Here is a 70286-nt window from a genome sequence, read left to right as displayed (position 1 = left end):
AGTGGCTCCTTCCCAAGGAGGCCTGTGGAGCCCACTTCCTGGTAGCCTACATCCAGGTCAGCTGTAAAGCCTAGAGAAGTTCCTGAGAGGCTAGGGGACAGTGGGGGTGTAGGCAAAAGAAAAGTGGGCATCGCCACTCTAGAGCCCTAGCTGAGAGGACAATGTATGTTTTACCTGGTGTCCCCACCATGTTCCCGATGGCCATAGTTGGCTGACTGGGCAGTGGCTAAGGGACATTGCACTTTCTCACCACCAGGTAGTGGCAGTATGTGTGGGAGGCACTGGAGAGGCCAGGTTCTGAGTTCGAGTCTCCTTACTCTGTGCTTCCTCCCTGAGCCATCTGTCCACTCCCAGGGTCACCATCCACGCAAGAAGTCCCACCCTTAGCTGCCTGGGAGAATCGAACGCAGAGTTTTAAGAAGGCCCCAATGCCAGTCCTTGTCTCAAATCCCTTCTGTCAAAATCTGCGTGTGCCTGCTTACCAGAATTCTGACATAGTCTTGTGCTTCCAGGGTGGAGAACCCTGACTTTATTTCTAAGCCCAGGCTTGCTCTTCCAACTTCAGCCTCGTTTCTGAGCTTCTCACTTCCTCCTGTGATGTCTCTTCCTGGGCTTCTCTTAGGGTGCCTCAAACCCACATGACCCAAGTCCAGTTCATAATCCATGCGCAGCCCGCTTCCCTCTTCAGGCTCCTGCTCAGTGAACATGTCCACCAGGTAGACAATAGTGCAGCCTGGTGTCAGCCATAGGCTCTGCCAGCGCCAACCTCCCTATACCTCACGGCTAGTCCATCATTCTGAAGCTTTGCTTCATCAGTAGCAACCATGAACAGTGGTGTAAGAATGAAAGAGAAGTGGACGGTTGCCTTGCATACAAAACTGAGTGAATTACAAGGAAGCGAGATCCTTCTCAAGAAGCGGTTTTCTCTTCCTCACGAGGTTACCCTGGTTTGCAGTATCACACTTCCGTCCTGGTCGGTGTGGAGGAGAAAACAAATGGTGTATCCAGGCTTCTCCTTTCAAACGAGTATACTAGATGCTGTTTACATCACCAGTGGCTGAGTTCAGTCACACACTCACCCATCTGGCTGCTGAGTCCTGTTGGCTGCGTTCCTTATAGTCTCCTGTTTCTTCATCTCTCTGTCCTTCTTCCCACAGCCTCTGCCCGATGCAGCTAGCCTTCTAGCTACGCTCTCTGCACCCTCCAGCCTCCTTTCTTCCTGGCATCTTGGGCAATACTTTCAAAATGCAAGTGAGATGTGATACTCTCTTCAACCATTTCCCACTGCTCTGAGGATAAGGATTCTGACCATGGGATCTGGCCCTATGGCTCAAATTCAGTCCAACCCCATTGGCGTCTGGTTGCAGTGGGGCCCGTGCCTGCTTGTCCTTTTCTCTGTGGCCTATAGTTTTTGTTTTCTCTGTGAAGCGCCCCCCCCCCCACTCCAAGCTATTGTTTAACTTCTCCTTTAAATCTAAGAGCAGTCAAATTCTTGATACATCCCTGACATCTGGCTGAGATCAGACTGCCCTGCTTCCCAATGTCAACATTCTAGTTGTGTTCCACTAAGAGGTTAGTCATTGCTTTAATTCTGTGCATCCCATTTGACCACAGGCCCAGGAGGAATGGATCACTGCCATTTCAAGTGTGCCACAGTGACTAGCCCTTGGAAATCTCCACCAACACTGCTCGCTGCATGAATTATGAGTAGCAATGGTAAGGAGTAACACCCAGGCTCCCCACTTCCCAAGAATGTAAAACAGGTACATTTGTAGAGGAGGAGCCCTGAAAAACATGGAGATGGCAGGTTCTTGTGGTCAACATGGAAACGTGGCCGGGAAGTGTCCCAGGAGCTACTGGGCTCAGTCATATGGGGTGCTACACATGCGGGTCTGGATCCCTGGAGGAATATCCTGCCTGGATCAAAGGACACTGGATTCTCTATCTGCACCAGGGAACTGGAAAAAGTAGAAACTGCTGAAGATGGAAAGTGACAGTTTTCATTGTCAACGTGATTAGAGAGATAGACATCTAGGAAATTAGTTGGACACAGCTCCGGGTGTGACAACGAGGGTGTTTCTAGGGGTACTAGACATGTGGGCAACAAAAAGATGTGGGAGAGCAATGCCCTGACTGCGAGTGGCCCCATCTACTAGTGGGGACCTGGAGAGGAGAGGAAGAAGGAGCAAGTCAGCCAACGCACAGAGTGCATAGCATAGCTACTTCCCCCATCCCCTTACCCCATCTTTCCTTCCCTCTCTCCCCTTCCTGGACACCAGGGGAGGTAAATGACTTCACTCCTCCTCACACTGTGGTGTTCAGCCTCATCACAGCCTAGAAAAGCAAAGACAGCAGACATGGCTGGATACCCCGGGAAATATAAACCCAGGATCATTCTTTCTCCCTTGTTACTTTCCCTAGGTTTTTTTTTTTCCAGAACAATGCATATGACTAATACATGCAGTCATTTGAATCTTCCTGTGTTACGTCAGCCTTCGAAGGGGAAAACTCCCACCCCACCACCTCTGGTGACTTCAGTGCTGTTCTGAGGTTCCCACTTTCTGAGTCTTTACCTTTCCTGAGGTGGGTGGTAGGACCACGCTGCCTACACAGGGCTGAGGACTCTCTTTGCACGTCCTATAGAGATGACTTCTGTATAGTTCTCAATGAGCAGAGGGAAGCCATGTTGGAAATGTTGGCGGGTGTTTTAAGTTTCTCAGTGACTTGCCATGATTACTGGGATTTAGAACCAGAGACACATGGAACATTGACTAGGACAGGCTGACAATAGAAGGTCTCACCCACAGACCTTCCTGTTGTCCTTGCTGAGAAATGAATGCAGGTGACATGGCGGAAGCACTGTGGTTGGCAGCACGGACTCGGCTTAGAGAGGAAGTCTCTTTGCCGCCACCCGTGAGGCCACTGTCGCCTGCATTTCACCTGTCACGCAGAGAAAGTGATTCTCGCTAGAGACATGTGAGGCTGGCTGTGATGAAGGTTTTCTTTATGACCACACGCTCTGTGGCCACATGGGCCACGTGAGGCTGGCCATTACACTCCTTTCTTATTCCTCCTGCTGAACAGTTGGAGAGCTGGTGGTCTTTAGGGCTTCTTTTTCCTTTCTAGAAAGGAACCCTTGAGCTTTTGGGAGTGGGCATGTTAGTCAATGGTCCGAGGAGGAGGAGGAGGAGGAGAAGGAGGAGGAGGAGGAGGTCTTGAACCCTCCACTGCAGCCATATTAAAAAGAAGAGGACAGCTTCCCCCTACCTTGATAATGGCGTGAGATCAGAATTCCTCCTAGGCATTCTCTGGGCTCAAGAAGGGCAAGAAAGAGCACTGAGGAGCCTGCGCGAGAAGTGTGAACTGCACGATCCATTCAGGAAGGTCATCCATATCTGCCTCCATTTATCAAGATTACCAGGGTCAGTATCTTGTTCCTGACACCAGCTGGTGCTGAGCTGGGTCACTGTATGGCTTCTAGCAATGGCCTTGACCAGGGCACTGAAGGAATGGAGAAAACACAAACACACAAATACGTAGGGAAAATCGAATTGGGTTGTCTGCACTCCCAAATGGAGAAAGCTCACTGCCCCAGAATCTAGCATGATTATTATACAGAATTGACACAGAGGCGGAGGCATTGCATTCGGCTGAACAGGAGACTAGGTTATTCCATACAAATCAACAAGGAGGAGGGTTTATGGCTAGCAGCTTGTTCAAGGAGGCAGGTGTAGCTAATCTCGGTAGGTCAGTCTCTGTAGGGGAGCAGTGCTCCGGCTGTAAAATCTGTGGGGAGAAATCTACAGTGGATATTTTCTGAGTGCACTGTCTACTCAGGGACCAGAAGGGAAGGATTTACCATTTCTCTCCATGCCCCGAGTCTCGCCCCAGCAGGGGAAAGGGAATTTGCTACCTTCCAAAGGGTCTGAGAGTAGGGTCCTTGTCATGGCTGTGATCATGTCAACAACACATGTTCACTCGGGACTTGGATTCCTATAGAGTGGTTCCCTCCTCCCTCACTCACTGACTCCATCACCACTCTGTGTCTTCACCTCCAACAAGGATGACTCCATCCCCATCGTCTGTGTCTTGACTCTGGGTGGACTAGCATCTACCCACTGACCTCCTTTTAGACTTTGTGGACAGAGTCTGGAAGGGACCTTGGGCACAAAGCCATTTCTGGATTACACACACACACACACACACACACACACACACACACACACACACATACACACATTCCACAATAGGATGAGTCCACTTTGAGGAGCAGGGGGAGGGAGTATGGGCTAGGGCTCTGCAGCTGCGAGTTTCTAGAAGTCAGTAGGGCTCAGGGAACAAGCAGTTCTTTAAGAAGAGTCCTGTCTTCAGAGAGAAAGAGAGAGAGAGAGAGAGAGAGAGAGACAGAGAGAGAGAGAGAGAGAGAGAGGGAGGGAGGGAGGGAGGGAGGGAGGGGAGAGAGAGAGAGAGAGAGAGAGAGAGAGAGAGAGAGAGAGAGAGAGAGAGCGAGCGAGCTCTATGGAGATGGGTGAGATTTAGAGATGCCCACTGAAGCATGCTGAGAGACTCCAAGTAGGGTCAGGGCTCTGTCCTGAGTGAAGACGTTAGGTCATTTTGTGGCCTGATCCAAGGCTTTCTCTGAAGCCCAGATTAGAGGGAGGCCAGTCTAAGAAAGGGTAAGGGAGGCCTGGCTGGGCTGCAGTACTGACTGGCTTGAGCCTAGTGAGGTCTCATCCTCAGTGCTTCTTACACATTCCCAGCCTCTTTCCTGGCTCAGTCTTTCTCCCCTCCAGGCTCCCTGGTGTCACCGACCTTGCCTTTATTTCCCTGGCACGCAAGGCACAGCCATTCTTCTTAGCCCTTGGGATTTCAGAGTGAGACAGAAAACCTTCAGAATCTAAAGTCCTCTGCAGACTGACTTTGCAGCCTGTCCTGATCAGGGAAGGAGAGGACAGCCCTGGGGTCTGGGGTTCTGCCAGCACTGGCAGCTGGATGAGCAGCTGTAATGGGATTAGGACCAGCCATGCCCACATCCCTCCCCCAGTAGCCTGATTAGGATGCAGTGTTGGCACTGCTGACTGGACCAGGCAGCTCTTTGTCCCCACCCCCAGCGCTGCTAGTGCCTAGCAACCCTCACAGGAGAGCCCTTTCCCACCATTCTGTCCACTAGCCCGGCCCTAAGCTCAGAGCACACACAAGCGCCACTTGCCTTTTTTTTTTTTTTTTGACACTGACAGGGAGCCAGCTGGCCTATCCAGATTCTCCCATGTTCCAGTTCCGAATTTCTTCTGAAAGTCTAGGTTTCCTTTCCAAGAGTCCTGCCTCCTATCAGTTTCATTATGGACTCTCTGAGTCACGTGATCTATTCTAGAAAGCCCAAAACTCCAGGATTGTAGGACAGGGGGGTCTCAGATTGGTAGGCTGGACTCTAGTGCTTGGTGAGTGTGTTGGAGAGAAGTGATCTGGAAGTGGGGTCTGCGACTGTGGGTCGGGGGACACAGCTAAGAGATGCTGGAAGCTGAAGCTTCCTTTGATTCTCTTGAAACTGCAATGCTGAGTGTGCAGAGAGAAGACCGGAGTCCGTCTCCAGCTCAGCAGTATCCAGCTGCCCAAACTGGGGCTGGAGCAAAGAGTAAAGAAGGACTTGGTCCTCAGCCAGTCTGTGATGGCCTAGCGGAGACATGTCTTATAGGAAGAGGCAGGTGTCTTGTCGTGTGTGCACAGAGAGGGCTGTGGAAGAAAAGGGTGATTCTGGTGTGTCAGTGCATTAACCCTAGCATTGCTGAGGAGGAGGGGCTCCCAGGTCTATCCTGGGCTAAGTGAGGAGAGTATGTCAAAAGCAAACAGCAGTGACAACAATGGAAACCAAAGCAATCGACGAAAACAATATTAAAAATGAAAATGAGCAAGCGAGGGAAACATGGCTCTTTTGTATTTACCCAATGCAAGCATCACTCCAAGACAGATGTATTATGTGTATATATAAAAGCACACATATTTATATATTTTCACAACAGCTTTAAATACTCAATGCTGTTATTTAGCTTAGCTTTCTGGGTAAGAAAATAGAGGCATAGAAAGTTAAATAACCTTGTGGGACTGACAGACTTATGATGAAGTCTCTGTCTTGTTAGTACTGCTTGCTTCAGTTAAACAGGAGGAGATGACAGGGTTCGCTGTGGTAGGGACCTGTGAACAAAGACCGAGGAAGAGGAAGGGTGATGCATGTGGAGATCTGTGGAAATTTCTGGATAGCTGTGTCCTTTAGAGAGTGTGTTGGTGGCTCCTTCTAACAGTAAGGATGGAGGAGGTAGCCTGGGAGCTGGAGGGAAGCTTCCCGCTGGGGCGCTAGTAGAAGCAGCAGTCTCTAAGAGCTAGCATGACGAGGGTATGTCTCTGTCCATCCCAGCCAACATTATTTCTCTGTGACCTTTCCTTCCAGACCGCTGCAGATGAGGTCCCCTATCCTGTAGAAGTGTCCTCAAAACACAAAGCAGCAGCAAAAGAGACAGCCTGGTGACAGAGATCGCCAGCCAGGCTAAATAGGAATAATTGGGAGTGCCTCTCCCTGTAGCCATCATCCCAGGATGAAATGGATCCAGGACTGATGTCCCCCAGGAACCTGGACAGAGGGGCAGGAGTGAGGGAAGTAGTTAAGCCTCTTGGGCTCTCCTTGCACCCCTGTTCCACAGTAGCAGTGTCGGTGACATTAAAGTTGAACTGAGTGGGCTGGCAGCATCTTTGGACAAGTGACTTGGTCTCTCTGAGACTTGGTTTCTTCCCCTGCATACACATAATCACCATGTCCCTGTTCAATACAGCCTGAAGAACCCCTAAGATGAGAGACAGCACAGAGCCTATCTTATAAGGCTCCTTGTGGACAGTGGGGCAGATATTGCTTCAATCTTACCATCTGTGGCTCTGGACAGGTCGATGCTATTATTTTTCTGTCCTGGTCTTTGGACTCCTCACTGAGGTACAATGGAGACAGGGGTTGGCTACTCACTTGTAATCAGCAGAGAGGGGATGCCAAACACTGGAGGCGCAGCCAGACAGGCCCAGGCACTGACTTCAGGGAGCTGCTGTAGCAGACTGCTGAGCCCCAGCCCCGACCTCACACTCCAGGCTCCATAAGATGGGGACTGCAGTAGGTTGGATTTTTAAGTACCCACAGTTCCTGCCCCTGCTGTGAAATAGCACATAATTTCACCCTCTTGAATGTGGACAGGACTTGTAAGTGCGGTATGATCTTGCTTTCTTGATTGGCGCTCGTCTGAGGCAAAGGGGAAGGATCTTGCTGTTTGTTCCCCCATTGAGTTGCTTTTAAATTTAGGACCAGGGAACTTACTCTGAAAGAGTCTGAGCCAAAGAGATGAGCCTTTGGAAAGAGAGATCAAAGACAGAGAGACTGAACAGCTCTGAGGGTCACAGTGCTAGGATGGGCCTCTCTGCAGCACATGGTGACTGACCTTTCAAAGCTAAGGCCCAAGTATGATATCCCCAAGCAACTGAATTCTGCAAACACCTTGGGATAAGACCCCAGGTCCCCACAAAGCTCCCAGACCTGGTCTCTTTTTGATTGCAGCCTTATAATGTACTGAATAGAACTCCCTGTCCAGTCTCTGAATGCATGGAACTTGTGATATATGCCAGCTAGCCAGGTATATTATCTCAAGCTACTACATTTACAGTAACGCTTTGCACAGCACTAGAAAATCTAAGCCATATAGATGCTGCCTTCAATATTTCCAAGGCCTTAGGTCATCCCTTTGCACAAGCTCAGGTCCAGGGCCCAGGCTCCTTATGAATTTCTTGCAGACAGTTCTTCCATCTGTCACACAGCAAAGAATTATTTTAATATCTGCCAAACTGTTCCCAAAGTTGGTCATCAAATAACCTTCTATTTGCCCTACTTTTAATATAATTATCAGCATCATTTGCATGACACCAACTCAGGTCTAAGGCTGTCATAGGCCTTCCATTATTCTGAACTGCTTTTTCTGGGAACAGCTGTATTCATGCCTCCTGCAGGCTGCCTCCTCCCACATGAATTATCTGCAATTTCCACACCTCTGTGCCTGCCTGCCGAGGTCCTTTATTAGAGCCAGGGCTGGTGTAGGGCTGGGGCATACTGTCATTTTTAGAGCAGTCAAGACAGACTCTAGGAAGCTGCAGGAGCGGCAAGTGGAAACTGGTTTTGACTATGGTATCGGCAAGGAGGGAGCAGACAGAGGCGATGCACAAACACATCATGACAGAACCTATAGCAGGCCGGCGATAGCATACCTGCTCCTAGCTAAGGGTGGGGTATGTGCAAAATGGCCTTTAAATATATATGTGGTCATTTTGTCGTACACACTGGAAGGGTTCTTTCTACAACAAAGAGGCTATGCCCAAACTCCAGGTATGAAGAAAACAGCAGGGGGTGGAAGGATAAGAAAAGAATCCTATGGAGAGAGAGGAGATGGTGTGAGAATAGAAATATTTCATCCTACACCAACTCTGGGCTCTCAGAACACTTGGTTCCCATGAGTAACCAGCGGACTCCCTGGGGAAGGCACTACAGAGGTGAATGGGAAATGTCACTCACTCTCTAACAAGAACTGCCTAAGAGTGATCAGGCTGTGCCTCTGCAGACAGGCCCTGCTGTCTGCCCGAGATCCCTCAGAAGGGAATATCTCTATCCCAGAGGAGAAGCTGTATATTCATAGCAAGAATCTGTGTGTAGGACCACCCACTGGGGATGCATCCTGTACCAGAAGGTGCAATGAGTATGTATATTCGCCTGTGTATATCTGGGCAGGGCAGTGATTTACATATCTATAATCACAGTGCAAAGAGCTGAAGATCTGCATACAGGTCTCTTGTTTCCTTTGGGTTTCAAAGAATTATCTCTCATCTAGTCTACCCCAACACACACACTTTCCAACTTCCTAGACGCATACATTCTTATCTAAGAGCTGGGAAAGCCTGGGGCTGGTAGCTCTGAGACCTGCTCTGCCAGCAACTGTAACGTCCTGGAACTGAAGCATCCTTTCTAATTTTGAGCCTTGGGAGTGAGAGTTCCAGATCTCTTGTCCCTGGATCCCACCTGCCCCTAATTCCAAATAGTCCTTTCCTCACTCATCTGTATCCACTACTGGGCCCTGGAATGGATGGGAGGGGTGCAGAGAGAACTTAAGCCTAGTGAGGGGTGCCAGGTGTCTCTGAAGATGACCCTCTGTCCTCCTTGACTCCAGGTAGCTGCTGAGATATCTCAAGGGATTTCAAGTACCACAGGACCACAGTCTGCATAGCACAGTTCTAGACCCTTGTTTTTCAGGGTATCCAAAGGTCTGGGAACCAGGTCCTCGAGGTCCCTGTTCTGGTGGTACTGAGTAGACCACCTTGAAAGGCTGGCACACAGGCATGGGGAGGGCTTCCATGGTGCTCCAGAGCACTCTGGTTGGATGTTAAAAGACCCTAGGGAGCTTTCAAAAAACACTCCTACCCAAGCCTCTCCACAGACCAATTATCTAATTATCTGCGGTGGGGAGGCCCAGGCAGGGGTGTTTCTTTCAAAGCTTCTGAAGAGATTCCGTGGAGAAGAGTTAAGAAGGGTCATTTCTCCACCAGAAAGTGCCAGGAAGCCAGAGCAACCTAGGGTCTCCAAAGGGAGAGCGGACCAGAAATGCAAGCTCCCCACCATGAGACACCTGTGTTCTGGGAGGTGCAGCTTCTGTCTGAGTGGCGCCAGGGCTGGGCTAGAGTCACGGAAGGAACGGCTGCCCAGGAGAGATGAATGCTGGGTAGGGTGGCCTGGCATTCATCTCCCTCAATCCCTCATCTCAGGAAATTGAATTAAAACCCATATTTTTCAGATGCTGCCTGCCCAGCTGGCTGGCTGGCTTGTGGAGAGGGATGAGGCAGTGAGCTCCTCAGGGTAGGGAACAGTGGGAGTGGAGGCCCCTCATTCTCCTACTCTGGGAGGGAAGGCAGCTCAAGCGGACTCTGGGATACCACTGCCATGGTGCATCTTTAGCATCCCCTAAATACGTTCCAGAGCCTGGCAGCTAGGGTGTGGGTGGTGGGCTGCCAAGCACCAAAAGGCAAGGTTAGAACTTGACCTGAAGTTGGCATTTTGGGTGAATGAGCGTAGATATAATGGCTCTCTTCTTGAGGGTGCTCAGTTTAGGTGACCAGAATTGGTGAAGGGACCGTATTTGTCAAGAGGCCCAGAGACAAATGCCCGTGACAGGCAGCATAGGACACAGAAACTCATCCTGGCCTTATAGGATAGTAGAGGGGGTAGTCACAAGACACTCCTCTGCTGGGGTATGGTGTTTGGTCTGGTGAGAAGGTCATCTTTTTGCCCCTGGGAAGTGAATCACCTAAGAAGAAGCGCCACTTTTGGATGACGTCAGACATACCTAGATGCAGGTGTGTCATGGCTTTCCATCCCTTCTTTGCACTTATCAGCTATTTCTAGGCTGGGTGCAAGTAGGGCCAGAGGCCTGACTGCTCTGCCAGGGACTCACCTTCAGGCCATAGGCTGTGTGTGTGTGTGTGTGTGTGTGTGTGTGTGTGTGTGTGCATGCACCTGTGCATCTCACTTCCCTCTGCACGACTGGCTGCCTAGACAGAGGTAGATGCGCTCTCTCTCTCTCTCTCTCTCTCTCTCTCTCTCTCTCTCTCTCTCTCTCTTTCTCTCTCTCTCTCTGGAGAGAGGAAGATGCATGCCATGGCTACCTTTTCAGACACAATGATGTGTGTGTGTATGTGTGTGTGTGTGTGTGTGTGTGTGTGGTGTGTGCGTGTGCATCTCATTTCCTTCTACATGGCTGGCTGGCTGAACAGAGGACGATTCATGCCATGACCACCTTCGCAGACACCATGTTGTGCACCTGGTAATGAGGAACAGCGAACAGGGTTTTGGTTCCCAGAGACAGATGTGAAGAACCAAGAACCAGGAATAAACCAGGAACTGGATGCACACCTTCAGAGTGGCAGGACTCCCATAGGGGACTCTGACTGTCACCAATTCTGGCGTAACTGCCCTAACGTAGGTGATCCCTCCTCCCCATTCCATACACCGCTACTGCCAGTGTCTTGCATTTCATACTTCATTTCCAACCTAGACGCTCCCAACAGCCATGCCTTCCCTTGTATGTTTCAGTTTACAGAATACTTTCCCAGGTGACATCTCAGTTGATTGGTCCTACACTGGGGCTGGAGGCTGAGTAGAGAAGCTGACCCCCAGCTTGGGAAACAGACTAGAAAGAGATGTAGTGCATTCCAGAGGGTAGTCTGGCTGACACTTGCTTAGCACCTGGCTGTGTTCTTTCCAGAGGGGCCCCGACCACTCTTGATAGAGAAGTATGGTAATCTGCACTTCTCTTCCTCTGGAACATGGCCTGAAAGGAACACAAGCCAGTACCAGTCAACAGTGAGGTGAAGGAGGCAGGCCAGGGCTTTCTGAGTGGGCTACAAGGAGGAATCATGGACATCTCTGTATACAGGGGACTTCATACACACATCTTTCTGGAGCATTAGGTTGCTTCTTATTCTGAGCCTTATTATTTTTATTTGTGAAATGGGGTGTAAAATGGTCAGGTCTCATGTGTTAGGGTTCTGTATGGCTCCCATCTATACAATGATTCTCTTACCTCCCAGACCTTTTATCTTCTGCTTGACAAACCTTGCCAAAGAGAGGCTCAAGTACTTTCTCCTTTCCTCTTCTTCCTTGGGGATTCCTCAGAAGGCACTCTGTACCCCAGTGACTGGACCCATAGGGAGGGTGGCCCAGAACCTACCTGAATGGGCAATGACAGGCCTGTTTGAGAGCTGAGTGATGGAGATGCAGAGAACTCACCGGATGCTCTGACTGGGGACAGTTACAACCAACCGGGCATGACAGGACAGTTGGCTATGAGACCTTAACCTGCTCAGTTCTACTCATTAAGCCTCCACTTATCAAAGTGTACCAGGAGAAGGCTGAGCAGACCATGTCACCAAGAACAATAGTGATTCGTTCAGCATCAGAGATTATAAAAGGCTAGTAGTACCAGTCTACTATGGGCACACAGACTATCTTTACTTAACGCTGTTCTCAAGACTACAGAAACAGGAACTACGATTCTATAGTGCAGGTGTAGTCAGAAATGTCAGGCCACATGTCCAAACTCAAAGAGCTGGCAGGGCAGTCTCATTTATTTTGAGAGACCTCCTATAAGCACCATCATTCCTATACTTCCTATAGAGGTGTTCTCCAGAGTGTCACATTTGAGATCATCCAGATAGGCACTTGCAATCCAACCCTTGCAGATCCGAATTGTGGGCTGAGAAAGGCCCAAAGAGGGCCTGGGACTTGCTCAGGGGGCAAGGTTGCCAGAAGAGGTTTGGAACACAGTGAGGGAAGGGAGAGGGCTTTCTCTCTTAAATGTTTTGCGGTTGGACAGAAAGGTGGAGAGTCCAGAGGAAGGCTCAACTCAGCCCGGAAGCTCTGCGACAGAACTGGGAAAGGGGGGCTGTTACCTCCGCCTCCGCGCCCTGGGTCTCTGCCGCAGCTTCGGCTGTGTCAGTGCGGTGGTCCTCATCCCGCTCCCCATCTCTGCCCGGAGTCTAACCCCGCCCCCAGGCGCTCATTGGCCTGCAACACCCCCCCCCCGCCCCCCAGTCTGCTCTGTCCTCTGGGGAGGCGGTGGTCTGTCGCCTCCCTCAGCCCCGGGCCTGGCTGCGCAGCAGAGGCGGCGCCTCTCCCGCAGGACAGAGCTGGCCGCGCGGAGCGGGGCGGGCGAAAGCAGACGAGGGGCTCCTGGCTCCCATCCCCGGCGCTGACAGGCGGCCGCTCTGGACCAGCGTGGTCCCCGTGTGCACATACGCACACACCGCGGCGCAGGAACACACAGACCCAGCTGCCCGCGGCCACAAGCACTCAGAGACCAGGCTCATCGCGCGCTCCGCGGCTCACTCGCTCTAGCCAGTGAAGCTCCGGGCGGGCACGGATTCGCGGGCTGCACGCCCTCCTGCACCTTCCGTCCCGGCACCCTGCAGCCGGCACGACCCTGGGACCAGCAGGTAAGGGCCACCCCTGGCCTGTCTCTCTGCCCCGTAGCACGCGTCCGGCTCCAGACCCTTTTCTGGAGGGGCCTTAGGACCCCCTCCTCCAGCCCAGAGGTCTCTTGAAGCCGCGTGCTCCGCCGACCCAGAGCCGGCGAGGGCCAGCATCCGGCACAACGCTGGACCCCAATTTCTCTTGCTGCTGTGGGCTGCCTACGCTTCTCTCTGCCCCATCTAAGTGTCTGGGACGGTGGCGTGAGGCCACCATTCCTTTAGATCACTCAGTGGTGATCGGCCTAGTACTTTCAGTCTTTTCTGGTGCCAGAAAAGGACATTCAGGGGCAGGGATGACACTGCGGTCAGAGGGACCCCAAGAGATCTATTTCCCTGTCTCCAGGGCGGACCAAAGCGCCTACGCGGATTTGGATATCCAGTGCAAGGCACTGGATAGTCCTTTGGGGGACTCCGTTCCACAGTCTGCCGGGTGCTTGAGGGGTGGGCAAGCTATGTGCTGGGGATAGAGGTAGGGTAGGAACCAGTTCAGTTTGTTCCCCAAGGGAGATAACCTTTAGAATTGTTTAAAAAAGGATAGTCCTCCAGTTTTTCCCGCGGCACAGAGAGGTCGAATGAGAGATGCTTGGGCTTTGGTGGTCTAACAAGGAAACGCCCTGCAGGGCCTATGGGAGAAAATCACTGCTGGAGTGGGCCCTCCTGAGACCCCTGCTGACTGTTTTAAAGGCCCACAGTAGCTAGTTGCTGGGAGCAGGACCATATCATCAGCAAGAGAGTGGCAGGTTTGGGGGTCAGAGGGACCTGGCACCAGAGCATGGAACTAGATCTTTAGGAGGAAGCATGCAGGAAGGGGACGGTGATGGCATTTCATTTGCTGCTAGGGAGTGGGGCATCAATTCTAGAAGGAACTCAGAGCCTTCTGGAACATCTTGACCTGAGAGTGGATTTTGGTAATTCTTCAACCCATTTCAGGACTGGTGTGTGTGTGTGTGTGTGTGTGTGTGTGTGTGTGTGTGTGTGTGTGTATACTTTTCTTTATTTCAAGCTGTATGTCCCATAATCCCTCACTCCCCAAACAAAAAGAGAAACAGGCCTCTGTTGCGATTTTTCTGTGGTAGCTCAGGTGCATTCCTGTGAGGCTATGTGGGAGTTTAGATCCCCCACATAGCATGAGGAGGGGGGACTGCAGTTGGACTGAAGTAGGCCATTCTGAAGGTCAAGTTGGAGGCTGGAGGGTGGCTATGGGCATGGGAAGAGGATGGGTTACCGTGACTGATCCTTATGGGGTCCAGGGATAGCAGGTAGGTAGGTCTAGGACCTTATGAGGTCCCGGGATGCATTTGGTGTGGTGGGCAGCTGAGGCTGGAGCAGGCCCCATTTCCAAGCAGGGGTACCTAGAACTCCTGCTCCTCACCGGCCTTGGAGAGAACAGGCAAACACCCCAGTCTGGACACCAGCCAAAATCTGAACACACAAATTAAAAACAGGACATGCTGGACCCGGCCGTGAGCCAGGTCTCCTGACCAGTCCCTCAACAAGTGTGTGGTGTGACCAGTTGTCAGAGGTGGTTCCTCCTGCTTTATGCGGTTGGGGGAGACTCACGGGTGGTAGGGTACTGTCCTGAGATCCACGAGGGTCTACCTGACTCTGTGTAGTGAGGGACATGTCTGTGCTGAGACTGTAGGAGGAGGACCTTTTCCTGCACTCGGAGACGGAGCCAGGCTAAAGGCTGTGCTCACATCCTGTTTTGTGAATGCTTCAGGCTGGCAGGGGGATGAATGGTGAAGCACTTTGGAGCCCTTGGTTTTTGTTTTGTTTTGTTTTGTTTTTCATATGGTCACCTCTCTGCCACACGTCTACTTTTGGACACTCTTTCCTCCATTGGTATTGAATGGAGGAATGTACTCAGTGCATGTTTATAGATCAGTATACAGGTGAGATTCTAGAAAGGATAGCAGAGAGGGCCACAAGGTGGCTGTATCACTGAGAAGGGGCCAAGCAGGGATGGATTTTATTGCCTAGGAATGAATGGCATTGAGTAAGTGAGTAAGTGACGGGCCCTGTGCTGCCTGCCAAATGGCAGGGCTCAGGGTGCTCAACGCAGTGTGAGAACTTCGTTTAGGACCAGAACATGCTCGCCTGTGAGCCACTCCTCTTGGAGCCTGAGGGAACTGGAATGAACAGAGGATGTGTGTCGCAGAGCTGTGATGCCCCAGATAGAGAACATCGGGGCTTTTTACCTCAGAAGGCCTGGAGGACTCAGAACTGCCTGCCACTTCTGAATAGAAGGAGCCGGGCCTCTGTGCCTGAACGGATTGGACCTCATGGCCAGCTGCCTGGCAACATGGAGGCAGGAAAACCCTTAGCTGTGATGTGTTTGTACTGAGCTCTGGATGCCGTCAGAAGCACACAATGAACACCACCCCCACACTGACACACAGAGGAGTGACACACAGCTGGGGAGGCATGTAGACTTCCCATGATACCTGCCTGGCATCTGGGATGAAGCAGAGGTAGGCAGCAACAGAAAGACATCCTCACAGAAGATCTGGGAACACTGGGTCACAGAAGTCACCTATAATGAAGGCCCAGGTGTGTGCTTGCGTGCGTGCGTGCGTGCGTGCGTGTGTGTGTGTAATACATGTGTGCGTGTGTGTGTAATACATGTGTGCGTGTGTGTGTGTAATACATGCGTGCGTGCATGTGTGTGTGTGTGTGTGCGTGCATGGTGTTTGTACACTGTATTGCAGGAGCCTAGAACATGGTCTGTAGCTTCCTCCCCCATGTAAATCTAGTAAATATTTTAGACTCTGTGACCATCGTGATTGGTTGCAGTGACTTTATCTTCCTGCGTTAGCTTGGAAGCAACTGCAGGAGACATATGACAGAAAAACAGCCACTAAAGGACAATGTTTTGGTAAACTTTATGGATGCCCAATATTTTAATTTCAGGCAGTTTGTATTTCATGAAATTCAATTCTTTTCATTTCCTGGCCATTTAAAAATGTACCATTTAGAAATCATACTTGACTCTCTGGCTGTTCAATACTGGGGCATGGAGTGACTGTGATGGACTAGAAGGCTCGTAGCTGCTTTGCTGAATGGTTAGAAGCAAGAGAGGGTCCAAGAGATTGAAGAAAGAGGAGGTCTGGCCTGGGAGCTCAAGCTGCCTGAGCACTAGCTGCTCACCCCACCCCCATAGTACAACTGGAGACAGCACACATTAAATAATTCTGATGTTGTCTGAGCATGCCACGTAGTTCCTAAGCCCCTTCTCCTGTTTCTCTTATGAGGGAGAAGCCAACACAAAACCTCACCTTGGCTCTCACAGTAAACTTGGCAAGACCTTAACATCCCAGGCCGGAGGGAGGGGCTCTCTGTTCAGGGCTGGGGTCTGGAGAACAGAATAAGTAAGCGCGCTGGTGGGCTTTCAGGAGGTGGCGCTCCCAAGGTGGAGTGGCCTCTCTCCTCCCAGCTCTCGTCAGACTCTGAGTAGCACCTGGCTCTTTCCGCCTTCTCCCTGGCAGATGGGCATGTGACGCACTGGCTGAGGGCACTGGCAGCCACTGTGCACTTTGGAACCTCTTCGCTGGGAACCTAGGGCTCGGGCAGCGAGCTCACTCTCCCCTCTGCTTCTCTCAAGTCCTGCTGTCCTCCAAGGACCTTTCCTTTCTGCTACATCTTCCAGGGATAATTTGCTGTCATATTGCTCCATACCTCAGCATTCAACCTGCTTTCCGTCAGCCTGGTCCTGATCCTGAAGGGCCCCCTGTTGTTGCCTCTGCTCAATGGCCAGGAAAATCTTTTCCCTTGATAGGGTGCAACCATTTCTCCCCACTCAGGGACACCCAATTTCCCGATACTGTCCTCTAGAGTCCCTAGCTGCTAGACTGGCTTCAGCCTCCCCTACCTCCTCCCCACCCTGGAGGTGACTCTGATGCCAGGTGTATGTGGAACTCAAGCCTGTATGAGGGACTAGGGATGGGACAGTGCCGTCCTCCTGTCCATCCCTGTAGGGGCTTCATGGGGCAGAGGAGTTCAGAGTAAGGAAGAATACAGAGAGACACGAGACTCCAACTGAGAGCCAGGACCAGCTGTGGGAGTTGTAAGTGGCCTACGGCAGAAACCACACCCCTGCTGAGCATGGCAGATGGCCTCTGCTGGGTTTGGTGCAGTGAGCTGAAGGGTCTGCAGATCTCCCCTTCTTCTTCTGACGAGGAAAGTCTCGAGGTCCGTGAGTCACCAATTCTCCAGTGTGCTGACTGGTGATGTGGCTGCTGCTGTCAGTTCCTGCTCAGCTCACTTCAGCCCTGCTGGGGCCTAGGGAGGGTGGCTAGAGGGGTGGGGGATGTTCTGGGGTTTCCTAGACCCCCTCAAGTTCTGTCCACATTCCATTTCTGTCAGTCACATCTCTAGGCTCTATGCCCTGTAACGTTGGGAAACACCTTCCCGCTCTGGCCTCAGCTTCTCCACGATGAGGGGGCTTCTCAAGTTGATCTCAGGCAGGACTGAAACATTTTGTTCACAGTGGCTCTTTCTGAAGAGAGAGACAGGTATAGGTAGGCCTGCATCTGCACAGGCAAATAGCAGCCAGTAGTAAAGGATCTACACAGCTCTGGGCAGGTGAAAGTGACCAGAGGCTGCAGCAGGCTCCTTTACAAGTGATAGACCAGAAGCCAAGGGACATATGTTTTGGAACCACCTTCTACCTCTTTGGGGTACTTCCTGTGTGACCTTGGAAAAGTTGCATAGCCTCTCTGTGCCCCTGTCACCTACCCTATAGAACGAGGATAATGCCAGGAGCCACTTCACGAGTGTCTGTCAGGTTGCAGGAGTTGATGGGTATAACTTGGAAGCGCGCCCAGCACACACGGAGTACTCAGAAAAGGACTGGCCATTAGGAGACAGAGTGCAGCCAGCCTGCTGTTCCCAGTGAATGTGACACAGGGCAGAGGTGACGGCACAATGACACAGGCCACCATGAACACAGAGTGGGAGACACCTCGCAGATGCCAGTCTGTGGCACATCCCTGAAGCTGCTGTTGCGACAGGCATGGCTGTCATTCCCGCTTTGCAGACAACGTGTAGAGGTGTAGAGGCTGAGCAGGAAGCTTAAGTACTTCGCCTGAGGTCAAGACTAAAATCTCCAGGGGGAGCCTCCCACTTCTTTTCCTCTGAGAGCTTGGAGAAGAGCCTCCCTGTTCTCAGAGCCACCTGCCTAGCACTGTTTGGAGCCCAGGGAGCACTGGGGGGGGGATGCAGGGTGGCCGAGTCAAAGGGCCTGATGTCCCTCCTCAAGCTAGGGGTGTCTTTTAGACCTGTAGTGGAATGGCTCATTCCAAAACAGGGACGCTTGCATCTCCAAGGAATTTTGAGGCAGAGGCAGCAGACTGGTGTGGCAGATCCAGGGGACACGTGGGAGGGCGGCCTGTGGAGGACTGTATCTGGTCCCCACAGAACTCTGTGGAAACCGTGAGCTAGGTGCTACTGGGAAAGATTGGGAACCGTAGGGATGCACTGGAAGAGCAGAGAGCCATGTTATGTGAGGTCTCCAGAGTCAGGAGGAGAAGCCAGCGCCTGAGCCCTCTTTGGTGCGGATCAGGTGGAGCAGCAATGGTAACCCAGGACCATAGCTCTAGCTTAGTGGTTGCCCCAAGGGAAGATACTTACCTGTGTGCCCTCTTGTGTCAGCACTATGGATTTCTCCTTGGATTGTGATTTGTCTGGGCGGCTGCACACAGAACCAAGGATCCCCATCCATATCCACAGGAAGGTGATGTGTGGTGATATTTAGTGTGTGCTTTAACAGATTAATCTTGCCTGAAGATCAGAGTGCAGGAGGTAGCCACTAGTTAGCCATATAGTCCAGGCAGTGGTGGTGCACACCGTTATTCCCAGCACTTGGGAGGCAGATGGATCTTTGTGAGTTCAAAGCCATGCTGGGTTAGAGTAGATTGATCCAATCACAAAGAGAAACAGAGCCAGGCAGTGGTGGCTCACACCTTTAATCCCAGTACTTGAAAGTCACAAGCCTTTAATTCCAGCACCTAGGAGGTGGAGACAGGAGGGGATATGGCTGGGTGGAGAGAGGACTATAAGGTGGGAGGAGACAGGAGCTCACAGTATTTAGCCTGAGGATTCATAGAGACAGGATCTTGCCCCCTTGGTTCTGAGGATTTTGTAGAGGTAAGAACTAGTGACCAGCTGCTCTGCTTCTCTGATCTTTCAGTTTTCACCCCCTAATATTTGACTCTGGCTTTTTATTATTAAGACCAATTAGAATTCATGTGACCTCGATATGTCTGTGAGCTAGTAGTTTCTTCACAGTAGCATCTTCTGTACATGGCTCTGGGTCTCCATAAAGGGACTTATGAGGGGAGGGTGTTGTCACAGGTGATCATATTGATGCTTCCACATGGAAGCCCTGTGGGTAAGGGTGGGCTAGTGTCTGTGGACATGGTATGGTTTTATGCTCATTTGCTTCAGAGAGGGGAGTGGAGAGACAAGGAGAGGAAAAGGATAGAATACCAGTGCCCACCCCCGGCTCTCTGCCGTTACGTTCCCTCCACCAGAGAGGACCTTAGAGCTGCAGCTCTCTATGTCCTGATGTGCATCCCAATGTTCTCACAAGGGCTGATGCAGAACCCCTATAACCCCGTTGCCACAACTCAACTGGAGGGCCAGCCTGGCAGCTGGCCCCAGGCTGCACTAGGCTGCAAGGGTCTGGGATGGAGAGGAGGTGGGTATGTCTGGGGACAGTGTGTTCCTAAAGTGTTTCCCTGGGGACCGCAGCTCTGTTTTGGAGTCTTCATCTTGAGATTACTCAAGGTGAAAGAGAGTCAGCTCTGAGCTCAGATGACATTCTGTTCTTAGTGAATTTTCTGTCCTACAGTAGCTGGGAATGATGGCTTCTCACTCCTGCTGAGGTACCCAGAACTAGATATTCCTCTGTCCTAATCAAGCCTGAAGTCATTTCTGCAGGCAGAGTCTGGGATCTCAGACTGGTAGACGTGACCACAGCCTTTAGGGGAGCCATCACCACCACAACCAAGGTTGCCTGTAGCTGCGAGGAGGGTAAAGAGCCTTGTGGGGAGGAATAGGAACTCAAGCCTAGGTGCATGACCTATGTCTGCTTTCTCTCAGCCCACCCAGCCCTACTGGCCCCTTTCCCTCAGTACTTATCAGCTGCCTGAGGCCTCCTCAGAATCTCAGAGAGAGCCGGAGACTGGGGAGGGACATTCTCCTCTCATCTTCGTATCGCCGTTCTTCATTCCTCATTTTGGATATTTGTTTATTACCTCACGGAGCCAAAAGAGTTGAACGGTCATGTTAAGACCACACACCAGAGGCACAGAGGCATCAGTGACAAAAGCTGGGCACACAGGACATGTGGATACAGGGGGCAGGCTTGTTTCAGCTCCTCACAGCCTCCAGAGTGAAGCCCTTCTGTGTTAGCCGTGCTCTGATAGGGCTACTTAATAATCCTTCCCACAGCAATGTAGTCATAACCAGCATCTCTCTGAAGGGATGGCAGCGCTCTGCTTGGCAGGACCAGTGGGATGCTGCTGCAGTGGGTAGCATCACATGTGTTGCTTTCGGCCCAAACCTTCCTAAGTGCAGAACTCCTGAATGGGAAAGCATTTCTATCAGTGGTCAACTGTAGAAGCAGAACAGGTTCCGATGGCCTGTGCGCTCGGTTCCCCTAGTTTCCTCAGTTATCTGTAGCTTTTCTGGGCCCTTCTGGGGTGCTGGTCCTCACACACCCGTCCTTGAGGGCCAGCAGCACTAGGATGTGAGCATACCCCTTAGCAGTCACTAAGGACAAAGTGTGGTGGGACAGGATGAAAGGGGAATGTATTCATCCCAACGATGCAGTGGGAGCAAAGAGGCCCTTTCAGAGTGAGCGGGTGCTCTAGCAGTTTATTGCTCCATACCAGAGCTGTTTGGTGTTGGCTAGGCCACACAACCTGGAATGGTGTCTTGCTGCCACAGACTGCACGGTGATCTTGGCTTTGATTCCAGCATCATTCTCCAACTGCTGGGATATCATTCCACCTCCCCTTGAAGAGGTGGCCCGCACTTAGAAGGGAAAGAGAAGGAGCTGGGAGCATGTGTGCCCTGCACAAGAGGCTCACACTTGTGCCTGAGAACAAGGGAGCCTGTTAAATGTCACAGCTAGGTGGGCATGCATATGCCAGCCAAAATACTGTTCCAAGTGGAAGCAGAGAATGTCGAGACGTGGAGACAGCTGGTCTACTGCAGAGGAATACACTGCCCTAGAGGGTTCCAGTAGCCTGGTGGCTGAGCTGGCATGTACCCGCATGCGGTGCCCTACTGTGGGCTCAGTGCAGATGGTGCTCCTCATGTTGGTAGGATAGAAGGGTGAAAGAGAAGGAGTTCAGGTCCTGAGGATTTACCAGGTCTGGAAGCCTGGACAGGGAACCCACGGCCGTTGACACCTTGTGCTGTCTTTCCTTCCCTTTAGCCTGTGGACAGCCGTGCTGATTCTCCACTGCTGGGAGCAGCAGCCAGAGCCAGAGCCAGAGGCCGGGCTGGAAGCACCATGGCTAGAGCCCTGCGGTGCTCCCTGACTGCTCTCCTCCTGCTGCCCGTGGTAAGGGCCCAGCGTCTCCCTCCACAGGGGTATCGAGTCTCCACCTGGAGAACCAGTTATTTCTGTGTTCTTTCAGCCAAGGCGTCCCCTAGGCTGGCACGTCTGTCAACTTCTGACAACACTCACCCCCCCCCCCCACACACACATACACACATACACTGTACCAGTCATGCTGCTGTGGTGTGAATTAGATAAATGATTTTCCTCAAGACTGGTGTTGATTGGACTGGAAGTTGTCACAGAATGTACAGGTCTATTAAGATGGTGACATGTGCAGTGGCATTTAGAGTTGCATAGTATCTGGATAGCTCAACTGTGTGCGGGGTCCCTGGTTAGAGCCACAGAACTGTCTTCTGGTCCTCATCCCATGAGACCCTCTGACATCTAAACTCAGGGCCCTGTCCTCTGCTCAGATCTCTCTAGAGCAAGGGTGAGGATCAGGACAGGAGGAAAGTTCCATTGGGGCCAGGACAAGGCTGTCCTTAGAGCCCCAGGTCCCTAGCATCCTGTTCTGTATGTCCCTATGTGACGGGATGGACACATTCCTCTCTCTGTGAGCAGCTGGGGTTGGCGCTGTCTTGGGGCATGGCCCTTGGGAGCTCAGATCTTTGCCACGGGAATAATTTCTGATGTGGAGATTGATGGACATGAACTTGGCTATCTATCGTGGTAACAGGATATGGCTGTAAAGTCGCTGGATCCTGCTGTGGGGACTGAGAGGGGTTTTGCATACTCTTCTCTGAGCCTGTCTTTCCTCCTGTGAAAGAGAGTGCTGAGACCCCTGAATCTGTCTGTTGAGGCAGGGCACTTGCTCCTATAGCTCTCAGTTTACTAGCCCTCACGTTCCCCTAAAGTGCAGCAGTAGACAGAGTATCAGATTCAAACCCTGCTACATGACCATGTATCTTGGAACATGTTGAATAACGTCTCTACTTAGTACACATCTGCAACAGAAAAACGATGAAACCCAAACCCTCTGCAGTGTTTTATCTAGCATGCGTCCACACACACTGAGGCTCAGGAACCTATGGGTCCCACACAGTGAGTTGGGGTCTGGGGAGAGCCCTCATGGCATCTGTAACAAAGCAGATGTTGGTGGCCCTGCTGGTCTGAGGTCTGTCACCCTTCTCCTTATTAACACTTTACTTCTAAGTTAAAGCAGAGGGGTGTCAATGGATCTCCTTGCTTCCTTGTTGTCTGTTCCCCTTGTCCTACAGGCTATTGCTATGCACTCGGACTGCATCTTCAAGAAGGAGCAAGCCATGTGCCTGGAGAGGATCCAGAGGGCCAATGACCTGATGGGCCTAAATGAGTCTTCCCCAGGTGAGTGAGGAGGCAGACAATCCTGGTGTCCTTGGCATGTGTAGGCTAGTTTTGTAGAAGGGGTGGGAGGGTGTGGAACTCTGGAGTCTTCACAACACCTTCTGAGGCCATGGTATTCTACATCTGCCCTGCTCAGTGACACTGAGTGGCTCTCCTTGTGCCAGCCCTGGAATGGGCTTTTCTGGGTGGCTTCAAGTGACTACTGTTTTCTCTTGGGCCTGGTCTGGATAGCAGCTGCCAACAAGCTGGTTCAGAAGCCACCTGGGACCAGTGGCAGCAGGAGCACAGCTGTGATGGCTGTGTGGTTGGGCTATAGAGCATCTGGCCAGCTGGAGGTAAGGGCGTGGGGTCACTTCCTATCTGATGGGTCCAGCAGAAGCCAGAGTGGAAAGCAGAAGCCAAACCCAGGGCTTTGGTTATGTGGGGCTCCTATACCGTATACTGGATGCGGCCACATATTACTTTAGCCCGATCCCTCAAATGATCCCAAGGATTAAAAAAACAGTGCCTCCTAGCAGTTCATGTCCTGAGGGAGAGACACAGCTCCTGGTAAGACCCAGGGGTCTTCTTCCAACTCCCCTTACAGGTGTAGGGGAGGTTGGGTGGGCATCTCAGAGATGTCATGCTTTTCTCCTGTTCCTTTCCTGCAGAGCAGGCTGAATCTGCCTGAGGGTGGGGCTCCACAACATCCTGAGAGGTGCGCCTTTCTCTCTGGACTCACCTAACTCTTCTGAGAACAATCTACTTGAAGACTTCATTAAACTGCAGCCCAGTTAACAGAATTTCTGCTGGACCAGATTTATGGCAGAGGCTTTCTTGCTAAGACTGACCGGGGTGGGGGGGGAGGTCCTCCCAGCTGGGCATGGCTGCTTTGATACCAGACCAGAAAGTGGACTCTAGCCCACACCAAGTAGGGAAACTGAGGAAGGGGGACAGATAAATAGGTACACAGTGGTAGGAAACCAAAAGCCCTTGTGAAGAATCTCTGATCTATGTGGCTTCTTTGCGTGGCTGGGAAAGTGGGTTCTGAAGATAATAGTGCCTGTCTACCTTAGCATGGGGTCGACCCCATGCAGCCTGAATCCTGACCTGGAGCCACTGTCCCCAAATGGCTACTTTCAGGACGGGAGGAAAGAGAGGTGAAGGCATACTGCGTGAGGCTGTGCACAGTGTAATTACACTCCTCACTTGTACACCGGGTCAAAGGAGTTGTTAAGACAGGCTTGCCCATAGGGTGTTCTTCTCTGAAGGCACTGATACAAGAAGGGGCGAGTGGTGGTGGTGGGGGCTTCCCTGAAGAAGAGAGGTGAGGGCCACGGGGAGCAGGAAGGGCTTGAGTAGCTTGGAATACCTACCCACCAGGGAATTTTTTAGGAGAGCATCGCCAAGGCACAGTCCAGATTAAACCAGCATCTTGGCTTGACATAATTACATGGCATTCAATAGCTCCCAGGAGGTTCTGGTGTGAAGCTAGCACTATGAAAACCAGTCCAAGGGATGGGTGGGCATCAGACAGTGCGTGAGCCAGGAGCAATGGGAGAACACTATGGGCACAGGCTGTTTGGAATCACTCCTACTTCCTAGATGAAGAAAGAGGCATAAGAAAATCCTGCACCTTGCTAAGGACACGGGTCATTGTGAGGGGGACCTGAACTGGGGCCGTCTACGTCCTCAGTCACTGGAGCACACTGCCTCAGGATGGCACACTCTGAGGCCTGGCAGGCCTTTCATATCACCTCTGAAGACATGTCACACCTCCATGTTCTTGGGTATCATGGAGGGGGGATTAATACCTAGCAGTTGTCATCTGCAGGAAGCAGGAAGGGCTTGAGGACCTCAGCGTCTCCGCGTCTGCGAGTCTCCTTATAGACTTCCCACCTTCTGCTAGGTCAGAGTTCTTCTGGTAAGGTAGACACCATTTGGAACTGTCTGGAAAGGCTTTCTGAAAGAGAGGGGAGTGGAGTCAGACATGCTTTTGGACTTTCTTGGACTGCCAGCCCCCACATAATGACGACACAGAGACTTCTTATTAATTATAAAGCTTGGCCTTTAGTTTAGGCTTGTTCCCAACTAGCTCTTATAATGTAAATTAACCGGTTTCTATTAACCTATGTTCTGCCACGTGATTCTCTCCCTCTCCTCCATGCTGTTTGTCTGACTCCCACAGTGTCTCACTGGCATCTCTCGAGCACCTAGATTCATCTCCAGTTCCTCTCTCCCCCGGAAGTCCTGCCTAGCCTCTCTTCCTTAGCTATAGGCCATTCAGCTCTATGGGCCATTCAGCTCTTTAAACCAATCAGAGGGCGCCTTTCACATAGTGTGATCAAATATCCTGTCACAGGGGAGAGTTGAGAACCAGCCCTGGCTTCAGAGAGCTGAGGAGAGGAGGGAGGGCGGGAGAGCAAATCTAGGTAGCCATGCTTACCTCAGGTGAGAACTGTGGGCTGGCCCTTAGAGAGCAGGTGTTAGCAGACACACTTGGGTCCTCAGCGCTCATGTCTGCTCACAGCTTGTCATCCTAAGTTAGCAGTGTGCTTCTTTCCATCTGAAGATGAGGTTATTCCCTCAGAGAATCCCTTTCTCGCTTCCTTGTCATCTAAAGCTGGGTGGTAAGAGTCGGGTTATCCATTATCTAAAAACCCACGCCTGGGTGGCAGGAGTCAGTGTGTACTTTTAAATAGGTCCAGAGATCCCTGCTCCCTCGATCCACTACAGGGAAGTTGAGGAGTGAAAAGGCTCCCCAGTTCTAGCTCTCCTCTTGGCTGGAAACATGAAGAGATGTGGGACAAAGAAGGCGACCTTGGGTCTGTCTTCAAGAGGGCCTGCTGTGCTCGGAGCAGAACCGCACAAAGGCAAAGGGTGTCTGCGTAAGTGCCTCATTGGTGGACAGTCCACAGAGGAAGGGCAAGGGCAGAGGGAGGAAGGCCCCCTTGGGAAGGCTGTGATGAGTGTGGCATCCATCAAATCTGCGGCCTAAAGGGCCTGTGGTCTGATCTGCTGCAAACAAGCATCTGAAGAGACAGTTTCTGAGCACCACGCCGGGGTTCAGGGTCTGCACAGCTCATCCCTGTTGTCAGCCTCTGAGGAATGGCCTTCATGTCCTCCTGAGCCTCTGATGAGCCTATGCCTGCCTCTAGAGGTGTCTTCACCTGGGCTGTCGGGTTAAACAACCTTGTGACCCTGGAGCAGGAACTGTCTCACTGTACTTTGCAGTGTCATTGAAGTCCCTAGGAACACTCTAAGGCACCAACGGACAGTCCTTTCCCACCACAGCCAAGGTCAGCAACATCAGGGCTCAGGCTCCAAGGAGGTGTGTTCTCAGAGCGAGCCTCCGGTTGGTTGGAAAGTGTGTCCAAGGCTGGTTAACTCCAGAGAACCACCTCCACCACTGTGCCCACATGATGTCAAGGTGTGAGAAAAAGGGCCATGGAGCAGGTAAATCAGGCTAAGATCTCATTATATCTGGGAGTGGCATGGGTTAAGAGCTGTGTTGTGTTGTTAGCCTTGGTTGGGGAGAGCATCTATTGGTCAGCTGCAGTCCCCTCCTGCCTCTCCAGCTGTGTCGTCCCTGAGCACTGATCTGCATAGATACTGCCAGAAAGTACTGGTATCTGTGGGACACGCTTGCAAGTGAAGAAGAAAGCCTGCCAGTTTGTTTCAGTTGAGCACAGGGCAGCTTTTACACACACACACACGCGCGCGCACACACACACACACACACACACACACACACACACACACACTGGTTTCTCAATGTCAGGGTCATCTGAGAATGGTGAGGCTGGACAACCTCTTAAATCACCACCTAGTGCAGGAATACAGGCTTTGGTGGTCTGGTCAGCCTCTGCACATGGCCACATCGTGCAGTTCAGAGACTGTAAACAGGCAATGTGTGAGAATACACAACATGGCAGAACGCTTTACAGTAAAATCGAGAAGTACAGTACACTGTGAAATAACATTAAAAGTACAGTTTAGTAGATTCATGGGCCAATGATCTAGTCAGTTATTCTGCACCACACATGATGGTGTGTGCTGTGCTGTTTCACACGGCTGGCAGTGAGGCGGGTGTTCCCACCAGCATCACCACAACCACACAAGTGACTTTAACATGGTGATGCTGTCATTGGTGGCGGGGATTTCTCAGCTCTAGTATAAGGTTAGGAGACAGCCATGGCATATCTAGTAAACAGGGTCTGTTGGAATGAAAGCCTGGTGTGTTGGAGGCGAGGCCCATGTGTGGCCCTGTGTGGTGGGGATTACTGTCTTGGGGAAGCACGTATATTCCCTTATCTTCCTGATCTTCGGGGTCGGAAATACCACCCCGTCACTCTGAGCAAGTGTTGAAGAGGTTTCTTGGGACGAGGATCAGGGATGGAGGTGTTTCAGTGTTTTGTTTCTCTTTTCAAATCCCCGATCCTGCACGGGACTTAAGCCAGCTCCGAGTCTGGCTCTGCCGTATGACACATGAAGCAGCTAGAGCCAGAGGTGCTGTCACGGGCAAGTCACACAGAGAGTCTCAGCCAGCTCTGGGTGGGTGCCCAGAACTCCTGAATGGGGAGTTCCCTTTCTGCTGCGCTGTAGCTGTGCCCTTGGAGGAGGAGGAGAAGGAGGACAAGGAGAGGGGCCTGCCGTGCAAGGGACCCGGGGCCGTTCTATACACCACAGGCCGTGTAGCGCCATTTGATCCCTCTACCTGGGTCAGGGTTGGTTTGTCTAGGTTGTGGCCAGCAACACCTCCTCTTTCGTAGGGCTTTGGGCCGTGAGCCTGGGAACCTTCCTGTGTCTAAGAAGAGCTGGTGTCTAGCTAGTCTTTAGGGAACGCCAGATGATGGGCACAGCCTGCAGCCCTGGGGCAGGTCAGGAGAGAGGCCTTTGGGTTGCATTTCTGGACTTGTAATAGGTAGAGTTCAGATGCCTAAATTAGCCCCACCCAACCCCCACCCACCCCGACCCTGCTGGCAGTCCAGCTGCTCTAACACTGGCCAGGCCCAAGCATGAGGAAGTGGGTGTCTGTAGAAACCCTTGCTCTGAGGAACTTTCTCAGAGCAATGTTCTCCAGAAGCTGGTCCATTTGGAAATCAAGCATGTATCAGACTCTCCTGGGGGGTTGCTAAGCACAGATTGTTGGTTGGTCCTAGGGTATCTTGTATAGGATGTCTTGGGCTCGCTGGGGCCCAAGCATCTGCATTCTGGGAGGTTGTCAGGTGTGTTGCTGGCTCAGGCTCACGTTTGGAGATATGATGCCTTCAGCTCTGCCCCTTTTCCTTTAGAACGCACATGACAGGAAGGGGGGTGGTGTTTGTTTGATGAGACAAGAAACCTTGGCTGTCAAGTGAATTTTTTTCCTCAGGAAATTAAATTGTTTTTCACGCTCAAATGGAGGACTTTCTTTAAGAATCCCTGCACATGCCTGGGTGGATCTTGAAAAGAAGGGAGGACCGTGGCTTTGTCTGTCACTCTGGTGTCCCTGGGCTCAAGAGTTTTGAACTCTATGTGGAACTGGACAGAATCATCACCATGACAACCTCTGATTAGCTCCTCATTCTGTTCCCTTCAAAGACTAACGGCTCATGCACTCTCTTTCTCCGCTCCTCGCCTAAGTGGATTCTGTCTCCCCTGCTGTCACAGAGTCGCTGCTGCTTGGCATGGAGTGTCATCTCGAAAGGAAGGTGCACACAACCCTAAAAGTGTGTAGCACCTCCTGGCTCACGGAGCCCTCATTCCTCAGTCAGGCTTATGTGGATTGATCTGGGAGGACTGAAGGCTGGCTGGTGCCCTGGGGAGTAGAGAGAGGTCACCAGGAGGGACTGAGTCGGGGATCCCTCAAGTGAAGCAAGCTCTAAGGGGATCAAGGCCTGCTCTAAAGGTGGGAACTTGAGCATCTTCTCTCGGAAACCGCGTTCCCAGCTGCTGTCTCGCTGCCTTGCTATGCTTTTACTCTGCAGCCTTCTTTGCCAACTCTGCTTCTAAACCTCCGCATTCTTGAGTGTTCTTCTGTGAACTCACTTGGCCACCTTATCCATTCTCACCTGGTTTAATTTTGGCTCTTACTACTCTCTCAAGTCCAGCATATGTGAGGTCAAACATATTTTTCGACTTGTCTAATTCTCTCACCATTTGGTGTCTAACTAGTCCTTACATTGTGACAGGTTTGTCTGTCCATCCATCACCCTTCCACCTACTACCTACCCACCAATTGCCCCATCCACCTACCTATCTATACATTCAAACATCTCTCAACCATCTATCCATCCATCCATCCATCCATCCATCCATCCATCCATCCATCTATTATCTATCCATCTTCACACCCATTTATATCATCATCCATCCATAGAGATGCCCAAGTCAGAAACCAGGGTGACATCAGTGATACTTTCTTACCTCTCTTGTAGGTGAATCAGTATCTCAGACTATGCTGCAGTTATGAGCCAGTCTTAACATCCAAAAATTAGAACAATGACTGTTGTTTTTTGTTTTCTTATACAAGTCATCAGTCAGTATAGGTAGCTATAGTGGGAATATAGAATTTAGCTTTGCCTGGTCCTTCTCTGTTGGAACATTGAAACCTGTTGTTTTTGTAACAGGCTTTCTTTCAGACCACCAACCAGCACCCAAATCATGACATGGAGACTTATTATTAGTGATGAATGCTTGCCCTTATCTTACACTTGTCCCACTGGCTCTTAGAACTTAAATTAACCTATTTCTCCTTATCTATATTTTGCCTCAGGGCTTTTTACCTTTCTTTCATTCTGTATGTCCTACTCCGTGTCTGGATGGCTGGTGACTGCTTGGCTGGTTGACCCCTGGTGTCTCCCTCTCTCTCTTGTTCTCTTCTCTCTCTCCCTCAACCTATATTCCTCCTTCTCTTTATTCTCTCTGCCTACCAGCTCCACCTATCCCTCTACTGCCTAACTGTTGGTGATTCAGCTGTTTATTAGACCAATCAATTGCCTTAGGCAGGCAGAGCAATACATCTTTACATCATTTAACACATGCAGCATAAAGAAATGTATCACATCTTTGACTAGTTAAACACTCCACAACTACTTGTGGTCTCAAGGGTGCTGCTGGGAAGGAACAGAGAGAACAGTAGTGGAGGCCCAGGGTAGCTTTGGAGACTATTTTACCTCTTTTACTTCCTTCCTAAGGGCTTAGAGTAGTAGTCACATGACATTGGAGAGTGCTAGCCATCTATGCTACACTCCAGTTCTGTCTTCACCATGCCCTATTGTTCCTGTCTCTAATCTGTCCTACACAGTCCTACCCATCTTTACTGCCATTACTCTGAGTGGCGTAAACTGCTCATTTATCTCCTGGCTGCCCAGACCCAAATAATCACACAGAAACTATATTAATCACAGCACTGATTGGCCAATAGCTTGGGCTTCTTATTAACTAACTTTTACATCTTAAATTAACCCATGATTCTTGTCTGTGTTAGCCACGTGGCTTGGTACCTTTTTATCAGTGAGGCATTCTCATCTTGCTTCCTCTGTTTCTGGGTGACAATTGCAGACTGAGCCTTTCCTCTTCCCAGAATTCTATTCTGGTTGTCCCACTTATACTTCCTACCTGACTACTGGCCAAATCAGCATTTTATTAAACCAATACAATTGTCAAATCTTTACAGGGTACAAGACCATTGTCACACAGTACTGAATCAATCCCTTTGTGATCCCTGGGCTACCACCAGATCCTGGTATGACTCTATGTCCCTTTCTTGCCAATGTGTCATCTCTCTGAGCCGCAAAACTAGATCACCTGGATAGTATCTTAAACATCCTCTATGCCAGGCACAGAAAGATCTCCTGCAACCATATAGAGACACATTCTTCCCTCTCAGTCCCTGACACCTGCAAATGTGAGACCTTATCTGACAAAGGGTATCTGCCCATGATCTGGTGATAGGGAGAGGGCCTTGGGTTGCTTGGATGAATGCAGTGTGATCATGAAAATCTTTAAATATGAGAGGAGATGGGAGAGTTGAGGAGGCTTGGATCCCAAGCTCTTAATTTTGAAGCTGGGAGTAAGAAACAGAAGCCAAAGGACACTGGTGACCTCTTGAATCTGGGGTTGTTGAAAGGTTCATCCCCTCAAGTCCTAGCATTCTTGCTAGGTGAGCTAGGTGAGACTCATTTCAGGCCTTCTTTCTCCAGGATGGTATGACAATAACTTGTGCTGCCTAAAGATGCTTAATTTCCTTATAAATCTCCAGCCCCAATAGGAAACTAGCATCTCACTCACTCAGCACCACATTCCAGACCATTGTGAGCTGTGCAAGGCCCAGACTGGCTGCTTTTGCTTCATCTGCACTGCTGAACTCATTATGTCTTCGCTGAATCTCTTTTGAATTAATGAGCAAATGAGAAGGAAAAGTAGGAAAAGGAGAGAAACAGGGATAAAGGAGAAGAGCGTGCAGGAGCACAGGCATTGTGAAGGCTTCAGTAGCACAAAATTAACTGCGCTGAGCTGTGGAAACATCACAGCTCTGTGTGTGGTGGGGATGTAAGTTTCTGTCCTCAGTCAGAAAACCTAAAGGCCTCTTGTGAGCCCACCTCCTGTCCTGCCTAAAGGTGGTCAGTCTTTATAGGTGGAGGGTCCTTTTAGGTCATGGGGTCCTGGAAGTCTCTTTTCTGGGCTTTTTTTGGTATCCTAGCCTCATGAGAAGACAAAACTGGGTACAAAATGAAGGACTGGGAGAAATTCCAGGTTTGTGACAGGTACATCATTGGAAACCCTAGGCAAGGAACTTGGCAGATACACCACAAAGTAGTCAGTGATTCTTGCTATCCTTGAGGATTAGACAGTCTTGTGAACTCTCTGTTTCAGATTCCAGATCTGACCATTCATAGTTGGGAGGTACCAACAGACACCTGACCCTTGCTCTGATACTAGTCTTTGAATCACAGTGGAGGAGACCATATCATAAATCTGGGCTCTTCTAGGCAGATTCAGGAGGGATGCCCTTCCCTTCCTACAGCTTTGTCTTCTTGTGAGCTTCATGTTCACCTGACACAGTGGAGTCACTGGGAAAGCTTTCATTAAGACCATGCATTATTTATCCTGCCTCCGCCACTGGTCCCCCGCTCGGGATCCTGGCTGCTGCCACTCCTTGCACCTCAGCTCTTACATTTGTGCCCTCTATGTGGCCCCCTTACCTCAGCATTATCAGCTAGAGGAGCAGCTGGTTGTGTCAGGGCCTAATGCTCCAATTATGGGAACATCTGCTGGCCAGGGTTTCTGGGGGTATGGGCCAGACATGGTCATGCTCCACGGGTATTTCATAGTTAGCACGGGCCATGACAGCCAAAGATGTGCTCTTGGGTCTCTTTCAAGGACATGATGTCACAGCCAACTGTGTGCTGGCCAGACATCCTGGGTGGACAAGGAATCCTTGATAATGGGTTGGGACATAGGTGACTTTCCTCATCTGGTCCTCTGAGTCTCTGTACACTTGGACTCAGTAGAGCTTTAGCAATTTCCATAGCTCCTAGAGGGTGTCTAGGCAGGATGTCACAGGCCAGAGAACTAGTGTGGATGCCAAAGCAGCAAGATCTAACTTCTCAGAGACATAGAAGCTGAGAACACCATGGGCTGCCAGGGGTCATGACTGTGACAGAGGAACCATGCTGTCATGAAGCCTGCCCAGGCCACCCCTTTGCCTGCTCAGATTTCCTCTGAGCCTGTCAGCAGCTGGTCATTGGGCTTCTATCTCCTCAGTAGGGCTCCCCCTCGAAGGAGTGATTTGAGGAACATCTACTTGAAATAACAAAACTAAAGCCAATGACAACCAACATGCATGGAGCCAGCATGGTGCTGATCATAGAACTTTCTGCCTAGGAACTTTCTAGTCCCTCTAGCAGTCCTGGGAGGTCGGGCATGGGCAGTCACTCACTTGCCTTATGGAACACTGAAGTTCTCCCATCTGTAGACCCTCTGTAGGTCAGGTTCCTTTCCCGAAGCTCTCTGCTGCTGTCTGACCTGCTTCCGAACCCATCTCCAGATCCCCTCCACCGTTGTTACCCACTCTAAGCTATGTCACTATACGTTCTGCCTTTGTTGACCCGTGTCTCCTCCTCCTTCTCTTCCTCCTCTCCCTCCTCCTCCTCCTCCTCCTCCTCCTCCTCCTCCTCCTCCTCCTTCTCTTCCTCCTCCTCATCCTTTCCTTGGGAGAAATGGCTCCTGGTCTGGAGAGATGGCTCAGTCCTTAAAGACTAGGCTCACAACCAAAAGGACATGTCTCACTACTTATGTGCTTAAGGAGAAGTAAGCCTGGCAGGCTAGGTAGGGACAGGGCTAGGTAGGCAGAGCAGGAACAACAGGCATCATGCTTATGAGTTGGGGTAGGAAGAACATGGATTTTACTTGTTGTCAGGGGTCACCGAGCCGAGCAATTTGAAAAGATTTTGGTCTAGCTAAGGGCGATCTAGGCGGAGCCTGTGAGTCCAGTGGAGGCTGATAGTTTCCAGTGATGTCTGGAGGGAACCAAGGAGTGCTAGATGATGCTCAAGATGGAGAAGGAGTGAGTGACTCCCTCTCCATTCCAGCTGGGCTGAAACACATACGATGTTATCGGAGGGTCTAGGTGGTGACCAGAATTCCTGCGTTTGACTTGCCTTTGGCCCCTCTAAGTGGGAACATGCAGCTGGTAACTAACCTTGGGGGTCAGCCCAGAAGGTGGCTGAAAGCTAACTACTAGAAATGTCTGCATGTCATTCTGTTAAGTCCCTGAGCGGGATGAGCTCATCCAAGGTGAGTGGGCAGGTGGCCCAAGACAGGATGACTTCCAGAATCTGTAGCCGGTCAGGTGGGCAGAGTACAACCCGGCTGGAGTTGAAATTGTTCCTCAGATTTGGCAGCGAAGTGGTTGTTGTTGACCTTGAGTATTGCTGCAGTGTGCAGAGGAGGGCTGGAGAGAGAGAGAGAGAGAGAGAGAGAGAGAGAGAGAGAGAGAGAGAGAGAGAGAGAGAGAGAGAGAGGGGAGATGGTGGCCATGGGGGGGGGGGGGTCCACAGAAGGACAGGGATCCCAGAAGCCACCAAAACCTCCTAAATCAGAGCTAGGCGAGCCTGACTTATCCTCTCTGCTCAGTCCAGGAAGACTTGGGGATTCTGAAGTCTCCCTATGTACTGGTCCCTTCCCCTCTGCCAGCCAATCCCCACAACAAGGTTCTGACCTTGGCCTCCTCAAGGATTCTGCCTCCTCCATCACCTCCTCCTCTTCCAAGTCTTTCTGTGGTCACTTCCGAGCTTCTGTCTGGATACTTTCCATCCTCTCGGCTGGGGGAGCTGTGACCTCACTTCAGAGGTCAGCTTTGTGGGTGGTAGATCATTGCTCTAAGCCTATGCTGTGAAGGAGGTGGGCTGTAGGGTGCAGCCTCAGGCCAGCTGGTCTGGCCTCAACCCTACCCCCACAGAGAAGCTGTGAAACTTGCTGTGGATGTGAATATGAGGCCAGATCCTGCAGTGGTGGGGAGGCTAGGGAATCCAGGAGTCTGGCAGGCTTCAGATGAACCGTGGCATGAAGAGGGCTTTCCACAGAGCCGCCTGCTCTGGAGCTCCCACAGCAGCTTTCTGAACTACTCCTGGAGCACTTTTCCCGGTGCAGGAGCGAGCCTTCCCCACCCAGGAAGACGTCCCTTCTATTCTCATAAACTGTTTGCCTCCTACAAAGGCCAACTTCTGAGCAGTTCATTCAAAGTGTGTGTGTGTGTGTGTGTGTGTGTGTGTGTGTGTTACTTGCGTATGGTTTGTGGCTGTAATTTACCATTATTATCACCCAATTGCAATACCTAATAGAAATAACTTAAGGGAAGATTTATTTTAGCTCATGGTTTCTAGAGTTTTGTTTGTGGTTGGGGAGGCCCAGTAGAGGATCTCAGCTCATGTTATGGTGCCTAAGAAGCAAAGAAATGGGGTATGCTACCACCCCACTAGCTTCCTCCTTCCTTCCCTTTATTTTTCCCAGGGTACCAGCCCACCCACAGGTAATATCATCCACATTCAGGATGGACCATTGCTCTTTAGTATATCCTCTCTGGAGATGTCCTCCCCATCTCCTAGGTGACTCTAAATCAAGTCAAGTTGATATTTTACCATTACAGAGGGGCAGATGTGTGTTCACATCTATAGTATAGTGTTGTATGTTGTGCCTATGTGTACTTGCATGTGTGGGGTGTGTATACTGTGTTTGTGTCTGGTTGTCATATATGTAAGCTTGTGTGCATGTGGTATGTATATGGCTAGGCACACACTCACGGTAGCTCTCTCCTCCAGGTTGTCCTGGCATGTGGGACAATATCACATGCTGGAAGCCTGCTCAAATAGGTGAGATGGTCCTTGTAAGCTGCCCTGACGTCTTCCGGATCTTCAACCCGGACCAGGGTAAGTGGAGCCCAGAATCTCTCCCAGCTGTGTTGGTTTAGTCTGCAACCCATGTAAACCATACCCCTATCTGGAGCTCAGTTTCAAGAACTCAGTAGCCTGACGAATAGATGGCAGACAAGATAGAATGGTGTCCTTCATGCTGGTATAGGGCATGGAAACATTTCTCCAACACAGTACCTAGTGCCAGGTATGCTTTGCCAGGTGAGTGTCTTGGTAGGTGAGATCAGTCTGGGATATGGCAGCTCTAATATTTACCCCATTAGGGGCCCTAGGGGCCTTCAGCAAGGGAGACCATCCCTCAAGTTTTTGGTCTAGTAGACGGTAATGTGACAGACACAGTGGCTGTGTCCCAGGTGGTTTGTAAGGATAAAGCGAGGTTGCTTATGGAGATTCTATGTAGCGCAGCGCCTAGTGCATTTTGCATATCCAGTAGTAAAGTTAGCTGACATCATCACAGTCACCATGACGACGGCATAGTCTCGGAGATGTCTCAGAGGCCTGGAGGAATACATGTGTGGGGCTGTAGGATCCAACATCCACAGGCAGAATGGGAGTATAAAGATGACAAGACACCTGTGCCCACATTCTTTAACCACTCGATGTGGGCAGGTACCCGACCCTCCAGACCGCTAGCCAGTTTGCCAGCTCACCAGTCCACACATGGGCTAAGCAAAGCATGTACCTGGTCCTTGCTGCCCTTGGGTGGCTGTGAGGATTCAGGAAAGAGGAGTTGGAGTCCTGCTCCTCTACCCCAGCTGTCCAGGAAAAGGCCTTGGACACCAAGGAAAGTAGTCTATGATGTGTGGATACTGACTTCAGGGGTAAGTGTGTGATGGATGTGTCTTAGTTAGGGTTTCTATTGCTGCAGGGAAACACCATGATCAGTAAGCAAGCTGGGGAGGAAAGGGCTTACCTGGCTTACACGTCCCCATTGCTCTTTCATCGCCAAAGGAAATCAGGGCAGGGACTCAAGCAGAACAGGGACCTGGAGGCAGGAGCTGATGCAGAGGCCATGAAGGGGTGCTGCTTGCTGGCTTGGTTCCTATGACTCGTTCAGCCTGCTTTCTTGTAGAATCCAGGACCGCCAGCCAAGGGATGGCTCCACCCACAATGGTACCCCCATCAGTGGCTAATTAAGAAATATCATACAGTGGATCATATAGAGGCATTTTTGCTATCGAGGCTCCCTCCTTTCAGATGACTCCAGTTTGCATGTCAAGTTGACATAAGACAAGCCAGCACAACCAAAGCTGGGTGGAGGCTTGTGTGGAGCTCACGTGTCATGTCTGCTCATGGTCTTTGGTGCCACCAAAATGATGTGTAGAGTTTCTGTGGCCAAATTGGGATCCCATGGAACGGGCACTGTGATATTGGATGCAGAAATGTGAATCAAGGAACAAGGGACTACTCTGCCCAAAGACAGAACCCCAGTGAGCTTGACTTCATGGAGCGGATGCCAGGACCTGGCTGGGAAGCCACAGCCAATAACTTACCTCCACCGTGGGTTGCAGGAGGAGGAGGAGAAAGAGTGGTATTCCCTGGGGTCCCCAGCCTCCATTTTTGACTTCGTATCCAGAGCCCAAAGAACGTGGGGTTTATCTAGATAGCCTTCTTTTCCCCACATCTTGTCCACCTCGTGTTGGCCCAGAAGAAGCTGGTTCAGAAACCAGAACATTCAGAAATGTTCCCATCCTGAGGGTTTGGAGACTGGTTGTGCCCCAGAGAAGGCCAGAGGGTGAATTCAGGGACAGGGCCTGACTCCTAAGGTTTATTCCCACGGAAGCCAGCTTCATCACTTTCTCTATGTGCCCATTGCTTTATTTCCATTTGTTATCTGAAGCTTTTGGAACGGGATCCCTAGGTAAATTCCAGTCACAGAAGCCTTTTTGTTTTCTCCCATGGTAGCAGCCACAAGAGGTGGCAGGAATGAGAGTAACATGATTTCCCTCAGCTGCACCCGCCTCAGGGAGCTCGGAATGTTATTTACACCTGGCTCTTAATGGTTCATTAAAGCAGGCCCTTTAGCACCTCTGCTCACAAGCCTGGTAGTGAGACCTGCCCTCCCCACAGAAGGGATAGCACTGCAGTCTCTCTTGGCTTTCTCTTTCCTAGGAAGCTCAGTGACAATGGTGTTGGATAGGCCTTCTCGAGGTGCTGGCTTTGTGGGAGCCTGGCCAATGCCTCCCCTTCCTCCTTCTGTACCGATCTGGAGGTAGAGTTTAGAGGCCTCCCTGAGCTCGCTAGGTCCTAGCATGGGATCCTCAGGCCTTCAGGACCTTAGAACACGCTCAGAGTTGGGGGTGTGGTGGGGAGAGAATGGCCTGTGAGAACAGACCTTCGGCCCTACTCACTTCTGCATTCATATTCACATTCATGTTCTCTCTCTCTCTCTCTCTCTCTCTCTCTCTCTCTCTCTCTCTCTCTCTCTCTCTCTCTCTCTTTCTCTCCATACAGTCTGGATGACAGAAACCATAGGTAAGAGGACCTTTGGGAGGGCGCAGGAGATCCAATGCCCCTGGCTGCCTGCTGGAATGATGGTCAGGAAGGGTAGCATGCATGGCCAGATTCTTCCCTCCTCCCCCACAATTTAGCCATCCTGAGGGCAAGAAGAGATGGGGGACACAGTATTTGGCCTCAAGGTCCTTTCAAGCTGAGTCAGGAGTTTGAGTCACTAGTAGAGGGGTTGGAAATCAAGTCCATCTGTGTGCATAGTGCATGTGTGTTCCTATATGGGGGCTGGCCCTGTTCGTGAGGTCATGCAGAGACTGTCATTCCAGCAGCCAGGAGGGGAAATGTACCTGTGGATCAAGAGAACAGAAGAGAGTTAAAGGCAGATTATGCCGAGGGACAGAGAAGTGGTCAGGGGAGACCTCCTGAAGGAGGTGGCATGTCAGCTTAGAGATCAATTTTGAGAAGTTGAGAGGAAGTGGCGTTAACTTCTAGGCTGTCTTTGGAAAAATATGGGAATCAAGGTTAGGGAGGTGGGAGAAAACTGCAGATGAACTTTCTGGGCTTTGGGGGTCCATTTGGTGAAAAACAGACTTTTAACAATGGTGGAGGTCAAACTTTGAAAAAGAAACCCCAAAGCCCAGCTTATCCTCTAGAGGCTCTCTGGTGTGGACCGAGCCACGGACCACTCAGAGTATCATAGCCACGCAGCTGCCACCCTTGTGAGATTGACGCTGCACGCGGCCGTGTGCCAGAGGGATGTATGTGTAGCTGCTGAGTGGATCCAGCCTCTCGATCTCAACCCCACTCACTGCGGACTGGGCAGCCTTGGCCTTGGATTATGGGGCAGGTTGATACAGTCAGTATTTTAGCAGTATTCTGACCTGTGCTTGTGTTTTGCAGGGGATTCTGGTTTTGCCGATAGTAGTTCCTTGGAAATCACAGGTGAGAGGGGACCTGGAGCCACCATGGGATGGCGGGGTGGAGGGCACTGCGGTGAGAGCTCCGAGACCTGCTCTGTAGCTGGACTTTATTCTGTGTGGTTTTGAGTATGTGGCTTCTCTGAGAAAGCTGTGTGCTGCCTCCTTGGAAGATGGCACTCAGGTCCCCAGAGAGAGGATGGTACATCCATCGTGCATGCAATCACGTGCTATGGGGGAGCTAGGGGTGTCTTGAAACCCCTTCATGTATTATGAGTGCAGAGCTCTGGATTACAGGGTCTTCCTTTGGTGGCTTTGAATCTCCCTCCCGCAGAGGTTCTCAGACTTCAGGTTTGCACTCCAGTTCCCTGGAGGGGGCCATGCGCCACTGTAAGCATCAGAGCCATAAGCCGCGACCCTGGTGAGACTGGAGCTGCAAGAGGCCATGTGCCAGGGGGATGCCCGGTGACTGAGTGAGATGAAGCCTCCCCATTCCATCCCTGCTCTCTGCAGACTGGGGAAAGTGCAGATTCTGGGGTTTCTACTGATGTAGGGGCCAGATGTATGGCCAGCCACTCTCCAAGTGAGAGGGTGGGGCTCTATCAGGGAGGGTGCTGTGCTCCCTGTGACATTGCTGGAGCAAAGCAGCCCAGACAAAGAGAGGCTGTCACTGTGAGGTTGTGACAATCTGGAGAGCGCCCCATCTTCCGGAGATTCCTATCAGAACAATATTCATAGAACCATTTTGGGAAGAAAAATGTTTATGTTTTTCCGAGCCTACACCGTGTTATTAAAATAAAAGAGGAAATAAAAGACAGGAAATGGCTTTTCCCTCTAGGAAGCCTTTTTTTTTTTTAAATTGATTTTCAAATTCCTCTGTACCCTTTGTCCCTTTCTTATTCCTACCTCTGTGAGATGAGCAAGGCACAGTTAACCAAAGCCCACAGAGGGCAGTGGCTTGGCCATCCAGGTCACAGGGAGATGGGGGAGTCATTCAGATTTTCTGAACTGTTCAGGAGACTTTGCAGGGAGGTTGCCAGCAGCAGCCGGAGACACATTTTCTGACTAGGAGACTGTCTGGTGACACTGCTAACACTGAAGTCCTGGGCCTTCTGGACCCCCTTCTTGGCTTGTGTCACAGGTGTCAGAGAAGCTGTGGGGACCCTCCCCTGCTGAGCAGATTGTTCTCCTGGGCAGGTCCCTGTTCTGCCATTCCCACCAGCCCAGTTTCTCCAAGTGCTAGCAAGGGTGTGTCCAATGCTCTTGACTGAAGGAAGTTGGCCCTACACCTTCCAAGTCTACCAGCAAGAATAGGATGTTGGTTAGAAAAGTGAGGGGTCTTCCCCTCTCCCTTCTACCCTGCACTGATCCACCCCCTCCTCATTGAGCTCCCTAGAGGCCACCTTACTCACAGAGGACAGGATATTTTCTAGAAGTATGTGCTCCAAACTCCCTACCCACAGTAGTCTCTTACCATACACAAGTCGATGGTCTTTGAAACCCATAAACTGACTATATCAGAGACTGTAGGATGAGGCCCCAGAATCTGCACTCTACTGAGCCCACAAACTGACCAGGGGTGCACAGCTGAAGTTAAAAAAAAAACTTTTCTGTTCTCTGGAGATTTAAAACTACCCTAAGCCCTGTTCCTTTTGATGTTTCCTAAGAGATGGGTAACTCTTGGGCTGCCAACTAGGGACAAGAATCTGGAGCTAGCTAGAAGAAAAGGCCTCCTTGCCCTGTGCTTCCCTGGACCTTAGTGTTTCTTACCGACTCATAATGACATGATGTCATTCCAGGCTGAAGCAACCCACTCACATAAAAAATAGCCTCCACTCTGCTTTGTAGGTAGCAAATGCCCTTTTCAGTAACTGTGACTGTTCTGTCCCTCCAGTGTCCCACACAATGGCCTTAAAGTCAATCCAAAGGGAATGAATGCACATTGATGACAGGAGACAGATTGCAAAACCCTGAAAGGCAAAAGGAAAGCAAGGAAACACCAATAAAGGCCCGCCAAGATTTGTAAGGTTGAAAGGAAGAGAGAGTAGGCCTGGGCTGCTAAAATGCAATGAAGTCAGGTGCCCCATCCACGTGAGATGTTCCAGGTGCTGGGAGGCTCAGAGCTCTGCACTCAAATGTGCCAAATCCTCACCCCACGGTCACTCAAGGAGGTCTCGGAATGCTGGATGCCATATTAGGGTCCTTGGGGCTGGGACTGGGGTTGGGTTTGGAAATAGCATTTGTGGCGAGTTTCTAGGTCTGCACATTGACCTTCTGAGAAGTGCTGATCCAGGGCCCTAGGGGCAGGCTCTGAATCCTCTTTGGGTGAGTAAGAATATTGCAGGAGAGATACAGGCATGCTGGACCCTTGGCTAAGCGGTCAGGTTGCTCATTCATTCTACCCCATGCCCTGCCGTCGTTAGTGAAGAATGAATGCCAGGTCTTCAGCAGTCACTCCATCTTGTGCCTTCTAGCTCGAGCCTCCAGGTGAACACGCGGATTTTCAGGAATTCCCACTATAAAATCATTCTCAGAGTCCCTTAAAGTCATTCACATACCTCGCTTGGCTTTCTGTTCTCTGCAGACATGGGGGTCGTGGGCCGGAACTGCACAGAGGATGGCTGGTCAGAGCCTTTTCCCCATTACTTCGATGCTTGTGGGTTTGATGACTATGAGCCCGAGTCTGGGGATCAGGTAAGTCAGATGGTGGGTTAGTTCTGAGGAGCTGGGGCTCTGGGCAGCCCTCATGAGCACCTGCTGTATGCTGAGCCCGAAGCATGGAGGTTAGGATGTTCATTCACCCTGCTGGGGCGGGGTTGTCCCCTCAACCCTGGCTACTTTTTCAGGACATTGCCTTGCATATAGCCCAACAATTGAGGGCTTAATGCTGGGGCTAGCAGGGCATTTCTTCCGCTATTCTTCAGGTGACTAAGGCTGCTTTCTGTTCTGATTAATCAGGGCCCTTGCCTTCTATACAGTCTGAACAAGTTTAGAGTACTGACCTTTTGCCGAGAGGAGCAGGCATCCAGCAGGAGTGGAGTGATGGCAGAGAAGGGGGAGATGTTGGGCTTATAGATGGGCAGGCCCTGGTCTGGGATGCTGGGTGTGGGTCCTAGGGAGGCAGTGGCTGGTCCCAAGTGGAGCCCTGTGTGTCCTGTGCCCTGCTCCAGGATTATTACTACCTGTCGGTGAAGGCCCTCTACACAGTCGGCTACAGCACGTCCCTCGTCACCCTCACCACTGCCATGGTCATCTTGTGCCGCTTCCGGTGAGAATGCTCCAAGTGCTTACCTCTCTCCATCCCTGGAATGCCCCTGGAAGACGGGTCCTGTCCTTAGCATAGCAGATGGGTGGCCTGAGAGGGCAGCTCAGGCATCTAGGATCACACAGTCTGGCACAGTCCCTTCCAGAAATCTCCTTTGCTTGCCTTAATCTCCCTGGTAGAGAGGCTGGAGAAAGAAATCTGGCCAGAAGATGACCAGATGACCATGGTGGGGAAGGCAGAAGATTATATTATCAAGGTGGGAGGAAAGGGTGGTCTGGGAGAGAGACCCCATTAAGACAAGCCCAGATGCCCTCCACCCCGAGGGTGTGAAATGCTGTGCAGCTCATGGTCTCCCCTTCCTGGTCCGTATAGGAAACTACACTGCACCCGCAACTTCATCCACATGAACCTGTTCGTGTCCTTCATGTTGAGAGCCATCTCTGTCTTCATCAAAGACTGGATTTTGTATGCCGAGCAGGACAGCAGTCACTGCTTCGTCTCCACTGTAAGTGTGCCAAGCAGCCCAGCCACCCCGGGACTCTGCACTGCTAGCACCCTACAGGGAAGGTGTTCCTGCAAGTAAAAACCTTATCCCAGGTCATTTGAAAGTTCAGGAGCTATGGAGTGGTTACAATACTCAGTATATGAATTCAGTCCCAGCCAAAAACACAGTCAAGCCTGTTGTGGGATGTTTTATACACCGTGTGAAGGTGTATTGCTATGATTGGTGTAATAAAAAGCTGAACAGCCAATAGCTAAGCGGGAGGTATAGTATAGGTGGGATTTCCGGGGAGAGAAAGGAAGAGGACAGGGAATTGAAGCACAAAGGAGAAGCCAAGGAAACATGGAGGAAGTTGGACATACAGAATGAAAGAAAGGTAAAAAGCAACGTGATAAAACATAGGTTATTAAAGGCAGGCTCATTTAAGTTTTAAGAGCTAGTGGGACAAGCCTTAGCTAAAGCAGAGCTTTCATAATTAACAATAAGTCTCTTTGTCATTATTGTGAGCTAGCAGCCCAAAGAAAAATCTAGCCACACAGGCCCTCAGCCTGGACCTTAGGCCAGGAAGGCCATGAGAGGATGAGGCTCAGACAGGGCTTACCCAGTCCTTTGCTCTGTAACCAGCCAAGTGGAATCTTCTGCCAGTGTGCAGGGTCTTTGTAGACACCTTCCCAAGCACAGATGTGTGAAGGAGGTGTATGCAGAGAATCAGCTTATGATAGAGTGGGAGAAGAGCAAGCTACACTCGGGGCCTTCACTGGGAGGGCATCTTTTAAGGATCTGTTTGAGAAGAGATTTCCCATGGCCAAGTTGTGTCTCTACCTGTGAAGTGTCCAGCTCCTCATTTTGTAAGCAGTCTCCTGTGGGGGCTGCTGGTTGCTTCTTTTCCTATTTACCTGGCTTGCAGTGATGGATAAGGGGCGAGATGGTGGGAAAGTAGAGCTTGGAGCTTTAGCCTGTTATCACCGGTTCATAGCGTTTTCTGCACTGGGAAGGTTTTCCCATGTCCTAGGATGCTGTGTATTCTGCCTCTTTCATCCAGGAATGCCTACAACCTTAGGTCCTTGGGATGCCTGAGGCTTAGTATGCCAGTATGGATAGACCTCAGCATTTCCCTGTGTTCTGTGGAGCTGGATTTCAGGATTTACCTGGGGGCGGGGCAGAGAGCTTAACTTTTCCTCCGGCTGTCACTGTAGGTGGAATGCAAAGCTGTCATGGTTTTCTTCCACTACTGCGTGGTGTCCAACTACTTCTGGCTGTTCATTGAAGGCCTGTACCTCTTCACACTGCTGGTAGAGACCTTCTTCCCCGAGAGGAGATACTTCTACTGGTACACCATTATTGGCTGGGGTACGTTCCTGGCTGGGTCAGTCCGGATGGGCTCAGGCCTCCTAGTCAGTTGTACGTTTGGTTCCTGCAGAGCCCTCACGTCACAAGAAGGCTGTGGACTTCTTGTTAATTCTTAGAATCATTTTCTCTTTTACTTCCTTCCCATGGGGACCCCATTTTCTGAGGGAGAGCTATACCCAGGAATCATCTTGGGAGACCAAAGGGCCTGAAGCTGGGGGAGATGGAAGGAAGGCTGGAGATGAGATACAATAGGGTCCCCCCAGGAATCCCCACCCCAGGCTAAAAGTACCCCGGGCAAGCTGGACTTCCTTTTGTCATTCTTCAGGGACCCCTACTGTGTGTGTGACTGTGTGGGCTGTTCTGAGGCTCTACTTCGATGATGCAGGGTGAGTACAGCCCCGAGAATGTCAGGCTATGGTACTGAGGACGTTTCAGGCATGGGCTTCAGTGCTTGCCTGGTTTCACATGACCTCCCCAGCGTTGTTCTGAACAAACCCCAGCTCTGCGCAGCACCTGACTCCTCACCTTGTTGGATCAGACTTGTCTCAGCCCCAGACCAAAGCCTCATCCGAGGTTCCTCTCAGCCTTCACCCCTTGTGGTCAGCCTTGTCTTAAGTGACAACCCAGCAAGAGAAGGGGTACATTTCTGAGCCCATCTGGTTTGGGGTTACTCTGAACATCTGATATCCTTTGGAGAGGAGGAAGAGGGTTGAAGATGAGGTCACTCTCAACCCCAAGGTCATCTTAAGGACCCCGGATCTGAATGGGAGGCATGTCCTTTCCAGGGATCCCACTATAACCCTGATTCTTGAGCTACAGTTTCTGCTATGACAAGGGAGCAGAACAACAAACAAACAAACAAACAAACAAGCAAACGAGCCTTGGGTGAGGGGTTTTCTTCTAGCACCCACCCTACTTGCAGATCTGCCTGTCAGTGGCTACAGGGGTAGAAAAGTGCAGGCCCCTCCTGTCAGGTGATGCTCTGCAGAGTCTGTTATGATTTCCCCTCTTTGCCGTCTTTCAGCTGCTGGGATATGAACGACAGCACAGCCCTGTGGTGGGTCATCAAAGGCCCTGTGGTTGGTTCTATAATGGTGAGTGTCCTGGGGACAAAGGGAAGGGAGAGGTAGACAAAGAGAATACAGGGAACAGAAAGATAAGCTCTGTCACAGCTTTCGTATATGCTATAACACTGATGCACACATTACTAAGTTATTCCTCTAGGGTTGGCCCAGGTGTATTATTCCATTTTTAATTATTATGAAAGTTGTTACTAGGAATAATTTTGTGTGTAATTTTGAGTATTTCTAAGCTTTTCTTTAAAGTGACTCTCTAGAGAATTGCTGGTCAAAGGGTATACGTTTAACATTTCAGATCCTCCGCCATTTTGCAAAAATGCTTCAACAGCTCGCGTCCCCTTTGGTGGCTTTGTTCCCCAGACACTCCGTGTACTTGCAGTGCAAGAAATTTGATGGGGCACAGTCCTGTGGAGGTGGTGCTGGCTTCTTCATGGCGTGTCTGTTTCTCTGTGTTCTTAGTGGGCCCGAGCACTTCTAAACAGCCCTTTGGTGGCTTGTACTTATTTTGGATATCCCTGTGAACTTCTCTGTCCTCCGGCAGATTGTCCTTTGGATCAGCTGAGGAGCACTGACACCTCTTGGCTATTTTGTCATGTTCCCAGGCCAACGTGACTGGTGCACTGGGAGCCTCAGCCTTCATCTCTACAGTCCCCAGACTCCTTTCTTGTTTATGGAGGATTTCTATCAGTTCAAGCTTTGCCACCAATCTCCTCTTAATCCCTTCACAACACGGTTGTGGTTTCAGTTATCAATGTATCTTTAAGAAATGATGTATTTATTTTCTTTCTTAAAACTGCTATCCATTTCTCTACTTTTCTGTTTTTTATGGCTTCACATTTCCAATTCTCAGTCTTCTTACAGAATCTTATATGCTGGAAAGTTATTTATCCCAAACACCTATGCACTATGCTGGAGACCTCTTTGTGCTGCTCAGATGCCTGCACAGGTGGCCGGGACAGCTCCTGAGATCCTGCATGCTTCACCACCTTATATGTAAATGTCTTCTTTGTTCTGTTGAACATTTCCTGCACGTTCACCTAGGTAGATTTTTGAATATCCTAGTTAAGTTGTCAGAAAAAGTCTGGTGGAGCTCTGCCTTGAATTGTGGACCAGTTTGGGGGGAAATTGATATTCTCCAAGAACACCACAAAATTCCCTGGCTGCCAGTCTTTCTTGCTGCCGTTGCTTCCTCTGAGGTGTTCCCCAGCCTGGGCCTTCGTGGAATCCAGAGATCTTTCCTTCACTGTGGTAGCTGATGGGTTATCGGGGCCATGTTGAGAAGTGATCAGTTTTTGTGATTTCTTGGCTGAGTTCCATTTTTGAATTCTCTCATGAGTTTAATCCCTCTTTATTTGGTTCACGTGGGGTTTCTACATGGAAAATTATGTAACCTGTAAATGAAAACAGCTTTTGCCCATCTTTCCCAATATCTGTTACTTTCATTCCTTGTTTTTATGGAGGACAATGTTTGCTCTAGTTTTTGGCCGTTGTCTCGCATGCAATTGGGCAAGGGTTTCTTTCTGGCTGGCTTTCGTGTGTGCTGTTATGAAGCTGAGCACGGGTATTGCACTTATTCACATGTGCTGATGAGAGGCTGCCCTGTGACAGAACAGTATCATCTACCAGTCCGGGTTTCCTCTAGTGCTAGGGATACCTTTGTGTCTGGCTCTGAGCACATGTGCTTAGGTCTTTGGGATAGATCGCTAGGATCAGGGTTCTGGGACAGAGAGTGTTTACTATTCACATGGCCGTGGACAAGGTGCAGGAGTGCTCTCCTGTGCTCCCCGTGTCTATGCTGATGTGTCTATTACTAATTATTTGCCGGTCTCATAGGGATGATGGAATTTTTTCTTTCGTCTGTCATCGTAAGGAGTACTGGTTCATTTCTTTGCATTCCTAGGATGAAATCTCTGTAGTCACGATCTGCTTCCTCTTTTCATGTACCACCAAATTCTCTTTGCAAATGTTTTCCTTAAAATCTCTGCATTGTTCTCCATGTATCTTATATGTCAGTGTGAATTTATTTTCTGTTCCTGCTTGGCTTTGTTTTGTTTTGTTGTTTGAAACAGGGTCTCACTACGTAAGCAAGGCTGGCCTCGGGTTCATGATCTTCCTTCTTCCATCTCTTGAGGTCTGGAACTATAGGTAATTGTCACCATGCTCAGTTTCTGTTGCGGGTGTGTCTGTCCCCTCCCCTCCCCCGTGTGTGTGTGCGCACGCGTGTGCACGTGCACACGAATGTGTGGAATGGGGAGGAGAGAACAGATCAGTCTCTAGTACAATTCTTCAGAATTCTGCCCATTTGGATTTCTTCCGAAGGGTTTCTCACTGGCTTGGAATGCAGCCCAGGATCTGCCTGTGTCTGCCATTCAGCCCTCAGATGACAAGCACGTGCTGTCACACCTATCTTTTCTTTCTTTTTGTTTTCTTCACACGAGTTCTAGGGATCAAACCCAGTCCTCATGCTTGTAAGGTTTTATCGGCTGAGCTACCTCTCCTCCCTCTCTCTGTTTTTGTAGCAAGATCTTTTGAGATTTTGTTTTTATTTGCTATGAAACAATTATATTTCAGGGAATTGCAATTTCTTGACAAGTTTGTAAAATTATCTGGGCCTAATGTTTTCTAACGCGTATACTTTTGATGACGTTTAAGTTTCCTTCTGAACTTACTGCTCTTCTCAGACCTTCCATCTCCTAGTGAGTTGTTCTTGCTCATTTTAGTTTCCTGATTTTGGTCAATGTTCTTACATGATTTGAAATAGTCTGTTTCTTGTGCTTTCCTCTTTCTCTCCCCACGCCTTCCCCCCCAAATATTTAATGGTACTTTCTCCTTAGGAATATTTGCGGAGTTTGTTCAAGTGTTAGACAGCAGCAGCAGCAGCAGCAGCAGAAATAAGCACAGCAGAGCAGGGGTGTCTTTCTTGCTCTCATAGATCTGTGAAACAAAGAACACAGACAGAGTCCTTCTTGATCAAGCCGCCTATCGCTTCCTGTTTCTTTCTCCCGACTCTTTACCTGCACTGTATCCCCTTTGGTGTACAGCAGCCCTAAGACGATCCCTCTCCAGCTTTTGCATCCGTAGTTGTTCTTAGGAGCTGTTATTGTTTTTTAAATAGAATCGTGTTGTTCTTTTCTTAAGGGTGACTTTGGCTGCGGCCCAGAGATGTCGCTGTGCTTGCTGTCTGCTTGTTGTGCCTCCTTTGCATTTATTTGCAGCCCTTCCTCCTCCTTTCTCAGTACACACGCAGCTTCCCACTTTGTTTGGGAAGCATCTGTCCCTGATGGCACATGCTGCTACTGCTGTTCCCAGGCAGTCCTCTAATTAAGACTGCTCTGATGCTTCCCTGGATCCCACAACTCTGAGCCTGAACTTTCTCCCTATCCCTGCCCCACCTCTATCTCTCTATCTCTGAGGCAGGGTCTTGCTAAATATCCCAGGCTACCCTGGAATCCCTGCTCCTGCTGCTTTGGCCTTGCAAGTGCTGGGATGGCAGGCCCACATCCCCACCTTTTGCTGAGTTTGGAGTCACCTGCGCAGTCTCCCCTTTGGTGCTTTCCCATCACCCTAGCCTTCTCTCCTTTCTCTTCCAGACAGGCCTCGCCTCCTGACTCACTCCCTGTGTTCTCTATTTTCAGGGTTTTGCATAGAATTCTTTTTCTTAATTCTTTCTTTTCATTTGAATGACTTGGTGAGAGCCTTAGAAGTCCGCAAGGGAACTTGCCTGGCTGGGAGAGAGGGTCCTGTTGAGGGGGTACCAGGCCGGACAGAAACTCAAGTTTGCCTTTCCTTCCCTGCTCAGGTAAACTTTGTGCTTTTCATTGGCATCATCATCATCCTGGTACAGAAGCTGCAGTCCCCAGACATGGGAGGCAATGAGTCCAGCATCTACTTGTAAGTATGTTATGTGGCTCTGTGGATGCCACAGCCATTTCCGACCACATGGCCTGCACTCGGGGTCACAGGCAGGACAGAGCTTGAACTTTGCTGGCAGGTTGACCTAGCATGGAGATTTGCAACATTTCTTCCTCATTAAAGTGCCTGTGAACTACAACTGCCCTCCCAGGCCTCAGCCAACCCAGAGCTCCTCAGCTCCGTGAGCCCTGCACGGAAAGGGAAAGAGAGAGAAAGACCGACAGAGCCTCTGTGGTGGCAGGAAAGGCAGCGGAGAACTCCGGAGTCCCTGGGGCAACTAGGGTCTTGGTTGTTTAGAAATTGGCTTTCCTTTGGGGATGCTGGTTCTGTGGGAAGATGAGCCCATTGGAAGCATGGCTGTGACAGGCCACGCCCCCCTCATCCACTATGCAGAAGCTGCTAAGTGCCTGGCAGCCAGCAGGGGGACCTTCTCCTTGGCCATGCTCTGCATGGGGATTCTCTTTCCTCCGCCTTACTTCAGAACAGCTCTGTCCACCTCTGTATCTGCCTGACCTTCTGCCTCCGCTCCCTTCGTCCCTAGCAGAGGAGCATTGGTTCTGTGACTGCCACTGAGTGCAAGGCTTTCGCTGTGCTTATAGACATTTGGCTTATAGGCATTTGAGTTCCTAGAAGTCGGGTTGTAGCCACTACCCAAAAAAACACATGACCACCTGAATCCTGCCCCTTCCTATTCTGAAATCAGACAGAGATCCTGTTGACTCACCCTCCTCTGGCCTCAGGAATGGGGTGTGGTGTGTGGAGACATTTCTAATGCCAAAGAGAAAGGTCACAGGCTCTGTCTGCGAGGTTGATTGGAAGGGCATGGTAGCAGCTGAGGGTAGATGAGGGTTGCCATGGGACTCTCACTGCATCACTGGGGTCTTTGTTATAGACCCAGCCTGAAGCTTGCAACCTTGACGGCTTCCCTGGGAAAAGTGAGGGGGACAGCAGAGAGAGTGAGCAGAGGATGCTGCCAGTCATTCTCCTAGGGAGAAAAGGGGTGCTGCCAAGAGATCAAGTCCTAGGTCTTCCTCCTTGAGGCTCCTTCGGGGGAGACAACAACCACTGTTTCCCTGTGCCAGTGGGTAGCATAGGGTCTTTTCATGTATACTATATGTTCTCTGCCTCTGCAATAACTAAACAATTGAAAAAGGACACCTTTGTGATTATTTTTCTGTCCTCCCCCATGCCTGTTTCATGTTTTGCCATGATTTATTTATTTACTTATTTACTTATTTATTTATTTATCTGCCTGTTTATTTATTTATTTAAGCAACCCTTTACTTGTCTGTTTTTTCATGTTTTTCCAGCTATTTCTTTGTTTGCTACTCTTCGACAGCCCTTCCTTATCTATAGGTGACATAATAGGAAGTTATTGATATAAATCATGACCTCTTGTTAGGGCAGTGGTTCTTTTACTTCTAGCTCTGCACTAGAGAGAGAACTTTGTCTCAGGCAGTCACAAAGTAGGCCCCTTCTCCCCTCTGCTACCTTCCTGTTAAAGTCATGCCTCTATGCCCAGCTTCAGTTTCTCTTGCTTGCCTTGTGAGCTGGCTCTCCTGTTGACTGTCACCTCTTGTCATTGGAGCTGGTGAGAAGTTAATCTAGCCTTTCTTTCTCCTGAACACTATCAACCTTCCTCAGTCTCCTCTGCTTCCTGGTAGGATCTGTGTCTTGTTCTGAAGCTCTGAGCCATCTTCTTTATGCTGAATGCGAAGATCCTTCCAGCTTCTCCCTATGCCTATGCAGAGACACACCCAAGGGAGCTCCGGGAACTCTGATCACTCATTTGCCATAAGCCCCGCCCCAGACAATAACAACTGTTACCCCTGGCCTGATGGGAAAGAACAGTGGTCCTTCCTAATGCATAGATAAGAACCACTGTAATTAGCACATGCTTTATATAGTTATATTTATATTCTCATGTCAATCCCGAACTTTGAAGAAACAGCTAGTTGGTTTACTTTCTTAGTGTAAAAATAGCACCTTCTAGGTTTGACCAGTGCTATTTGGTAGGAAAAAACCCAAACCTATGATAGTCTCCAGCTTCAAAGATGAAAAACCGAGGTGAAGGCTGGACAAGGGATTCAGCTATGTGTCTGAGTGTTCCCGGGGTTAAGGGGACCTCACTGATCCTGGTGACAAAACCTCTGAAAGCTGCTGAGCACATAAAAACACTTTCATACAGTTGATGCTTACAAGCACAGCTGGGCAAACCTATCTCTAACTAGAAGGCCCTTTTACAGCAGAGGACACTAGTGTTCCAAGAAGGTTGTCAAATCCAGCAGGAAGAAGCTAAGCTGTGGCCGCAGTGCAGTCAGTTGGCATCAGTGCTGGCTTGTGCCATCCTTTTTGGTCGCAGGGAATCCACAGATTGTGAATGATAGGGTTAAGCCAGTGTGTACAATAAAAGGCTTCCTGAGTAAAGATCCTTGGTAGGCTCCAGACATTCTCCCTATAAAAGTATTCCACTCTCAGCGCTTTAGGGAAGCTGCCTCTAAGAGGAGGTGCCTGCACTGGGTTGGAGGGAGAACTTGGGGTGGGCAGGGCATGGCGGGAGACTCCAAGGCTATGCCTGGGACCCCAGATGTATGTATTTTGCTGTGAAGACCCTTCTGGCCTCCCCACAACAGCTCTCTGGTTTTTTTCCTCTGTTTTCAGAACAAATTTAAGACTGAGAGTCCCCAAGAAAGCCCGAGAGGACCCCCTGCCTGTGCCCTCAGACCAGCATTCACCCCCTTTCCTGTAGGTTGGTTCCAGCTGTGCAGATACTAAGGGTTTGTCCACTGTCAACCAAGCTGCTCATGGCTCAGCCTTGAAGGATCTGCCGGATGTGGGACCCTGCAGAGGGCAGGGGAGCCTCGGTCTGTGTTAGGGTCAGCAGGGGCTCAGGTTAGGGTTGTGCAAGCATTCAACCCTGGCTTGGGCAGGGTTGCATTGTTTTGGCCTGAAGCCTGAGTTTCTGCTAGGCACAGCTCCCCATCTCTGGAGGGTGGAGGAGAAGGAGATTTTCTGGAAGACTCAGACTGAGAAAGGAATGGCTCAGTCCAGCCATGACATGGCCTGGCTTCATTCTTAGTGCCTATGACTGGCTCTAATCTTGGATGTGTGCATTGGAAGCTACCTCTTAGGTCTGAGGTGATGAGGGAAAACCTCTATGCAGTCCCTCCTCCCCCTCCCTCTCCCCACAGGGCTTCTTCCACCTCCTTCCAGGACAGGCTCTGTATGTGCAGAAAGCCCTTCAATCAGGATATTCAGACAAGGATTTGGCCCTACAGGTACAGCCTTCCAGTCCCTGTACCCCATTACCCCTACCCTGTCAATGAGCATCTGCCCCCAGAGTTCTATCAGGGGTGGTTTGGGGAAACTGTTTTCCTGAGAAACCCAGGAAAATAAAACCACCCAGTAAGTCGGTGGCTATAAAACCTTGAGACTGGCATGAAACCCTCTGGGATCCCAGGCTCATTCTGTCTCCATGTTGGAGGAGGAAGTGGTGATGAGCCATGCTATTTCTTTGGAATATTTCTTGGTGCCTGGGCAGTGTTCTGTAGGTGCAGAGGAGCTTAGCATCAGGAGACCACCATAACCTACAGACTGCCAAGGAAGAAGTAGTACATGGATTTCTAGGCTCAGAGGTGAAGACAATGGGAGTGCTGTCTGCACAGAGCATGGATAGTTGGATGTTTCCTGGGGCTTCAATCCAGTCAACCCCTCATGCAGAAGGCACTGTATTAACCTTGCACCAGATCCCCAGGATAGACAAGAACCTGGAATAACCCTGACCTTCCCACAGATGAAGAGAAAGCATGCCAGAGCTGGACCTAGAAGCCAAGGCTGCCCTGACTTGCAGAGGGGGCTCAGCTGCACCAGCCTCTGGCCAAATCCCCGCTGGCCACCAGAGCTCTACATCTTCTGATCCGCCTAGCACATTTCTCTGAGTCTCCTGTGCTTCCTTGGACTCAGGGCGGTCTTCCAGGTTGGCCTGGGTGTATCTCTAGAGGAAACCTTTCTCTACTCTTGCCTGGTTATCCTGAGAGTCCTACACCCTGCCTTTATCACTCTCTGGGTCAGCTCTCCTGCCTCTGCTCATCCTGTTGCTTTTCAGTGAGACCGTTTGCAAGTCACTGCAAGCCAGGGGCAGGGGTTTGGGAGAGGCCCTCTTCCCCTCCTTCTGTGGATAGTCTCCCCTGAGAGTCCCTTGGATGTCATTCTTGTCTTTGCTGTTCCTTGATGTGACCTTCATCTCCCATCAGGGCGACCCATCCCAGTGAACATATCACTAAATTGTTGTTTGGTTATTGTCAGGAATATTTAAAGAAAAACCAGAGGAGCCTGTGTTTACTGTAAAATGTTGAGGAACACCAAGATGGAGGAATATGTGACAGTTTTGAAAAAAAAGGAGAGGTCTTGGGGGAGGAAAACTAAAGCTTGGAATTTAAGGTGGCAGAAATTGGGCAACAGATATGGGGGTGTGTGATGTCTTAGGCTGGCCCTGTCTGCTTCAGCCAGGGTTTAGGGTTGTCAGCCACTTGGTCTGGATGACCGAGAGGACAAGGCAAGAATAGCTGCTGTTCCTGTGGACCCCGAGATCCTTATTTACTTATTTATCTCTCTCTCTCTTTCTGCACACACACACACACAGAGAGAGAGAGAGAGAGAGAGAGAGAGAGAGAGAGAGACAGAGAGAGAGAGAGAGAGAGAGAGAGAGAGACAGAGAGAGAGAGAGAGAGAGAGAGAGACAGAGAGAGAGAGAGAGAGAGAGAGAGAGAGAGAGAGAGAGAGAGAGAGACGCACATACACAATCCAGTCCACTGTCATTTACGGAGAACACAAGAGCCTTCTCATGAATACCTTGCAATAGGGCTTCTCCAGTACACCCCCAGGCTGAGGTTGAAGGGCAGCTCCTGAGCTGGGTGGTCAGCTGACCAGAGTGACACCACAGTCTGTTAGTGATATGCAGTCAGGTACTATTCCTGCTGCTGGTCTGGGGACCCCTTGAGTAGCAAGACATCAAAGAACACTTACAAAATAGGCCTATAGCACCCCCTCCCCCATAGGTGATTTGAGATAAAAGATGCCATTTATTGAATGAGTACCACAGGCCTGGAAAGGAACTGCCGGCTGGGCAGGCTTGCATTTGCCTCATCTGGAAATACGCAATGCAGGTTCTTACCTCAGCCGAGTAGCGTGTCCCCAGACTCTAGTTGCCTTTAGATCCAGCTGGTGTCAGAAGACAGGTCTCTGAATGTGAAGGACCTAATTGCTCCTGCAGACGCATCTCCATTGGCATCTAACCCACACCCGATTAATGCCTTCACTCGCCAGTATGAGGTGCTCCAGAGCCCTCCATAGCTAGGTAACTTGTTATCTAAGGTGACAGGACTCTTCATCTCTGGCAGGGAAACTAGTGTCCCTGGCTTATGGCAGCTCGAGCATGAGCAGGACCAGAGAGAATCAGCAGAGCCAGGAGAATAGTAGCTAGATGCCTCTGTGAAGGAGGACAGCAGGGTACATAGCCAGCCTGGGCCCTGTACTTTTTCCTCAAGGCTCTCGTCTCTTCAGGCTTTTGCTCTTCACCCCCGTCCATATACCTGGATGGAGCAGTATAGCTTCATGTCATCCTGTGGAGTTCCTCAAGTGTTCTGTGGTTTTGCATCCACACGGTCACCACTAGCTGTGTGTGACTATGACTACTGTGACTGGAATTTTGAGATAGCAGAGTCTTCATTCAATTGGATTTTGATTAATTTTAATTTGAGTATCAGCTAGGGCAGTGGCTATATTAGTAGGTAAATACAGGTCAGACTAATGAACAGTTCATTAAGCCAGGCCTGCCTCTGCTGTCCTGTGTGTCCTCACACTGAGAGGAGTTGGGAGTGGGGGAAGAAGAGATGATCAGAACACCCATGGTAATCCTTGCTAACAAGCTTGGAACTCTGTCTCCTCATGCCAACCATGAATGAGGTCCCCAGTCCGAGTTTCCAGCTACTCATTTTACTAGGTGACCTTGGCAAAGCTATGCTTTGAGTCTGGGGCTGACACAGAGATGACCTCTAGGCCCCCTTTCTGATTCCCAACCTTTTAATACTACTTGCCTACTAGTGGCCCCAGTGTGTGTGTGTGTGTGTGTGTGTGTGTGTGTGTGAGAGAGAGAGAGAGAGAGAGAGAGAGAGAGAGAGAGAGAGAGAGAGAGAGAGAGAACCATGCATACACACATATACTTATGGACATAGATTCCTTTGTCCAGAGCTGACTCTGTCAGAGTCCTTAGCTTCCTCGTTCTGTGTGACTTTCTTAGCTTGTCCCCATTCCCTGACTTCTCTGCCCTCCCTGCGCCCCGTGAACTAAGTCTTCCCAAGTCCTACTGCAGTTTCTTCGTTGCCCAATGTCCCCAGCTGACAGAAGTGCTAATCTTGTCACACCCAGCAGCTGCGTGCAGAAATGCTACTGCAAGCCACAGCGGGCTCAGCAGCACTCTTGCAAGATGTCAGAACTATCCACCATTACTCTGTAAGTGTGTGTGGCCGTGGCTGTGGCCGGGTGCCTTGGAGGGGTGGGGGATGCATGCTGCTATTGCTGCCACCGCCTGTGCTTGTCTTCCGTCGGGCTGGAGGAGTGTGGAGGGCCACCCGGCGCCTCCCAGCCTGCCCTGTTCCTGGCTGTTGCATGCTGATATGTGTCTTGTGAGTTCTCTGCAATCTTATGGGTGGCGCTGGAGGGCATGTGGATATTGGAGCTATGGCATTGCAGGGCCATCTTGACTTCGTGGCTATCCTGATGCCTGACTCATTCCATAGTGAACAGTTCATGGCTGCTGATGGAAGTGTGTCCTTCCTCAAACCTCAGCTCCAAAGTCAGCAGTCAGTGACTGCTGACAGAAGCGTGTGCAACCTCAGATCCCTACTTCTCTGTCTGGGCTTTGGTCTTGGCAGTTGCCGAACTGTAAGAGCTCAGAGCTGGGAAGTGTTCACTATGCATTGAGCACATCGTGTGCTTATTGACTGAGTTCAGTCCCCACAAGGACACTGTACGGTGGCTTCTTGCACTGTCTCCATTTTCTAGACAAGGAGACTGGAGTCTGATGAGGTGGAGTAAGTCACTTGACTGGGAAGGCACGGCCTGGAACCTAGAGCATCCTAAGAAGCACACCCCAGGTCGCCTATGATACTCACACAGTGGGAGGTGTGCCCTTCCTGACAGTCCACCGATAGTTCTGGGGGCTCTGGGCACTAGAAGGTCTTTTTGTGGCTGTAGGACTCTTCTTCCTATGGATGGTTCTTTGGGGTGTGAGGTTAGAGGTAGAGGCTGTGTCACTGTCTATCTAGATTAATCACGGTTTCAAGACATAGCTTGTCTTGGAATTCCCATCCCCAGACAGTCAGTTAGGACGTTACAAGTCCCACACACGGGGTTCCTGAAGCCTCTCATTTGTCACCACTTCCCTGTCTACCAAGGGCCCTGGAAGTGTTCTGAGTCCCTGGTTGTCATCCCTGCCTTGGAGCTGTGAAAAGACAGATACTGCTCTTGGGCCACATCCTGTGAAACCCTCCATTCAGACCTGCGTCTGCCCTGTGACTGGGAAGGGTCTGGCACCCTTCCCAAAAGCCAGTTTCTCAGTCTGAACTCAAGACACGGAATGCTGCCGTGAACCCTGGGAGGCTTAACATCTTGGTTCCCAGGTTTTTTTTTTTTTCTCTGCTGAGTCAAGAACCTGGAATTGGTTCACTGCAGAGGGGAAGTTGAAGGAGGAAAGCAGGGCCCTTGCCTGCTCAGGACCCAACAGGATTCCCAGACAGGCCATGCATATGCTTTTGTAGGCACATCTTCCAGGCCTTCCCACTTCCATTCTGTCTCCAGACACACTCTGCTGCTTTCTGGTGTCAGATCCTGGGCACCGAGAGACAAGTGGGTCCTGGTGCCCGGGAGATACTGGCTTTTAAGGACTCCAGCTGGTGTTCCATAGAACAGGCATTTCCAATGTTGACTGTGTGCCTGAAGGTACTTGCTGTGAAACCTAACAGATAAAAGAGGGTCCCTCTTCAGGGCCACCGGGTATAGACAATGATGAGGACAGGCTGCTAGGAGCCCATGTGGGCTCATGCAGAGACTCACTCAGATCGCATTGGCCCTGTCCTAGTCTAGGGACTATAGGATATGCTGCCTTCGAGCAAGGGAGGCACTGTGAGCCCCACAACTGTGGGCTTTTCTTCTCCTAAAGATCACCCCAAGCTTCTATTTCTCTCCTCTTTCCTCCCCCCTTTCTTGTCTTCCCTCTAATAGAAGCTGGGATACCAAGGACATTATTCAAATCCAGGGATTTTTTTCCCAGAGAGTTGGGAAGGGGAGATGAGGGGCACATGGTAGAATTGCTTCCAGTCAAATGGTCGCCCTTATATTTACAGTCCCCTTCTGAGGACTAAGCTGTGGCAGGATAGGGTGAGGCAGGTGGTTCCAGGGGGCTGGATAAAGCTGAGGGAAAAGCATCTGTAAAGGAGAGTTGGGCTTTTTGGGGAGGCTCACAGGGGACCAGTATTCTGGGATAGAACCCACTCTGGGAAGCCCCTGTGATAATTTACTCCCCCAGAGTAGCATTCCCAGCCCACGTGTGTCTGGTGTCCTCACTGTGAACTTCTGTCCTTGTATTGTTAGACAGGGCCCTACCTACTCTTGGCTCTATTGCAAGAGCTAAGAGCAAGAGAGGATCCCAGGAAGCATGGTGGGCTCTCTGGCTGACCCATCTTTAAGGCAGACATACTTCTTATCCTTTGACTCAGTTTCCTGGGCAGCAGCTCTCTCCTGTGCAGGTAGAATTTCTGCTCAGTCAGTAAGTCCTTCCTTGTAACCCTCTCAAGTTCCTCTATGGTCCACCTAGTACCCTCCTCCTGGTCACTAGGATTGCTCACAATATCCCTAGCCGTTCCCAGACTCAGGAAAGCCCTGTCTCCGTGGGTCTTTGGGCAGCCGTTTTTGAGGTCAGACAGCTTCCCTCTGAGCCAGGACAGATTTGTTTTGACGCTAAATCCTATCCTGAATTTTCCTCTGATTTTATACATTCCGCAAGGGGGCCCTATAAATGATATATATTCAGTGGCCTTGCAGGGTACTGACTAGGTGCCCTGCAGGGTACTGACTAGGTGCCTCCTTACAACATCCTAGGAACCCTGGGCTCTAGTTGGCTCCCTCACTCCCAGACCCCTTGCATCAGTAAAGGATGCCAAGCAGGTCTGTGAGCAGGGGCACCGAAAAGTAGCCAGGGCTGGTAACAGGTCCTTTGCCCTCCCTGCTCCCAAGCTCTGCAGTCCGCCAGCAGATTTTTGCTTTCTCCTGACAGACGGCTGGCTCGCTCCACCCTGCTGCTCATCCCACTGTTTGGAATCCACTACACAGTATTCGCCTTCTCTCCAGAGAACGTCAGCAAGAGGGAAAGACTCGTGTTTGAGCTTGGGCTGGGCTCCTTTCAGGTAGGCATGGTGCATGCAGAGGGCATAGCTCATTGGAAACTGAGCCCTGACCTCTGACCCACGGCCAGCTTTGTAACCCTGTGCATCTTGACTTCCAGTCTCAGTGTTTGTCTGGCATGAGTGCTCGAGCATAGGTCTTCCACAGTCCTTTCTGCTGCTCTAAGATGGGACAAAGTCTGGCTGTCCCTGTGCCTGGGGATCCTGACCCATGTCCCCCTGAGTGACTTGAGATGAAAGCGCTCTATAAAGCCCCAGAGATAAGCTGTCTTCAAGTCCCTTGTGCCGTGTCCACATCCTAATGTCAGTCCATGTCCTCCAGGCAATGAGGACTGGAGTTCTGTCTTATCCACTTGAGTCCCTGTAACAGGGGGACCCCAGTCTAGGGCCTGACACAGAGAACTCAGTGGGATGGATGGGTGCGGGGACAAGCAGAGGAACGTAACAGCAAGTGTATAGGCAGGAATGAGTGGGAGGCTGTACTGTGTGCACGCAGCAAGTGTGTAAGCAGTGATGAGTGGGAGGCTGTACTGTGTGCACGCAGCAAGTGTGTAAGCAGTGATGAGTGGGAGGCTGTACTGTGTGCACAGAGCAAGTGTATAGGCAGGGATGAGTGGGAGGCTATACTGTGTGCACAGAGCAGGTGTATAGGCAGGGATGAGTAAGAGGCTATACTGTGTGCACGCAGCAAGTGTGTAAGCAGGGATGAGTAGGAGGCTGTACTGTGTGCACGCAGCAAGTGTGTAAGCAGTGATGAGTGGGAGGCTGTACTGTGTGCACACAGCAAGTGTATAGGCAGGGATGAGTAGGAGGCTGTACTGTGTACATGCAGCAAGTGTCTAAGCAGGGATGAGTAGGAGGCTATAATGTGTGCACACAACAAATGTGTAAGCAGGGATGAGTGGGAGGCTGTACTGTGTGCACGCAGCGAGTGTGTAAGCAGGGATGAGTGGGAGGCTATACTGTGTGCATGCATCACAGTTAGGAAGCGAATAAAGACACTAGTGTGGGGGGTTATAAGGCGAGTATCTCTCCCTGTTTAAATTGGTATTTGAGGGTGATGGTCAGAAATTACCCTGCAAACCAGACTTGAACATTGATGCAAAGTCTTTTTCCCCAATTCATGTTCTGGCAAGGCTGGGGCATGACAGATAAAGCTCTGGCCCAGGAGTTACAACCCAAGGCTCCCGTCTTCGTGTTTGACAGCATAGTCTAGCCACCATTCATCTGGCATTTTCAAATGAAAGCCCCGGGGTACTGAGGTCCTCAGACCTGGTTTCCAGTATTCAGGAAAAGGTTGCTTTGTTTCGTGCTGAGAAGCTGAATTCACGCTCTGCCAAGTACTCACCGCACATGGGTTGCTGTGCTATGCATAAAAGGGAAGGCAGAGTAGGGGGTAGTGATGGATAAAGATCCTAACGGTCTGTTCTGTTCTGAAGGAGCCCTGCTCTCAGGGGCCTGAAGACTAGTGTCAGAGTTCAGAGAGCATTCTGGCTTCCTCTAGAAAGATCGAATGGCTTCCCTAGGAAATGGGATGAAGATAGTCTTCAGCGATGAGAAGGATTTGGCCACATGAGTGTGAGATCCAAGATGAGACACCTGTCAGTGGGGACTGGTCTATCAGCTGTTTGGCTTTATGGACGTGTCTGTCTTAGTGGAGCAGGACGCATTCCACATGACTGTAGAGCTTTGCACAGGCGTCCCCTGTCTAGACTGCGATGTTTTCCTTTATTTCTGCTACCTTTTCCACTGCTGTTCCTCCCACATGCTCACAGTGTCTCAGAAGGTCCCTTGCTTGTAGGCTCATGGATGTTTGTGTTCTCTCCCCAGGGCTTCGTGGTGGCTGTTCTCTATTGCTTCTTGAATGGGGAGGTAAGACAGTCTTCCCACCTTTCTCAGCAGGGCACGTGGCGGGTGTTGAGGGAGAGAATGGGAGCAGGTTCATCAGATGGGATCTTCTTCCAGGTTCCCAGGACTGAGGATAGGAGACATAGCTGACAGTGAAATGTGGTGCCAATGTCTCCCGGGATCCCCCACCAGTTCCAGAATCACTCCAACTCTACAACTAAGGCAGAAGCAGAAGACAGAGTAGAGTATAGTTGGTGAAGGTGAATCTGCTGAGAGCACAACTCCAGGGCACATCCTTTCCAAAGGACGTGTCTTAGTGAGCGGAGTAGTGCCTAGAGGTCATTGGGCTGTGATAGGCAGTGCCACCGAGCCCCAGTAAGCCAGGCTGACTATCCCTGCTAGCCCAGAGCCTAGGAGAACTTAGAAGAGACCCTAAGGAGAAACCTGGAGCCTTCCTGAGGTGTTTCATTCCCAGAGCTACCATTTGGGGATCCTTCTCTAGCCTGCTGGGGTAATGTTCTGGAACAGAGCCCAGGATAGGGGTGCCAGGGAAGTGGAGGGGACTGGCTGTGTGGGATGGGTTTGCAAGTGGAGAGAGGTCTTTTTCCTGAGGCCCTGGGCTTAGTGGAAAGATCTTGGCCTCAGAAGACTCTTCCCCTTGTTTGTATCTAAGGTTAAAGGTAAGTATCCACAATCAGAAGGCCAACCTAGATCAGATTATAGCAGACCGAGAGAGCACAGAGAGGGCTTTGCTTGAAGATCCTAGGAGAGCCAGAGGTAGGAGTCTGGGCAGCTTGTCTGGAGTCTGCTGAGGGAGAGGAGGCACGAACTGGGGAGAGTGGGTGTGGGTGCTGCTTCTAGTCACGCAGTGTGTATACGGCATATAGGTGCCCGGCTGAAGTGGCATATGGTGATTTATGCTTTCTTGGCATGGCCACCGTTTACATATGCAGAGCTACACGGGGGTTTGCCAAGAGGCATGGGCTATTTTATAACTTGCAGTCTCAAGAATTGTCTCACCTTGGAAGCGTTCAAAGCTGTGGATGTCTAGGCCTTATTTTGGGATGTTGATATCATCCTTCATGGGCTTGGAGCATCTGGGATATTCCAAGCAATTTGAGTAAATCTCATATGCATCCCACAGTGGCCAACAAGGGTGATGATCTCTATTTGGTCCATTTGCTTCTGGAGGTTGCTAGGAGAGCTCTCTTGGCAGTTACAGAGGAAGCTGTTCGAGTAGGACAAGGCTGCAGGATACAGCTAGGGAGTGGGAGTGGGGTGGATAGTCATGATGGCAGCTGGGAAGGTACCAGGCCAGGGCATAGAAGCTGCTCGCTGGGAAGTCACGTACACGTTGCTCATTGCAGGTACAGGCAGAGATTAAGAGGAAGTGGCGGAGCTGGAAGGTGAACCGTTACTTCACTATGGACTTCAAGCACCGGCACCCGTCCCTGGCCAGCAGTGGAGTGAATGGAGGGACCCAGCTGTCCATTCTGAGCAAGAGCAGCTCCCAGCTCCGCATGTCCAGCCTCCCGGCTGACAACTTGGCCACCTGAGCCCTGACTCCCGTCTGTACAGGCTAGGGCCGCAGGCCGGTGCCTGCGCTTGTTTGTGCCTCTTCCCTCTCCTTGGGCAGGCCCTGGGTAGGAAGCTGGGCTCCTCCCCAAGGGGGAAGAGAGAGATAGGGTGTAGGCTGATATTGCTCCTCCTGTTTGGGTCCCACCTACTGCAGTTCATTGAGCCCAATCTGACATGTAAATACACCTCAAATTTGGAAAGTTGCCCCATCTCTCCCCCCAATCCATGCCCCTGCTCATCTCTGCCAGGTTTCAGCTTGACCTACTGTGTCAAGGCCAGCCTCAGTGATGGCCTGATACTGGGTACAAGGCTTTGTGAGCTGAGGCTGAAACATGCCTGTCTTGTTGAGGCTGGGGTAGTGCCCACCCCAGAAGCTTTTCACTAAATTGACTTTGGATGTGGGCCCCTCTCAGCCTGTACTGAGTCCTGAAGCTGACCAGAGATGTAGCTCAGTGGCCAGAACCTTCTTTGGAGTGGGTCAAGCTGAGGCTCCTTTTGCTTACCCGACATCTAGGATAGCCAGATGCTCAGCTCCTGTGTGTCTGGATGATGGGAGGGTTACAGGGCTCTTTCAAAGACCTAGGCTGGGGTGGGGGTAAGGGTCATGGAAAGTTCTGGTGCTTTTCATTTGATCTAAGAGCTGAGAGCTAGAAATGCAGATGCATTTGGGAAAGAGATGAGCTAACTGAAGACCTTACCGTGTCCACGGCTGTGCCCTGACTTAAGACTTGATCATGTGGTAGCTTTATTTCTACCCTTCTTGCCCACAATGAATGGTCAGAAGAAACCGTTCTCCAGCCATCCCAACCACAGAGAGCCCCTAGCTCTCCTCTCTCGATTTCCCCTGAAGTCAAAGCCATGTCTAGAATGAGCCAGCCACCTTGCAGTGATATCAATGAGTTCTGAAGCAACTTTCAATTTCCAGGGCTCCCCACAGCCCTACCTTTCCTGATGACAAGAACGGTAGATGCCACCCTCAGCCTGGACACAATTACTAAACTCAGATGTTGCCAAGACTTCCTCCATGTGCCCTTGACATTTGAATCACCTGTGGGCCTCTTAGGGTTTTTAGAGGAGATGCTGTGTCTGTGGTGCGCATGAACAGAAGCTGCTGATGGGAGGAGTGGTGGCTCTCTCGTGCCCATCCTGGATTTCCAGCTGTATGTTGCACAGCCATAACCTAAGGCTTTAAAATAAGGCCATGCCCAGATGTGGAAAGACAGAGGAGAGAATGTAGTGCCATGGGACCATGTGGTTCAGCTCTTTCCATGTGGATGCTTGTTTTTTCCCCTGCCTCTGTGGACTTGTTTGTGGCCGTGCTGTGGAATGCATGGGGAGCGTGGGAAGCCGCCTTGCTCACTGTTGTATTAAGTAGAAGGAGTGATGGGAGATTCGAGACCGTGCTGCTGGAGCGGCTGTTAGAAAGCCTGAAGAAGGTTCTAGATGATACGATGTAGAGATGACCTCTGTGTTCTTGACCAGTGAGTTCAGGTTTTGGGTCTCTGGCAAATCCAGAAGGGAAAAGCACCTCCTTACTCCTTCCCAGAAACATTAGGGGCTTGGACCAGCCACTGGGTGTACATTGACCCTTTACCCCGCACCTTATCCCCCTTCCAATCTCCTCTCTGGTTCTGAGAGCAAGGTTATCAGCCACACAAGAGTCAGTTGATCACCCTGCACTTTGGACACGGCGAGGGAGCCTGAGCTATTTAGAAGAAGCCACGGTTTGAGATTTCCACTGGTTTAGAATGCTGCAGCTGTGAGCATGTCTGTGCTGTGCTGGACATAAACGTCCTTGGTTGCGAAATGAGGATGTTTTTTAGTGCGTCTCCAGGTTCCGTGTTAGTTGAAAAACAGAGGCAGGTAAACAGACACATACTCTTGTGTATATCATCCAAGGGGTGTGTACGCACATGTGTGTACACATGTGCATGTATGTGGACGCATGTGCATGTGTGCGGTAAGAGGAATGACGTTCTGTTTGTTTTCCCATTTGGATAACACAGTGCAAGTATGCATAGCAGAGGGAAGCTCAGGCCATGGTTGTTTGAATAGGGCCTCAGATGTGATGTGCAGAGCTAGCCTTGTAGGCCTAGCAGGGACAGGTTGCCCGTGGCACCCTCCATCCAAGGTGCAGACCCTGGCCTATGGATCATCACCCCCCCCCCCCCATCAGTGGGTCTGCTTCACTGTGGAAGAAGAAACTGTGACTTTCTAGTTGCCTCACTGCAAAACAGCAAAAACCAGATCAACCCTGAGCCCTTGCTGCTTTCTGAGCCCCCGCTGCTGCTTCCTGAGCCCTGGGGCCTGCGTCCTCCTAGAAGTTCCAGGTTCCTGTTGCTTTGTTTGTTTGTCTGAAGGATTATTATCCAGATGATTAGTCTGCTAGTCCTGTGAGCGGATGTACCTGAAGGATTCTGCATGTTCTGGGAGGGTCTGGCTCTCAGGCCTCAGACAGTGAAGGGTATTGCAAGGCTGGGTGCTGGGTTAAACCCTTCCCCTTTGACCCTCTTACATTTATAGTGCAAGCAATAAGACTTACTGATTTGTGTGTAGCCCAGTGTACCTCTGGGGTTCTGTCTAAACACCAACCATCTTCTCTTGGAATGGATCCCAGGCAAGGCTTGCAGCAATACAGCCTGGATCCAGAGAAGGGGAAATGGTTAAGATATCCTGTGTGGGAGGTGAAAAGGGCTCCACGGACTCAGAAACCCTGAGGTAGTAGCAGAGTAGATCCAAGAGGCACCTAGCCTGTACAGGATCGTTCCTGGGAAGTGGACTCTTGTTCTATGAAACCCCAGGGGCCAAATCTCATGGACCACATGGTTTAAAGGACAGGACATCCTTGTCTTGTCCTGTCTCCTGTCATGATTGTCCTGCTTCAGGGTGAGCAGAGTGTGCCAGCAAAGGGTCTAGTTCTCACAAAATGAGATTCTACATCAGGCAGGCTTAGGCTGCCAAGCAGTCAGAGGGATTTGGAGGTGCTGCACCTTTGAGCCTCAGCCTCCATTCTCGGGGTGCAGTGATGAGGTCCTCCTTGACACGCTCAGGAGCCCTCCACGAGTCCTTTCCTAACCCCATCTTCCCTGAACTGATTTCTCTGCGGGCAGTGATGGGGACCTTGACTAGGGTCCAGTGCTGGGAATGACCCTGTACCTGTTTCTCAACACTGCGACCTCTTCTGTTTGCTCCGTACCCTCTCTTACTTGGGGGGAAAGCTGTGAGAGACTCTTTAATTCATTGTGTACCCTTTGTCCCCTACAAAGAGAAGGCAGCAAGTCCCGTGACACTACAAATTCCATTTGAGCCTAGTGAGCCTGGAAACCAGCTAGAAGAGCCTTGAGCAGGAAGCCTGGGACTTGGGGCTCCCCAGCTTTGCCGCTCACCTGCTATTTGACATTGACTTGTCCCTATAAGGGGAAACTCAAAAACTATTAGAGCTGGGAGAGACTTGGATATCTGAAGGCAAACCTTCCCCATGGGCTCTTGAGGAAACAGGTGGGCCTAGCATGTTTTTGAATGAGAATGTGGCTCTACCAGTATTGCACAGCCCAGCCTGTGAGCCCAATGGAACACTCCAAGCAGCCATAGGATATACTGTACCACTTGCAGGAGCGGCTGCACCCGCAGGAAGTCCAGGGGTCCATGATACAGCACAGGAGAAGCAATGGAGTCGGTGTGGTAGAAGGATACCTGCAGCGAACCTAAGCCTCTTCATCTGTTCTGGGACTCCATATCTACCCTCAATCCCTAACCTGCAATGGTGTGGCCATGGTCACATCATCATCTGCCCCCTAGCTAGGGAGGAGGTGGAAGTGACATGCTCCCTGTCGGTTTACAAGCTCTGAAAACAACACAGCTGTGTGCTTATTCTTAGGGTGAAGACCCCCTAAAAGGTATCCCTTGCAACTAGCCTACTGCTTTGAGCCCCCTTGGGTTAACCGTTACCCTACCGAGGGTGAGGGCAAGGCCACAGGGCTCGGGTGGACACTGAATTCCAGCTTTATCCCCATCACTTGGTTCAGTTTGCTTGGAAGGTCGGGATGGGAGACCTCCATGAGTGCTGGACCTCTGTGCCATCTGCCTCGGAGCCCTTCCAGGGTGTGGGACATTCCTCCAGTGGGACCAATGCCCATGCTTTCTCCTCTCCCTGAACTCTGGGTCCTGTGGTGTGTCTGTACTCAGCCATGTGTGTTTTTTTTTTTTTTTCTGTCTGCTGTCTGTCTCCTGAGGCTTTGCATCTGTCAGGGCTGGGGTGGTTCAGCCCTGGGTACCCCAGACGTGGCTCCAGACTCATTTATGGGAGCTGGACCAGCCTGGGTTTAATTTCCCACAATAAAGATAAATCCCACGGACCTCACTGCTACCGCTGTCTCCATTAATGCTGTGCTCACACCCTGTCTGGGATTTGAAAGATGTCATACTGCTGTAGATGATCAATAAACGTCTTATCATTTTCCCCGGTGCCTGTCAATTGCTGAAAGTGGAGGGAAGGGAAAAGAGGCAGGGGGAGAGACCACTCCCCCCAGATCTGATTATTCCAGAGTAGGCAGGCTGCGAGGCCTAGCGGCCTTTGGGTGAAAATGGGATTAAGTGAGTTGAAGATGGAAGAGGGAAAGAAAGGAAACCCTCACCGCCAGAGGACACCCGATGATGTGAGTGCAGCTGGGCTCGCTTGGATGTCTGGAAGCAGAAATGGCTGACCCTAAGGTCTTTGACACCTCATAACCTTCATGGAGTTTGGTGGGAGCGGCCCCCAGATTCTGAAAGCTTGCCTGCCGGAAGTGTTTCAGCTCGGCCCAGGTGTGCTCGTGGCTGGCAGTGTTCCATCCAGCATTCTTGGAGAGTCAGAGCCATCGGCCCTGCCACAGCAGGCAACCCATTCTAAGTAGCTCTCGGTTTTCCTTAAGGGCCGAATGATTGTTGTAACTCCCCTGCTCACTGCGTGAGTCATGTTTTAATTGCCGGCCACAGAAATTCAGACAAAGAGTCACAGAATTCATGTCAGGGTGAAGAAACAAGAAGAGTTACCTGAAGCTACCTGCCATGCCCCCAAACTGATACCCAGGCTGTGGCTGCAGTAGCTGCCACCCTCCCAGCGATGCGTCCTTTATGTTGGGCTCTTGACGCTGATGTCGTCACTGCCTCTGAAGCCCATAGCTTGAAGCAATTCACCAGCAAAGCATCGCACGTGTAGCATCCTCTCTCTGGTTGTGCATTTCTTGTCAAAGCCTCATCTGACCATTGCCCAGGGCTGTTCTACCTGCTGGCACGTTGTTTTCCTGGACCCATCAGGGAGGAGGTCAGGGTTTCAAATCTGGAGATTTTTAAGTCATCCCCAAGTAGTGAGGAGGCCTGAGAATAGGAAGTGCTGACCACAGACTGACCACAGACGTGACCTGGAAGTCTACAGCATTGCAGAGCTAGCTCCCTCCGGTTACCAGGCCACTCTAAAGTGAAGCTAGTGGGATAAAGGCCAACAGATGTCAGCCTTCTGCCCAACAGACCATGGAGGCCTCTGACCCCAGAGTCTAGGAGGCTGTCACGTCGGCTTTCTGAGGCTACACTTGCCCTTTTCTCCTTCTAGGAGATTGATTGGCTGTGCCCCACGACTCACTTAACGGACACCTTGTTCTGAATGTTAAGCTCTCCGCGGGTCAGAATCTGCTGGCTGCTCCCTCAGAAGACCTTTCTAAGCTGGCATCATTTGACCAGGACAAATGGAGGCTCCGTATTTCATTCTTAGAGGTCATTTCCAAGAAGCACAGGCAAAGAGCCAGACGTGAGTTAGAAATCTTGAGTTCCGTATTAAGGAGGAACGTCTTGGCAAACGTAAATATCAAACTACTTAGTTCATGGAGTTAATAGTTCTCAACACTGAGAACTATTCCAGCCTCTTTTTCCCCCATGTCCCAAGGAAGCCCTAAGCTCCAGCTTTTCCTAGGTAACTCCTGGTTTTTCTTTGGTAACCACAAATAAAATCCCATTCAGGAATCCAGAGTTCTTAAGCTTTTGCCTGAACCAGAGCCACCATGTTGCTGGGCCCACCTGAACAGTTTCTAATGCAGCACGGCTCAGTTTGGGCTCAGCAGTCCGCGGTTACTATCCTTGGAGTTAGCGCTGTGAGACCCCTGCTCTATCCATCCTGTCTGAGGGGCTGTGGCTGGACACGGCGGCCTGTTTGTGAACCCTGCACTTGGACAGTGGTTCAATTCCTAGGGGCTAGATAGTAAACAGACACGGACAGCATAGCTCACTGTCTGTTTTAGGAGGCCCAAAGGTCTGAAGAACGTTGGCCTTGAGATGTCTTTTGAGGCTTAGTCACCCTTCCTGGATCCTGTAGACCATCAGAGATAATCTGAGAAACCAGATCCAAGAATACAAACTGTCTTGAGGCTTAGCGCCATCTTGGAGATAGTTAGGGTCAAGTTCAGAGGTCATAACTGAAACACCCCCCAGTAAAATTTGACCTAGAGGAGACAGAACCTTATCTTCCTCACATTAAGTCTGCAATAGGAGTTCAGAACTGATACTGTGGTTCATGGTCACCCAGGCTATCTCTTGACATGTGCATTATTAGCATGATAGTACCACACTTAAGTCAAAATGGCACCTGGAATTCTGGAACTAGACTCAGAGGTAAGGGAGAGAAAGCAGGTATGTTTCTCACTTACCTCCCATTGGCCATTATTTAGTCACATGACCACACCTCACTCCAAGACCAGTGTCTTAGTCGCGATTTTATTGCCGTGAAGAGCCACCATGACCTCGGCAACTCTTATAAAAGTGTTTAGTTGGGGCTGGCTTACAGTTCAGAGGTTTAGTCCATTCTCATCATGCTGTGGAGCGTGGCAGCAGGTAAGCAGATATGGTGATGAAGAATAGCTGAGACTTCTATATCCAGCTCTGTAGGCAGCAGTAAGGAGAGACCCAGTGGGCCTGGCTTGGGGCTTTTGAAACTTCAAAGCCAACCTCAAGTGGTACATTTCCTCCAGCAAGTTTGCTTTTCCTATTCCTTCTCAACTGGTGCCACTGTCTGGTGCCTAAGCTTTCAAATATATTAGCCCATGGAGGTCATTCCTTTTCAAACCCCGTGCAAGAGCAGAGATCGTCCATCTGTAAATCCCACTTTATTTGAAAGAAAACCGAGGGGGATGCAGTGTCCCAGCTGGACCACAGAATGACTCTGAAGTCTCTTGGTTAGAACTGGTTGTTCCCACCCCCTGTATCCTTGCTTCAACCAAGAGATGAACACGTGCTGCTGTGTTTTTGTTTTCCTTCATTCTTTGAGCTCCTTCAAATGTCTGTATTTTCGTGAGTGCATTTTGTGCTGTGGGGACTTCTGTACTTATCACCTACTATTTAACTAGGGCGATCTTCAGAGATAGTTCTTTTGGAGAGGAGAATGAGCATCATAATTGCCATGAATTTGTGATTGTCACCTCAAGTAGACGCAGGCAAAATGCTTCTCAGCCTCTGCTTTGTTCGGTTGCCCCCTAGTGGACAGCACTGCTCAACTGCACTGAGGAGAACTCAGCCCCTACCCAGCCTGGGATGCAAGATTAGGAATTCCCTGTGGGTACCAGCTGCTCTTCCACACACCCATTCTATATAGGAGAGGCAGTCCTCAGCAGAAGACTGTGTCTAAAAACAAATTTTATCTTTTAGACATCAGCGTAAAAGTTGTTTTTCTTCACTGGTGTGCTTATTCCATTAAGAGTGCTAGGAAGGGCTACCTTTTCGGAGCACACAGCAGCAGCAGGGCACGAGGCTTCCATCTGTGTATTCATTTGGTAGCTACTTGTTGAGCATTCACTTAGCATTGGATTGCTCTCAAGTGTGCGTCTTGCAATTAGAGCTGCTCTCAGGCACTGATGAGCATCTCAAAATAGTCTTCGCTCTCACAGCTCCTGCTCTACTGAGTCAGCAAGAAAGAAAGAAAGGGAATATGATTTCCAGTGGAGGTCAGTGTCATGAAGAAAACGGAGCAGTTGTGGGGAGGGCAGCCCTGTGGCTGAGGGAACGTTTTAGAGCGGGTAGCTAGAAAGCTGGGGGTGGGGGTGCCAGAATCTGAGCACTGCAATTTCCTGAGCCTTGCAACTTTATTAGGGTTTTCAAAACTACTGATTGCAAGAGCATCCCAGGTAAAGGGCTGCCACAAATGAGCGCTCCAGAGTTTGAAATGAGGCTCACTTACAATACACAGTGACTTCCTATGTCATAATGGATTACTACAGGTCCGGGGAGTGGCTGTCTGATGACTGACATCTATTCTCTCACAGTTTTTGAGTCTAGACATCAAGTCGAGATGCTGTTGGGACTGTGCCCTTCCTGAAGACCCTGGGGAGACTGTTCTATCTTTTTATGAGTTTTAGCGCTTGCTGGTGGTTTTCTTTTGGCATTCCTTGCCTTGTAGATACCGCACCTTGTTCTTCTGTCATCACAGGGCTTTCTCCATGTCTGAACCTCTGTGCTGTACTTCACTGTAAGGACACAGGTCCTATCTGACTTAGGGTTTGCCATAATCCGGCATGACCTCAACTC

The 70286-nt window shown here is 50.5% G+C and overlaps 1 protein-coding gene across 4 annotated transcripts; it reads left to right on the top strand.

The window, feature by feature from the left end:
* The first annotated feature begins 21613 nt into the window (after positions 1-21613).
* Positions 21614-65853, top strand: Adcyap1r1 (ADCYAP receptor type I). Of its 4 annotated transcripts, none has more exons than XM_038318935.1 (16): positions 21614-21664; positions 22882-22987; positions 35272-35379; positions 37837-37857; positions 38734-38775; positions 41335-41444; positions 41921-42018; positions 42388-42520; positions 43714-43867; positions 44193-44253; positions 44892-44961; positions 48746-48837; positions 55288-55368; positions 58190-58319; positions 60147-60188; positions 61532-65853. In XM_038318935.1, exons 1-16 carry the CDS (start codon positions 21614-21616, stop codon positions 61718-61720), a joined length of 1488 nt encoding a protein of 495 aa, XP_038174863.1. In that variant the 3' UTR covers positions 61721-65853. The 4 variants fall into 4 exon arrangements, with proteins under 4 accessions (XP_038174863.1, XP_038174862.1, XP_038174864.1 ...); XM_038318934.1 differs by having other exon boundaries at positions 55285-55368; XM_038318936.1 differs by lacking the exon at positions 55288-55368.
* Positions 65854-70286: the final 4433 nt, after the last annotated feature.

This window comes from Arvicola amphibius, chromosome 2 (genome assembly GCF_903992535.2).
Source record: "Arvicola amphibius chromosome 2, mArvAmp1.2, whole genome shotgun sequence".
In the NCBI taxonomy this organism is placed as follows: Eukaryota; Metazoa; Chordata; class Mammalia; order Rodentia; family Cricetidae; genus Arvicola; species Arvicola amphibius.
This window is presented reverse-complemented; position numbering and strand designations above follow the sequence as displayed.

What these genes read in the sequence shown, in the direction of transcription:
- Adcyap1r1 (XM_038318934.1), top strand. Translation starts at nt 21,614, where the DNA reads ATGGCTAGAGCCCTGCGGTGCTCCCTGACTGCTCTCCTCCTGCTGCCC. An exon ending in CTGGATGACAGAAACCATAG is followed by an intron (nt 37,858 to 38,733) that starts GTAAGAGGACCT and finishes TGTGTTTTGCAG; the next exon opens with GGGATTCTGGTTTTGCCGAT. An exon ending in GTCACTGCTTCGTCTCCACT is followed by an intron (nt 42,521 to 43,713) that starts GTAAGTGTGCCA and finishes CTGTCACTGTAG; the next exon opens with GTGGAATGCAAAGCTGTCAT.